At 34.6% G+C, this 58,884-nt stretch overlaps 6 protein-coding genes across 7 annotated transcripts; 1 reads left to right on the forward strand and 5 right to left on the reverse strand.

Annotated features, from left to right (window-relative positions):
* Positions 1–457: 457 nt before the first annotated feature.
* Positions 458–4,306, reverse strand: LOC110707385 (putative receptor-like protein kinase At1g80870). The gene has a single exon (XM_021885417.1). It carries the CDS (start codon positions 2,657–2,659, stop codon positions 593–595), a length of 2,067 nt encoding a protein of 688 aa, XP_021741109.1. The 5' UTR covers positions 2,660–4,306; the 3' UTR covers positions 458–592.
* A 5,158-nt stretch (positions 4,307–9,464) lies between these two features.
* On the reverse strand, positions 9,465–14,028 carry LOC110707387. Of its 2 annotated transcripts, XM_021885419.1 has the most exons (5): positions 12,914–14,028; positions 10,876–12,729; positions 10,431–10,782; positions 10,220–10,345; positions 9,465–10,119 (listed from the first exon to the last, which is right to left on the reverse strand). In XM_021885419.1, exon 2 carries the CDS (start codon positions 12,726–12,728, stop codon positions 11,769–11,771), a length of 960 nt encoding a protein of 319 aa, XP_021741111.1. In that variant the 5' UTR covers position 12,729; positions 12,914–14,028; the 3' UTR covers positions 9,465–10,119; positions 10,220–10,345; positions 10,431–10,782; positions 10,876–11,768. The 2 variants fall into 2 exon arrangements, with proteins under 2 accessions (XP_021741111.1, XP_021741110.1); XM_021885418.1 differs by having other exon boundaries at positions 9,465–10,345.
* LOC110707405 lies at positions 10,443–11,736 on the reverse strand. The gene is made up of 4 exons (XM_021885437.1): positions 11,726–11,736; positions 11,237–11,642; positions 10,958–11,130; positions 10,443–10,782 (listed from the first exon to the last, which is right to left on the reverse strand). The coding sequence occupies exons 1-4, from the start codon at positions 11,734–11,736 to the stop codon at positions 10,443–10,445; spliced, it is 930 nt and encodes a 309-aa protein (XP_021741129.1).
* A 5,908-nt stretch (positions 14,029–19,936) lies between the features above and the next one.
* On the reverse strand, positions 19,937–28,651 carry LOC110707388. Its single transcript, XM_021885420.1, has 6 exons — positions 27,516–28,651; positions 26,695–27,363; positions 25,190–26,492; positions 23,872–25,092; positions 22,436–23,740; positions 19,937–22,327 (listed from the first exon to the last, which is right to left on the reverse strand). Exons 1-6 carry the CDS (start codon positions 28,374–28,376, stop codon positions 20,217–20,219), a joined length of 7,470 nt encoding a protein of 2,489 aa, XP_021741112.1. The 5' UTR covers positions 28,377–28,651; the 3' UTR covers positions 19,937–20,216.
* A 5,275-nt stretch (positions 28,652–33,926) lies between these two features.
* Positions 33,927–39,248, forward strand: LOC110707389 (triacylglycerol lipase SDP1-like). Its single transcript, XM_021885421.1, has 3 exons — positions 33,927–36,009; positions 36,845–36,988; positions 37,653–39,248. The coding sequence occupies exons 1-3, from the start codon at positions 34,591–34,593 to the stop codon at positions 38,640–38,642; spliced, it is 2,553 nt and encodes an 850-aa protein (XP_021741113.1). The 5' UTR covers positions 33,927–34,590; the 3' UTR covers positions 38,643–39,248.
* Positions 39,249–56,305: 17,057 nt separating this feature from the next.
* LOC110707406 lies at positions 56,306–56,773 on the reverse strand. The gene has a single exon (XM_021885439.1). It carries the CDS (start codon positions 56,771–56,773, stop codon positions 56,306–56,308), a length of 468 nt encoding a protein of 155 aa, XP_021741131.1.
* Positions 56,774–58,884: the final 2,111 nt, after the last annotated feature.

The raw sequence follows: 58,884 nt of genomic DNA on the forward strand, positions 1-58,884 counted from the left end.
ATACCAACCAGGGATTTCCCAAAACCAATGTAACATATACCAATTAGGGATGTATGGATGTCCCGAAAGTAAGGTAAGTTTTTCTGTTGCCAAAAGTTGGGATCTATAACCATCCCTGGAATACAGGGGTACTAAATAAGTACTGGTATGAGCAAAAAAGATTTCAGAGAACATAATTTAAGTTGCAACAAAGGTATCTATCGCACAGTAGCAATCTGTTATGCTTGTAAAGGAATTCAGGTCACCATCTCAAGTATTTTTCTGTGAATACAATTGAAGGTTTCCAGTTTGGAGCTATGGCAACTGCATATAAAACATGGAAGCCTTTCCAATTCCGAGTTCAAGATTCTTGGCACAATGGCACCAAATCAAGGAAAATCGAAAACCATGTTTCTAGCTTTGCATGTACAACTTCTCTAAGCTAACAGAAAGGGAAAATGTAAATAAAATGTACAGCTAATCAAACTTAGAATATTTAGTATTCAATAAAAAGGAATTATTTCCAACAGCAAGCCATTTCCTCCTACTGATGATTCTTACACCTTTCTATTTTACATGCACCATAGATACATGATGAATTAAGATAAAGAGGTTACTCTGATTGTCTTCTCCTCGACCTGCTGTAAAATTTAGAAGGTGGGGAGGGAGAAAACTCAAATGGTAATGGCGGGAGATCCATTTCCCCTCCCAAAATCTTAACAATATCTCCAATTTCTGGACGCAATTCTGGCAATCTTTGCAAACAAGCCAAGGCCAAATTAATACACAATGTCACTTGCTCCTTATTGTATGCATCTTTCAGTCTCTCGTCTACAAGCTCTAAAACATTTCCAACTTGAGCTAAATGCCTACACCAACTTATCAAGTTTGCTTTCTCAAACTCCATAGGTGAATTCAAAACATGCAATGGCCTTCTACCAGAAATTATCACTAGCACAAGAACACCTAAGCTGTATATATCACCCTTCTCCATCAAGTAACCACATCCTCCATATTCAGGGGCTATATAGCATAAAGTGCCTCTCATACTAGTTGTACTGCTCAACTCCCTGCTGAATAATTCTCCACTCAACTCACTTCCCATCGAACGTGAATGTTTTTTCTTCCATACCTTCTTGAAACTAAACTCGTGTTTTAGGCTGTTATTTTCCTGGTTATGCTCCTTTGAACTTCTTCTGTTGAAGATGCAAAATTGTCGACCTAAGCCAAAATGTGGCACTCTGATTCTTTTCCTCATCTTACTTTCAAGGCTCTTTCGCTTACTTCCTTTTTTGCTCAATTCATCAAGTTTCTCTTGTTTCCACCAATCTTGCATTTTTCTAGGTTTGTTCTTCTGAATGCTTTTGTCCTTTGGCTCAAACCCCTTCACATCAGGGCATCCAAGCTCTTCCTTCTCTTCTTCTAATTTATCCAGCTGAGGTGAATAGCCTAAGTTGAATTCCATTGGCGAGCTCATACTCTCCCAATCCCGATTCGTTGAACCACAAATTTGGGTGCCAATCCATTCATTAACGTAATCTTTGCTGCACACTTCACTACTATCATCCTGTTTCCACCACCAATCTTTCCCCCATTGTTTTCCCTCTCCGGCATCATCCACACCAAGCTCTTTACTATGCTCGACACTAGAAAACTCTGGATCATATGAACCAACAATATCTTCCACCAAAACTTCTTTCCCTTTCGGATTGGCTTTGCTACTACAGTTATAGCTCAATGAATTAGCACTATTCAAGCCGTTCGTGTTATGGGATCCCTTGACATGCTTAGATGAGCTAGATGCTTGCAGAGCCAAAGCAAAATCAACCTCACCTCTACTACAATGACCTTCAATAGGAGGAGTTCCAATTGTTGGGGTGGTTTCTCCATTCAAATTCCCCGAAAGATCTTGGCTCTTCCACAATTCTTGACTCTTACCCAACTCCTGACTAAACAAGTCAATCCCAACTTCATCCTCCACCTTCACCCTCGACAACCCAAAATCCGATATCTTTGCCTTAAAATCCCAATCAAGCAACACATTACTAGGCTTAATATCACCATGAATCACAGGAGGGTCACACTCATTATGCAAAAACTCGAGTGCTCTAACCACATCCTGAATAATCTGAAACCTCCTCTCCCAATTCATGCACCCTAAACTCACATTCACATCACTAAATAACAAGTCTTGAACACTACGATTAGGCATATACTCATACACCAAAACCCTCTTATTATTCTCAATACAATACCCCAACAATGATACAATATGAGGTGATCTAATGGAACCAAGTATAGTAAGCTCACTTTGAAACTCTCTCTCAGCTTGTAAAGAAGATGCAGCATCAAGTTTCTTGATTGCCACAGACTTCCCATCCTTTAAAATCCCTCGAAAAACCGTACCGAAACCTCCCTTGCCAATGGAGTTATCTGGGTTGAACTTATTTGTAGCTGATTTCAGCTCTTTGTAACTAAATTTTTGGAGCTTCAAAGTAGGAGCTGAGTCAAATGGGTTGGTTCTTGAACGACGAAAAAAGGTATCCCATAAATGGTATAGGATGTATATTACAGTCATCAAGAAAATTGCTGCTGCTGAGATTGTTATTGCAAGAAGAACAACTTTAGATCTTGTATTTGCAGTGGGTTTTTGATCTGGTGAAATGGGTCTTGAAGGCATTATTTGCTTAGCTATGTCAAGCTAAAAAAATTGAGTCCAATACACACAACAACAACAATGCAATGCCAAAAGGATTATTAATCCCGGAAAGAAGGGGTCGGCTGCATGAACCAAGAATTTATCTCCCGTGGTCGTCCACAAAGATCACTCAATATGTGATTGTAAAAAGAGGGGGAAACGCTAATTTTGATTTGGTCAGGAAAAATAAAGAATTTTTTGAGTAGCAAAGCTTTGACCCAAAAGGTAATTATGCATCAATGGAGCTTAAATTAACAAGAATATACAAGATATAAACTCAAACAATGGCTATACAACAGCATTAATGGAGGTGGGAAAGTTTTAAATAAGCTAAAAGCTGGCAAATATTACTTGCCTATAAAAAATATGATCAATCTCTCATTGACATTTCAACAAACACTTGGTGTGCAAATAGTGTTGAATGATGAAAATGACCCAATTGAAGCATGCAATAGCTAGTTATATTGATTTTAGGATGATACAAAAATCAAAGTTACAAACTTTTTCTATATTTGTGTTTGGATTGCTGGGTATTTTGCAGATTTCATGTTGAAAAAGAGTAAAATAAGAGTTCATTTTTTTGGGTGGTGGGGGTCCAAGAAAGTGATAATTTTGTCTAGATTGTGAAATTGCTTTTTAATAAACTCTCCTTTAAAGGGGGTGGGATATTCACATTCCTTAAAAAAAGTAAAAGATATTTGAATAATAAAGGGGGAAAAACATAAGATAAAGTTTCGGTAATTCCTGTGAATACTCATTGAACTCTGTATCCAAGGAAATTTTGGGTATGCTTTACAGTTGGATGATTAAGAATTTTTAGATTTCTTCAAGTTATTTGATGATTGAATTTTTGTTTTTGTATGCTTTTTTGATAGGAAATATTCATGCTTCATGGTAATTGGTTTTGTTATTCATTGGATATGTGTTGGGAAAACTTTTCGATATTAATGTGATCTATGGATTTAATTGAACTTTAACCATATTTTACACTAATGACATTTAATGAATTTTTCAAACTAATACTTCATATTAAATTGGGGTTTTATGATGATGTCCCTATTCGGCAATTAGTAGTTAGTTGCATGTAAAACTCCATAGCTGTTTTACTAGTCGAACTTTGTTTGTGTACAAGCGTTTCGTGAACCGAGCTAGCCAATAGCTATTGCATAGTGTAATTGAATAATAAAGATATAGAAATAATATATTCATATGTTTTTGAGCAAATTTTCCAAACGAGACTAATAAATAAGTAGAAGTAGAAGATTGTCTCCGGAAAAGAAAAAGAAAAAAAAAAAACCAAAAGTAGTAGAAGAATTGTTTCCCTTAGATTATCATAATTCTCTCTACTTAGGAACAGAATTCCTTTAAAGTTGACCAACACCTAAACTTGACCAAATACTTCATATATTATAATTAAAGAAAAAAGGTGATAAACTTTAATTTGAGATCCCTTCCTTATGAGGGGAATTCCTAATGTATTTAAAGAGATAATGAAAGAAAAAAAATAAAAGAGTTGTTAAAAGGAATAATGCTATTATCATCACAAGCTAAAAGACTAACATTAACAATCTAGTCTGTTACTCAATTTGCCTCCCGATGAATATAAACATATAACAAATGCTCTAATTATCGAACTCGTTAAGAATATGATATGCTCAATCTGCCACGAGAGTATACAATGGATTAATTTAACAATAGTTACACTTAATTAATCTTGTCAAAGATGTAATCAAGCGATGATTGACTTTTGATGTGGTGATGCCATCGTTATTTATTACTTCGTATTTGTTCGAGGTAATGTGCAATGCTAATGTTACTCTATTAGTCCATTGATATGTCATCATAGGCCCTGTTCTTTTGAGCTTCTGGGCAGGGCAGAGCAGAGAAGAGCAGATTTTATTATTATTATTATTATTATTATTATTATTATTATTATTATTGTTGTTGTTGTTGTGGTTATTATTGTTATTATTATTATTATCATCGCATTATTATCATTAATTATTTATTATTATTATTATCGTATAATAATAATAATTATTATTATTATCATTATCATTATTAATATTATTATTAGTACCATTACTATTATTATTATCTCATTATTATCATTAATTATCATATTATTATTATTAATAATATTAATATAATTATTACTATTACTATTACTATTATTTTTAATATTATTATTATTATTATTTATAATATTATTATTATTTTTTTTTAATAATATTATTATTATCATTATTATTATCATTATTATTATTAATATTATTATTAATATTATTACTATTATTATTATCGCATTATTATCATTAATTATTATTATCATTATTATTATTATTATTATTATTATTATTATTATTATTATTATTATTATTATCATCTCATTTTTATTATTATTATTATTATTATTATTATTATTATAATATTATTATTATTATAATTATTATTATTATTATTATTTGATTTTTTTTTAGATTTTTTTACTCTTTTTATAACATTAAAAATGAGTTAAATAATATAAAATATTAATTATTATCATTAAATATTAGTTATTATTATCAATTAATATTATACATTAGTTATTATTATTATTAATTATTATTATTATTAAATATTAATTAGTATTATCTATAAATAATAGTTATTATTATTAAATATTAATAATTATTTTTATTTTTATTAAATATTAATTATTATTATTATTATTATTATTATTATTCTTATTATTATTATTAAGCAGAGCAGGGCACAAATTTCAGCATAGAGCACAACAACTCAAAAAAACAGGGTCATACTATATTTAAAAGATTAAACTCAACAAGAAATTAAAAATAAATACAACATATTATTGAAGAAGTCACCATATTATTTTTTAAAGATTAAAACTAAACCCAAAGTAAACATAATTCAATATTGAGGAGGTCTTCTTGTGGTAAATACAATGATTAAAAGTACAAAACTATGAACTTCTTTCTTGTATAAGATTTGAGGAGGGATTGCATTTTTATGAATTTCTTACTCCTAAAGAAATAAAAGAAGTTTCTTATGCGTACTAATTCTTCAAGTGAAATTTTTTAGCGATTATTTATTCAAACTTATTATTAATTACTTGTATTATTCCTGTAGATATGTGATAAAACAAACCATTATTTACATAATTACCATGTGAACAATCATATTATTGCTCACCAAAATTACAAAGTTAATGAAGTAGTACGTGAAATTGCTAAATTTTAAGTCCAAGTTTTCCTACTCTCAAAACTATACATAATTAAATTTATCCGAGAATATAGTGTTTCAAAAAAATAAAATAAAAAAAAAAAATAAAAAAACAATCCGAAAAATAAAAATAAAAAAGAATTGTTATCAATATTCGGATTGATCTATAGTATGTTTAAAAAATAATCATCACCATGCCAACAACCTACCAATAAAGTATTTAAATCATTGGAGAGACAACATTACAAAAATAAGTAGCTAAATGATTTGTAATTAATCAAGCTAATCTCACCCATTCCCCTCTAATGATGCAAAATTTGGACTTAATTAACAAGTATAATTATATTTATAAAAACTAATGATGATTGCAAATTGAAAACTATTTGAGGGATTTTAATTGAGTAATGATGAAATGGATGCATAGATAAGAGAGAAAGAGACGGAAGGGGAGACCAAGTGGGATGTAAAGATGCTTTTGACTAATTGAAGATAAAGACTTTTAGCAATCTATAGTTTACTTTATATTAAACCCGGCATACAGCGTGATTATGGTGATGGTACATTAACATTTTTCTTTTACAATTATTGAGATTTCGCAATTAATATTACTTCCTCCGGTTTTTTTTTTTTTTAATTATTATATTTAGAATTTATGCTTTTAAAAATATTTAAATGCAAAAGTTTTAACATTAATGTTCAGTAATTATTTTTAAGAAAAAAATGATATATTAAAAAGTATTATTAAAATGATTCTAATGGTCCTATATGACTATCTTTTCTATCAAATATAAATCAAAATGATAAAAGAGGAGTATATAATATAAGTATGTAATAGTTCAAATTTTGCAATCAAGATCAAACAAAAGAAGTTTAGTTATGATATAAGTATCGCCATTTCTCTATTTTTTGTATGGGAGAAGATGAACGTAAAATAAGTCATTTCCTCCAAAACAACAACAACAAAAAAAAAAAAAAAAAAAAAAAAAAGGTGAATAGAGTCAACTCGATTTGAATTAAAAACGGTTTACTATGCTACCATCGTCCAAGCACAACAAACTCCCCGAGGTCGTCTTCTTTCTTTTTTTTTTTTTTTTTTTTTTTACATGAATAGATTTTAATCAAACTGGGGCAAGTAAGTTAATTTTTAAAATTGCAAAATTCTAATGCAATGTTTATTGCTCACATATTCTATTGCATTTTTTTTAACATGCATTACAAAAATTAAGTATTGATCGTGCTTTGGAATGTCTTGTTGATTACAGATTCAACGAATAAAATAATCAATTGGAGGTAGGAACATTGTTGCATTAATAAATTTATTGAGGGTAAATCTATCCAAAAATTTAAAAGTAGAGGCAACTATAACTGACAAATTTAGGGTAAACGAGTCAATATTACGACCATTATTTTCCTATATTCCTAACAGTAACATATAAGGGCTCGTTTGGTTGGATCATTTGGAATGAGTTATAATGGAGTTAGAATCTATTTCATTTATTTTTTTGTTTGGTTGAGTTTTTTAGTAATGGAATTTCATACCCAAGGAATTCTAATTCTACCCCATACCTATGAAATTGCATACCCACCTCACCCCTTAAGATTCATAATTTTTTCTATTAATGAAGAATTTAATCCATTCCAACATTAAAATCAAATAACTTAAGACTAGTATGAGTTTTAGAATGCATACTTCTCTAATATGAGATTTTATACCAATCCATTTCAATATAATAAACCAAAGACCCTCTAAAAGAAACACTCAAACACATAAGACATACATGGAAAAAAAAAATACTACGTATCAATAAACATATACTAAAGGTGAATCTTAAATGACACGTGTCATTTTGTGATAAAAAAATCTCCCGCCTATTTTTTTCTCTCCAAATTTCTCTTTTTATTATAATAATTGTTATAAAATCTAAACATACAAGTATTTTAAATTATCATTTTCATGATTCCAACAATTTTTTATTTGATAAATGAATCAAAATATGTATACAATATTTCATACTACTAATAACAATAATTTTACCTTTTTATATCAAAACAAATCTAAAATTTGGAGAAAAATTCAATAAATAAATAATTTATAAATTTCTAATGAATGAAAAGAAAGTGTATAAACTAATTCCAATTTAAAAAAATAAAATTTTTATATATAAAAATTTCTTATAAAACTGATGTCAGTATTATACATTCAAAAATGCAAGACATACGCCTATGTGTTAGTTGATTTCATTAATATATTTTAATTATAATAGTCTTTATATTAAGGGGGAAAAAAAAAAAAAACTTATTGTTGTGCATCGGGAGCTATACTAGTAATAAAACCAAAAACAAAAGAATGGACTTTTTGTCAATTTCATTTGAGTTTACTTTGGGCCGTATCAGACATGAATATGATTGCTATCAAATTGGAATAATATCGAGTCAGGCTATATGGCTGGCTTTGAAGTTGGGCTACCATTTGGATCACAAAAAGGCAATCCGTATTATTTGGGTCAGGCGGGCAGCTTGATAATGTTAAGTGAACAAAAATATTTAAAGGAAATTTTATATGGTGGCCTCAAGGAAGTAGTAAATGTATATGGAGGACAAACTTTTTTTTTCTAGTTTCTTTAGTGGCATCCTACAATTGACATATTCATTTAAGTGGCCTAATCATCAATATATGGACTAACCACCTCTTAAATGGTCCATTATATAACCTAACTTACTTAAAAGACTAACTTACCCTTGAAATAATTAATACCCTCCCATTTTCTTAAAGTTTGACTACTACTACTGTTGCTCGACATTCTAAATAGATGAAAACCTTTCATCTTCCATGAAACTCCCTTAAATCATACATCCTCTAAGATTCAACTAAAAAATCCCCAAAAAATTTTTTATTCATTTTTGCGATTTTTTTGCGAGATTAGTGATCAACTGTGGACTTTTTAATTGTGGCAATATCTCTTTGGTGGTGAAGTTTTTGGGCTCAAAAGTTAGGGGTTTTCGATCAATTTTTTTGACGAAATTCACGCAATCTATGAGGCTAATTGTCTAAAATTGACCTGTATATGATAACTAAGGTATTTCAATTAATTCTATTCAAATTTTGGTTGAAGAATGATGTTAAGTGAACTCTGTTGCTGAAACTAATGGTCCGTATCATTATGCTTCGTACAATTAGGCTTGAAATGTTGAGCTTGTTGCTGCAATGTAATCAATCTTAATGCAGCAACATTAAAATGTCAATAAAGCAAGGGGAAGAATTTATAACATTCACAGGGTGGTAGAAGGACTTTATGCTTGCTTCAACAGGGCTATGAAGATTTCTGTTATTTTCTTATCAATTTGTGTTTTTATTATCTGAAGATGATGTAATTAAGTTAGATAATGTGATGTGTTGGGAGTTTTAAGAAATAAAGCTATGTATTTCAATTAAGTATCAATAAAAGTTAGTTTTAAATGAATTTGATGATATTTTCTTATCACTGGTTTACCTTGAAGTAAAAAGGTATGAATGCACACTGCTAGTTAAGAATTTCAAAGAAAAAAAATACACCATTTAGAATTGAGCAAGTTCTCAAAAAGGCAAACTTCATAACAATTGAGCAAAGTTACCGTCACCTCAAAAAACTACATTTAAACATAGCAAAGCTACTGCCAAATCAAAATACTAAACAAAGCTACTGTTAGTTTGTCTCAACAAAAAATTACACCAAAGTTCGGAAATTTGTTCAACATATTCAATGAAAACTCAGACTTTTTTCTTCCCTTTCCCACCCCTGTTTGAAGCAGTAACAAGTTGGCTACTTGGATCTTCGGATGCAGTTTGTGATGACTCTCCTGTACAAGCAGCATGTGGTGCAGATTTAGCAGCCCTATTTTCTTTTGCCTTTGCAATCTTAGTGCCATCTGCAGCACTTCTTTCTTTGGCTGTTAATCCACCTTTACACGTTTGTGAATTATGACCATAACTCTTACATTTCTGGCACTGCACAATTATTGACCGTTTCCATTTATTTGGTTCATCAGATGGCCTACCAATACCTCTTTTCACTTGTGGTGGTAGTATAGTTGGTCTATCTATCTCTAGCCAATGCTCGTAATTAGGGATGGAGTTGATTGAATTCCCGTATGCTTGTTTGTAAATTTGCACCGAGTACCATGTATAGCAAAATTTGTATGGGTCCAATCCAGAAGACATTATTGCTCCTAGTGCATGTCTGCAAGGGAGTCCTGATATTTGTCATGCCCCACATATGCATGTTTTGTTGTTCAATGATATAGGTAGCATTGATTTTCCTTCTCTCACTTCATACTCACCTTCTTTATTTTGATAAGATTTGCAAGTTCTCCTCTTCACTGCATTAGGGCATGGCTCATACTCATTCCAATCCTTGCATTTCTGTCTTTTTGTTACTAGTCTAACCATGCACATTCTTCTTATTCCTTTTACAATTGAAAATGATATGAGTTAGGTAAAATATTGTAAAAATAGATACATGAAACAAGTTTGAATTACTGAATATCATACCTTCCAAAAGTGTCAATACAGGCATGCATTATCCACTCCCAAAGTGGCATTTAAACTCTCTACAAAATTTGTCTTGTTCTCATCACTGCAAATTTTGGGATCAAATTTTTGCCTTGTCCATCTTGACTGATCCCCCAAATTAGACAACCAAACACAAGCATCTGGATTAACTTTCTGAATTCTTTCCATTGCCTTTTTAAATGTGAAAGGAGAAGTGGCACTGCAAGCTAGCCAAAACAATGAATACATTAGTGGTCCGGGAAATGAACTCTTCCAATTTTTCACCAAATGCTTACAACAATATCTCCTATCGACTTCTGGCCATTGATCAGTTAATGCAACATCTATTCCCCTACATATCAATGAAAAGTTATGAGATTAGTTGTTTTAAGGAATTTAACACTAAACTCATACGGTAAAGCAAAAAAAAAACATTGTTACTTACTTTTTGTCTGTCTGAAATAATACACCAGTAATTACCTCTCCCACATTTTACCAGAATTTCTTTCAAGTGCCAGAAAAAAAACCTCCAACTATCACCATCTTCCCTAGATACTATAGCCCATGCAAATGGAAACAATTCATTATTTCCATCTAAGGCTACTGCAGACAAAAGCACCCCACCAAAATTTCCTTTCAAGTGAGCTCCGTCAACCCCAATTAGGCTCCTACACCTTGTAGCAAGACCATCAATAGCACCCTTAAAGGAAATGAAAATGCTAGAGAACATAGGCGTAACAGTTGGCTGGCTGATTAACTGGTGTCCATGCACAAAAGGCTGCTGATCCTGGATTGGTAGTTTTCACCATCTCACAATACTTGGGCAAATATCCATATGAACTGTCATGACCTCCATTAATTTCCCTCAAAGCTACCCTTCTCGTCTTGTATAGAGTACTGGTTGCCATCTTAACTCCGTATCTACTCCAAAGAAGTTCATTTAATGTCTTTCCAGATATATCATTATTTGCTCTGATATCTTCCATGAGTTTTTCTGCTGCCCATTTTACATCCACCAAAGGATTCCTCTCATCAAGACCTCTACAAGTGTGTTCAAAGTTCTTAATGCTCTTAATAGCCCAAGTAACTCCATGTACTAGCCTGCTTGAATGAATTCGCCATTCATAATGTAAATCAAGACAAGAAGCAGTGAACCTCTTTGTACTACTCCTATCAACTACTACTGCAAAACCACATTGTATGCAGTAATCCCTAAATACTGACAAAAAATGTTACTTATCACTGAATATCATCCAAGGATTAAGAACAATGTTCCCAAATTCAGCATTAGTTACAAATTCACCATTTTTATACATCCTACTAAAGTAGTTATCATCATCATCTTATCATCATCATCAAATCCCTCAGCCACATGTCAGACATATATGGATCATAGGTGTCATGTATGTTCCCCATTTCTTCATCATCCTCATATTCATCATCATCATCTTCTCTGTCAACATTATCTTCAGTCATACCATCACCATTCTCATTCCTATCATGTACAACTGTACTAGTTTCACCCCGCTCATAAACATTGATAGGCTGCCTATTTTCATCATCATGCTGATCTACACTAGCGTGCCTACACCTAACTGCTGCATTAAACTCCTCCTCTATGACAACCATAGCATCAATCTCTCTTTGGGTGTTAAGTAAGCCCCTCTTCCTTGCCGTGGTCTTAGGTATTTTGTGAAGGATTAAAGCTGAGTTATTTGAAACACTTAAGGAATGTAAAGGAGTAGGTGATGGCTGTTTAATTACAAGTGGTGCATTAGAGAAAGATTGTTGTTGGACAGTGTTGTGTTTAGTACTAGCAAGTTCAAGCTTCCTCTTGATAGTTAACTTTCTAGGTTTTTTAGCTTTACCCTTACCCTTTTTTTCTCTTTTTTCTAAATCATTCTCTATCTCGATGTCATTCCAGAAATGTTCTATGCTAGGAGTATACTCACAATCATTATTCACCATCGGACTCTTATTAGCAATTGATTTAGCAAGCCTTCTAGCAGCAATAACACAATCACTAGCCTTATCAAATGTACCAATCCAAACTGTTATAACTTTTCTACTACTTAACCTATCTAACATAGACATTAAATCACTATCAGAAGTAATAACAACATCTTTCATGTTATAGGAGTAGTGAAAACTAGGGAATTCAGGGTAATGATAGTTATTTTTCCGAAATCCTTCCTCACATTCAATGATCAAATCAATCCACATAACCTTGTTAACATCTTCAATAGACACATTCACTTCATTACTCATATAATTGAATTTAACCATCACTCGCTCCATTCTGCAACAACAAAAATTTAAAGCATACACTTCAACATCACCGCATAAAGTAACACATGTTAAGCAACATAAGTATGAAATTCACTTGATACCTAATAACACTACAAAAACAGAGCATGCAATTGACCTAATACCTCATTAAATATAAAAACAACCAAAATTTGACTAGAAATTAATCGAAATACCTTAGTTATGATCTGCAGATAAATTTTAGACAATTAGCCTCTTAGATTGTGCGAATTTCATCAAAAATGCGATCATAAAACCCTAATAGTCCAGCCCAAAAACCACACCACCAAAGAGATATTGCCACAATTTAATCGTCCACAATTGATAAACAATCTCACAAAAAAATCGCACAAATGAATCAGGTTTTTTTTTTTTTTTTCGATTTTTTAGTTGAATATGAGAGGGTGTATACTTTGTGGGAGTTTCATGGAAGATGAAAAGGTTTCATCTGATCATAATGTCGAGCAACACTAGTAGACTAGTAGTAGTCAAAATTTAAGAAAATGGGAGGGATTTAATTAAGAAGTGGTTAGTCCATATATTGATGATTAGGCCACTTAAATGAATTTGTCAATTGTAGGATGCCACTAAAGAAACTATAAAAAAAAGTTTGTCCTCCATTTAGATTTACTATTTCCTTGAGGCCACCACATAGAATTTCCCAATATTTAACTATTTTTTTTTATTTTGTTTTTGAGAAAGCCGACGCAACGACTAATTATTATTAATACTCAAACAAAAATCGGACGCAACCAAATCGTCCACCATGCTTGGACGACCCCCTATCCACACTCTAGTAGTATACTCGAGCAAATGATCGGATCGGATCTGATGAGGTCGGGTCGGGTCAAATTAAGTTGAGTCATGCCAAATTATTATGTCCACGCGAGTCCAAATTTGAATCGGATATTTTTCGGGTTGGTTTCGGATCGGGTGTGATTTTGGCACCTACCTCTACCTATGACTAAAGAGATGAGAGAATGAAATGTTAAGTATACTTGTAAGTTATAAGTTTGGTAAAAAGATGATAGATACTTCATAAAATTTTAGCTTTTTAGGAGTAAATAGATTTTTTTTTATTTATTTTTATTTTTTTATTTTTTTTTTACGTTAAACTACGAGAAGGGGCCTCCCACCTATCACGGGATGGGGGCTATGAGGAATCGAACCCCCATCACATGGGAGGGAGACGGAGGGATTACCATCTCCTCATTCCTCTTTAGGAGTAAATAGATAGTTTGATCACAAAATTAACTTTTTTAACTATTTTTGGTGTTTAAAAAATAGATGTTTTTACATAGCTTATTGGAGTTCAATAAGTTGTTTTGAAGAAACTACTCAACTGGCCTTTGTGTAAGAGGCTAAGAGCTACATGGGTAATTATTACAATAAGATATCTTGGTGTTTGGTAGAATTAATGTTAAAAGAGTTAGTTGAAACATGTAAACATGTAATGTAAATAATAAATACACTACATATGTGGGTCATGCATAAACCTGGGCACGGGCCGGGTTGGCCCGCGTGCCGCCCGGCACGGCCCGTCGTTCGACGCAGCCCGGCACGGCCCGAACTCCAGCACGGCACGGCACGGAAGTTGAACTTCGTGCCACGGGTCGTGCCACGGACAGGGTTATGAATTCCCAGGCACGGCCCGACACGAGCACGGCCAGGGCCCGCCGTGCTGGCACGCAGGCACGGCACGCAGGCACGGCCCGCAGGCACGGCCCGGCACGGCCCGCGGGCCAACGGTCATATAACCGTTTAAAAGCAACGGCTAGTTGCATAATTAGCCAAAAAAACGACTACTTAACGGCTATATTTTTGCCAATTTGCTCCCCAAAAATTCTATAAATACTCACCTCCATTTCATTCCCAAATCACAAAATCACAATCTCTTCTTCTTATCTCTTATATTCTCTAAATCTCTAATAATCCTTATTTTCTTAAATTCTCTAATTATTCTCTTAAATTCTCTAATTATTTTCCTAATATCGGAAAAAATTAAAAAGTTCGTAATCGTAATAGTGGAGCGTTGAAGCACGGTTGTAAGATCTAAACTAATCTTAAATTTTTTATTTTTTTATTGTTATTATTAGAATAATCTTGTTTAATTATTATTGTTGTTAATTGTTATTGTTGTTGTTATAATTGTTGTTATTAATTATTATTATTGTTACAATTGTTGTTATTATTTATTTTTGTTGTTATTGTTATTGTTATAGTTGTTGTTATTAATTATTATTATTGATATTTTTATTGTTAAAATTGTTGTTATTAATTATTATTATTATAGTTAACCACTTTTTATTAAAAAATTAATTGTTAATTATGGCATCGAACAACCCATCATCTAGGTCTAGGGGGAAAGGCCGACTTATCCGTAGTAGTAGTTCTAGGGAACCACCAAATACAACGAGCCCCCAAATTACGAGTCAAACCAATGACCCCATTTACTTCCCCCCGGGCTATGAGCCATATAATACGTCGGGATTTCAAGCACCACCACTAAACCAATTTCCACTACCACCATACCAATTTCCACCTAATTATATCGGTGATCAACAAAACTATTGTTCTAGCCAAGGTAGCCAAGAAAGTACCTGAATTCCCTCCGGTTCTACCCCTTCTACTGCCACTCCCACTACTAACCATCACACACATCATGAATGGTTAACCGAAACTGAGATGCTACTTTTGAAAAACCGAAGGAGTGAGGTATGGCGTTATTTTGTCCTAAGTAAAGATGGTGAACAATGGGCAAAATGTAAAACATGTAATAGTGTATTCACGGCAGTTACCAAAAACGGGACGGGACACTTATCTAGACACGTGAAAGCTTGTGCAAAACCAGCTAGTGATCCAACCCAGCCCAAAATTTCCCAATTCCATCCATACGGCTTTACATACAACTATGAGAGGGATAGGGATGAACTAGGAAAAATGATAGTACACGCCGAACAACCTTTTCTTTTCTCGGAAAGTGACGCATTCAACACCTACATTAACAAAGCACTACAACCCCAACATAAAAGAATCTCTAGGAAAACCGTTCGTTCCGCCGCAATGAAAAATTTCCTAGAGTACAAAGTCCGGTTACAAGCCGAATTGAGTAACCTTAACTGTAGAGTATCTTTAACAGCCGATTCTTGGGATAGTGGTTATAAATATCACTATTTATGTGTGACTTGCCATTGGGTAGATGATCAATGGATGTTACAAAAAAGAATAATACATTTCAAAATGCTGGAATACCCACACACCGGCATTAACATTGCTCACCATTTAATGCAAGCAATAGACGAATACAACCTTCGAGATAAAATGATGTCTATGACTTTTGATAATGCAACCTCTATGACATACACAGCTAATCTTATCAAACAAAACTTAACCGATGTACTATTAGACGGTGAAGCTCTTCATACTAGATGTGTTTGCCATGTACTTAACTTATGTGTACAGGATGGAGTTCGGGCAATTGGCCCATACTACAGCAAAATCAGAGATGCTATTATGTCTATTAATAGCTCTAACATGAGATACCAAGAATGGAAGAGTTTTCTAAAACAACAAAAGATAAGGGTAATAAAAATTAGAACCGATTGCCCAACTAGGTGGAATTCCACCTATGACATGTTAACAAAGGCAATTGAGTACAAGGGCCCGTTAACATTATTTTACAACCAAAAATTTCCACAAAATGCTTTGTATGATGATGATTGGAATAACTGTGAAAGATATATGCAATTTTTACAGTTATTATATAACATGACGTATTGTTTTTCTACTGTTTACAATCCTTGTGCTCAAAACTTTCTTTCTAATGCATGCTTACTCGCCCAACTTTTCGCTGATCATCGCCATCAAAGTGATTATGATCAGTATCTTCCAGCAATGGAAAAAAAGTGGCGTAAATATTATAGTGAGATTCCTTTGATTTATATTTTTGCTTCCATATTAGATCCTAGGCAAAAGTATGAAAACACATTTATGTTAGTTGACATTTACTTTCAATGCATGTCTCTTGACGATGATGTAGAAAACTATAAGACTAATGTGAAGGATCAGTTTTTTGCTTTATATAGAGTCTATGAAGCCAAATATGGCACCGTTCCTCGCTCAGGGCCTTCCCAACCATCCAAAAACGTAAGTAAGAAGGCCAAACATTTATTTTCACAAGCTACTAACTTGATTTCAAGATTTTCAGGTGATTCATCAATCAGGAGAACGCAAAGCGACGTCTCGGAGTTGCAGATGTACCTGAGTTACGACTTCACCAAAGGCATGGACGACGATGAGATAAACAGCCTCGACCTCCTTGCATGGTGGAAACAACAAAGCTCGAAGCATCTAACTTTGGCGGCAATGGCACGAGACATTCTTGCTATCCAAGTTTCCTCCGTCGCCTCCGAACGAGCTTTCAGCGCATCCGGAAGGGTTTTAGACGATAGAAGAACAAGTCTAAAACCCGAAACACTAGAAATGTGCGTGTGTTTCAAAGATTGGTTGGATGCGGAAAATCGCTCACAAGACCGTTCTTACGACCACAACGACAACGAAGAAGGAACCTCCGCTTCCGGTTCGGGTTCGGCTAGTTCCCAATCTATGCAACTAGCCGATGACCTTGAAGGCGAAGGCGAAGACGAAGACGAAGACGAAGACGAGCAAGAAGAAGGAGAAGAAGAATAGACAATTATTGTATATTGTACGATTTTAATCATTATCAAATATCAATTTTATCATTTTCCAATTTTTGTTTAATACCATCATTGTATGATTTTTATCATTGTTATCATTGTACAATTTTCTCAACTCAAGTAATAATAATATAAAGTACGCATTATTCACATCCAAAGTCCAATTTGCCTTTTTTCCCCGTTTTGTTACAATTTGTAAATTCATATTAAAAAAAATAAAATTATACCAATTACTAATAAATCATAAACATTAAATTTTAAAGTAATAGTATAAAGTAAATATATAAATATAAATATTGAATATACAAATTATAAAACATAAATATTCAACTTATAATTATAAAATTCATAACTTAATAACTTATAACTTATAAGTTATAACCTTATAATTATAATTTTATAACTTATATACATTATAAACTTATTAATTTATAATATTGTCACTTAAAAAATAAAATAAAAAAAAAAAATAAAAAAATTTGAAAACTGCACCAGCCCGCAGGCCGGCACGTGGCCGGCACGGCACGGCACGAGCCCGCCAGGCACGAGGGCCGTGCCGTGCCGTGGGCTGGCCTGTGAAAATGGCCGGCACGGCACGAAAACCTGGGCCCGCCGGCACGACCGGCACGGCACGAACCAGCCCGTGGCCCGCCAGGCACGGCCCGCGGCGGCACGGCCCGGCACGGTGCCCAGGTTTAGTCATGCATGAACATCATTTTCAAAATTTGGCACGAACCCAACATGAGCATAATAGGCTGACCCATTTATTTTTAACCAATTTAACAATAATATGAATATAATTAAGGGGGCTCGCAGGCATGTGGGTCACCTTTTGCATGGGTTTCAGTTTTAAAAGATTGACATGAGCTCGGCATGACACAACTATTTCTTAATCGCCTAAGCATGATCCACTTGAATTCTAGACACGTAGCATATTATGCTTAATATTATCTCTAAACCCTAACCGCCAAACCCGTCAATACATTTCTCCATCCCACAAACCCATAGTCTAATCCCAAACTCACATTCTCACGTATCAAACGCCCCGCCCCGTTATGGTCTTTGCACCAAGAACTAATTAGTGCAACTACAACTAACCAAGTAACCCAACTATGAGTTCTCTCATTCAACCAAGTTTCCCGCCTAATTTCTGCGCTCTGTCGCTCTCCTCCCTATTTCTATTCCAGGTATCTCTCTCAGTCTCTCTCCTCTAGTATCACTTATTTAGAATCAGAATTTTCGCATTTAATTAGTAACTATTTAATTTCAATCAAATTCCAGAAATTACTAATTGCCAAATTCTCTTCGTCAACTTCTGTAAATCTCCAATCCAGGAAGGTTAGAACATACAACTATTTTTTTTATTAGTTCTGTTATTTTAATTTGGGGGTATAGGTTTTGTATAATTTATCTAATTTAATTGTAATTTGTGTTAATCATTTTGTTTTTGTGTAACCCCCTTAATCATGACATTCTGGGGTATTATATGATGTAATTTATGTTAAGCTGAAAACTTTGTTCATATATTTTTGGTCAGAAAATTTTCCTATAATCATGATAATGGTTGTAATTGAAAATGCCATGATTTTGCTGCTTTAGGTGCAAGAATTCGAGTTAGGTGATAATAGGCCAGGAAATTGAAAAAATAAATAAATAAAATCAATAAATAAAATATGTGGTTTACATTAGCTGCTGGTGTACTGTATAGGCGATGGAGGCGTGTTATAACCTGGGTAACACGCCTCCAATTCGACGACACCTATATTTCATAATTTCATTGTATGTACTTAATTGATTATTTCCCCTATTTCAAGATGTTGGTTGATATTTGATAAGCTAAAGGAACAATGTCACTTTAATAACATTGCCACATTTAGGCTTTACTAGTATGCTTTGGCAAGGGTGATTTAAGGTGGCCTTAATGTAATGAAGGTTGTGTGCGCAAATTGGAGCATGTGGTATCTTAGTGCCTGGATGTGTATTCCCTTAACATATGGGGTCAAGGAACTGGAGATGGTTAAATGCTTTATGAGACTCTCATTAGTTTTGATGGACTTGGTTGTAGTTTGTCTTGTTTTAGTCGTGTGGGTAGAATAGATATTGCTCGAAAACACATTAAAGAAGCTACCAAGAACCTCAAGGTCTTGTTTAGTAGAAGTCCATACTAAGTGATTTTGGGACTGATAATATGGGCACTCTTTAGTGGGTTGAGTGAGTAGTCTGGAAGTGCTCATAAGTTTCTCCTTGTGTTGTGAACATTTGAGAGGTATAGAAATTGTTTATCGAGCAATGATAGTTAAGCTTTTCTACTATTCTGTCTCCCATCTCTTTCTCTATTTCTATTGTTTTTATTTTAAAGTTATTCATCCTGGGCAAGTGATCCGTATGGGCAAGCGTTTAGATCTATTGTGATGTAGACATGTGACACATAAAAAGATGAGACCCTATCCATAGTGCAGGTTGGGGAGGATAATTACATAAAGTATCATGGTGGTCTGTTGATTTTGCTACTCATGCATGAAGTATATGACATTTTCCTCTCAAAATACACATCAATAACTGAATAATTACATAATGCAATAACACCAACCAACAGTCATGGACAAAACCCAATTTATTTAACTATACAAGTCTACTGATTCCTATGAATGAAACTTATGTACTATAGAACTTACTTATATTAATCTAGAGACCTAATTCATATAAATCTTCTCAAAAAATGTGAGCATCATATCCATTTTGGATGTTCATTTCAGAGCACTGGATCGAAACATTTATTTTTTTATAAGGCTGATGCTTTACCTCTCCAGCTGTTTGTTGGTTCAGGCTGTGAACCAACTGTCTCAAAAGCTTGAACAAGCAGTGCTACTCGTTGCTTCTTTGCAGGAGCAAGGTTTCCTATAACTTTCTGCAGTGCGTTATCAAGCATTCCTTCCTCCCAACTTGCCTTGTCCCTGGTTGAAATTTGTCGCAATAAAGGATTACCTTCTCCTTGTGATTGAGGTGGCTGAGAAAGGTCTTGAGCATGCAGTGCTTTAAGCTTCCGCATTTTGTTCATTGCCTTGACGAATCTTCTACACATAACAACTTTGGAAAGTGTGCTATAGCTGGTTGTTACATTTTCTTCTGATGATGTTTTCTTTTCTTCTAGAGTTGCATCAGTAAGAAGTGATGTTGCAACACCTGCAATTTCTGTGGCAGCAAGCGAGGGATCAATGACTTCTCCATTGTTTTCAGTGTAGACTCTTTTCTCTGAAGTTGTGCCACTGGTTATTGATTCCGTATCACAAATCTGGTCCTGGAGAAGAAGGATTTCTTCTACTGCTTCCTCTACCAACTTAATTGCTTCATTTTCTTCAAACTCAAAGCTGGTTGGAGTTTGAACACCCATATCTCTGCAACTTTTGACTCTAGATGAAAGCTGAGAAGAATCATCTGTTTTGCTATCTGAAACCTCAGTGCTACTGCTGCCCACCTGTACATTTGCATCAATTTCAATTGTTTTTGGGGCTTCATTTTTCTCCAACATATCAACTGAGACATGCTGCAGTATTAGGCCCCATAGCCCTGTAGGCTTTTCTAAGGATCTACTATTTTGTGCGCTGTAATTCCACTCATCTTCCAAGTCTTCAGGTTGTGGAGGCTTCTTTGCAAATTTAGATGTTAATTCTGTATTCTCAACCTCTTGTTCTTCAAGCAAAGTTTTCTCCTCAACCTGAGCACCTGCTTCATCCTTAGAATTTTTCCTTTCCTCCGGTGAAACACCTGGTGCATTTGTAGCATCAATTTCTGTTAGGTCCTTATTAGTTTCTGAGAGATTACTGATCGCATTGGATGTTGCTGCATTAATGTCAGAAGGATCACGACTACTACAACTTTGTCCATTCAACGCGTATTCTCTAGTCAAGCCAGGACTTCTGTCTTTGCAGGATTCTTGTAGAACCCTTTCTGTGACTACTTCTGGGCTGGAATTTGGTGATCTATCTAGCTTGAGGTGAACGCCACCAGGAAGTTCTGAGTTCTGTGAAGAATCTGATGGTACTGCTTTCTCCATTTCCTTTGTATTCCCTTCTGAGGAACTACTATCAGGAAATTCTGTTTTAGTGTAACTGAGTCTTTTTGCGCTCTCTTCTGGATCTGGGTTGACTTTTTCAAAGGCTTTAACCAACAAGGATACTCTTTTTTGTTGTACTGGAGCAAGCCCAGCGATGACTTTCTGCAATACGTTATCAAGCATCCACTCATCCATCCCTTTTCTCTCACCCACTGCACAATTCTTCAGATGACTGTTTCTAGGTTCTGAACCAGAATTTAAGGCTCGACCAGTTTGTGGGTAGAAATTCCGGGTCTTTTCCATTGCCTTGATGAATTTGTTGCAGATGATAATTTTTCTCAGCTTGCTGTAGCCCCTGGATAGACTTTTCTTTGGATTTTCTTCTACTTCTATGCTTTGACCTTCTGAAGTAGTTGTTCTATTGCTTGGATTTAGTTCATCTTCGACGTCTTGTGGCACATTAAGGATATCATTGATGGCCTCTTTTACTAGCTTAATGGCATCACTCTCAGTAATCTCACTTGTTACGCTGCTTGCATCACTATCATCAGCATCAGCATCCACGTCAGATGATGTGCCACTCCTGTTCACCTGGTCCTCTCCGGTCAGTCTCTCAGATAGCTTGTTGCCAGCTTCTGAGACACCGGCAGATTTGACATGTTGATATATCAGATGCCACATACTGGAGTTCTTCTGCTTGTCATATAAAAAGCCTTCGTTTTTGTTAGCCTTGCATTCCAGCTCAAGATCATTGGCATGTTGAAATTCTTCATTTATGGGATTTGCACCCATCTCTTTTTTCTCTGTTTTTTTGCGCAATGGGTCACTGATTGGAGATCCTGCAAAACACACAATATGAACAAATGAGACATTGTGCTGCTGTCTAGCTTGATATTATCATATACAAGGATATAGATGCGATTAATAGGATATCAGAATAGCTTTACCTTTTGAGCTGGCTTGATGGTGACTTTGCAAATTGGAGTCATCTGAATGACTAATTTTGTGGGATAAGTCCATCCTCTGGTTTGAGAACTTCGTGCTATGATCTTGCACACTTTTTTCAATTGTAGCATCTTTACAAATCTTATCTAATTCATCATATCGCATTGGAGGAATGGTGTCATTATTAGGCATGGAACTGTTATGCTTTGACTTAGGAATTCGTTTTTGGTCTGTCGTGCTTCCTGATCCAGTAGCATTGTCCCACTCAGATTTCGTTCGATATCTAATGCTTTTTTGCTCTGGGTGGACTGTTTCAAATGCTTCTACAAGTGATGCCACTTTTCTCTGCTGATCAGGAGCAAGGCTACAAAGAACCTTTTTAAGTGCATAATCAAGCATCCATTCTTCATCATTTTTTCTTCCCTTGATGCTTAAATGCCTTAGATAAACTTTTTCTTCTTCTAAGGCCACCTCTGGAGGCAGATGTCGTGGTTTACGTGGGTTGATCTTTCTAAGTCTTTCCATTGCCTTGATGAATTTGGCAGTAACAATAGCTTTTTTCAGCTTGCTTAAGCTTTTTGACATTTTCCTCTGGTTTTTGATTGCTTCAAATGGTTCTGCTTGCTTTTGGAGTGGGGCACTTGTGCTCTCTACTTCATGCAACTTTTTTTCTGGCTCTGAATTTCTGTGTTTTTCTACTCTGTTCTCTTCAGAATTATCTTTTGTCGGATCTAGAGCAGTTGTGTCACAAAGCTCTCTAGCATTATCAGCAGCTCTGCCAGGTTCTTGACAGTACTGTTGCTTAGATTTCTGCTCATGGCATTGTAGGATTGCATTGATCGCTTCCTTTACCAGATTAATGGCTTCCGACTGATCAAAGGCTGCACTATGATTATCTTCATCTACCTTGGATTTTTTCAATTGATTACTCTGGATTGGATCTGGATCATTAATTGCTTGCCATGTGTTTGCATCATTACCTTGTTCCTCTTCATCAACCTCATTGACTTCCTGCTGTCCAGTCGTTGTTGCTTCATTTGAGAGGACATGTTGATGTATCAAGTTCCACATACTTGTGTATTTTTGTTTGTCCAAGAGAATACTGGCCATATCTCCATCAGGTCTGACCTCAGAATTAGCAGTTGGAAACGGGGAAGAGTGTTCAAAAGCTCCCCCAGTTTCTTCATCCTGGATATTTGGTTCTTCAGGTGTGACAACCATAGAACATAATCTTGAGCTTTCTTCAGACAATTTCATAGTTGATTTTGATATTGCAGCCTCACTTGTCTCTTGCAGAAATATGTCATCTGGGTTTTCATGGCACATTTTGAGCAATGGATATGGTCAGAATAGCTATAATTTTATGTTGCAGCATGTTCATTACCTTTTATAATTGGTTCTTTGAGCTCCCTACAAACAAAAATTGATTTACACTTACCTGCTAAGCTTGTCTGTTGAGCATGGTGCTCCTGAGGAATTCTTTCTAGCAAAGCTTCCCTGGAAGCCGAAGGTAGTAGGATGCTATTATCTTGCATGAGAGGAATCGGTTCAATTGATTTCAATCTTTTCTGTTGAGACTCAAGATAGCGTTCTTTCACTTCATTTGTGGAGCTGGCTAATACATGGTCACCAACAGCTTCACCTGTTGTAGGATAGCATCTAATGCTCTTCTCTCTCTGTTCAGGGTGCACTGTTTCAAATGCTTTTACAATGAGTGCCACTCTTCTTTGCTGATCAGGATCCATCTTGGAGATTACCTGTCTAAGTGCATAATCAAGCATCCATTCTTCACCCTTTTTCCTTCCATCCATGCTTCGATGCCTCAGATAAATTCTTTCTTCCTCCAATCTTGTAGCTGAACACTGATTTTGTGATCTACGCGGACTGCTCTTTGTCAGCCTCTCCATTGCTTTTATGAACCTGGTAGTTGCTATTGCTTTTTTCAGCTTGCTTAAGCTATTGGAAATTTTTCTCTGAGGTGCCTTCAATTCATCAGATTCCACTTGCTGTAGTGGTGGGAGTCTTGTATTTTCTACGTGATGCATCCTATCTTCTGGGTCTATGTCAGCATGCTTTTCTGCATCCTTTACCCTTTCTATGGAATCTTCTTCTGTGCAAGGTGTAGAGGTTGAAATGTATAGATCTCTAGCATCATCAGAAGCCGTGCGATGGTCTGGATTAGGCTGTAATTGAGGTGGCTGCTCATAGCGTTTTAGAATTGCCTTAAGGGCTTCTTTTACCAGCTTTATGGCAGCTGATTGTTCAACATCAGGGATTTCAGAAGCTGCACTTTTGTTATCTTCATCTTCCTTTTGATCCATGCTGAAGCTACTTGGGATTGAGTCTATGTCGGTTATTTGTCGACAGTCGATTGTATCATTTTGGTTTTCTTCATCATATTCATTGAGTCTTTGCTTCTCATCAACTGATGCTTCATTTGATACAGCATGTTGGTAGATCAGGTTCCACATACCAGTATACTGTTGTTTGTTGAAGAAAATACTGGTCATATCACCAGCCAGGCTGACTTCAGAATCTCTGGTAGGATATTGGGATGAATCCCTGAGTGTATTGATAGGATCTTCAATACCCACACCTCCATCAACAAATGTGGATTCTGAATCGTTGGTCACACCTGCTTCTTGCAGAATTTTTTCAACTGTAGGACAAGTTAAATGTTTCTAGATTATAATTGTTGTAATGGTGTAGCATGTTTATGTCTTCTATATGCAAAATAACAAAATCAATTTAGATACCTGTTATGTTTGCCTGATATTTATTCTCTTCCCTTGAACATTTTTCCTCAGGAACATCTTTCTGAGATACCAGCACTCCATCATCTTTCTTTTGCAAAACCTGTTCATCAGATACTGAAGTATCTTGCTTGGATTCTACAAATCTAATTTTCTCTTCATCTATCATAGGATTGGCCACTTTGCTGCCAGGAGCAGGCACACTTGTCATGGTATAAGGCCTGTTGGTGTTCTCTTTCTGCTCCGGGGTAACTGTTTCAAATGCTTCAACAAGTCGGGCCACTCTTCTTTGCTGATCAGGATCCAGCCTTGATATTACTTGTCTAAGCGCATTATCAAGCATCCATTCTTCTGTATTCTTTGTTTCATTCATGCTTAGATGCCTTAGATATATTCTCTCGTTCTCTGAGGCTGGTTCTGCAGATAAGTATTGTGGTTTGCGTGGGTTTATCTTTTTCAGTCTTTCCATTGCCTTGATGAATTTTGCAGTCATAAACAATTTTTTGAGCCTGCTGAAACTCTTGGAGATTTGTCGTCCGGACATCTCCTTTTCATCTGGTTCTTTTTGCAGTAATCTGTTACCCATTTGCTTCATTTTGTTTTGCTTTTCTGCTGATCCTAAACTCATCTCTCTTCCATCTACTTCACCATCTTCTCTGTAATCTTCTTCAATAGAGGATGTAGGAGTTGATATTTCCTCTGTAACAGAACTGTAAGCCATTTCTTGGACTGGATTTGACTGCTGATGATATGACTCCGCATCATGTTGTAATATTGCATTAAGTGCTTCTTGTACCAAGTTTATGGCTGCAGTCTGGTGTAATTCAAGCTTCTGTGTCACTGCAACTTGGTCATAGGCATCTTCCTTGAGATTGTTGCTGTATCTACTCTGCTCTAGATCCAAGCTACTCATTTCATGGCTAGTGTTTCCATCTCCACTTTCTTTTTCATCTGCTTGAATGACTTCCTGGACATTGTCCATTGATGCTTCACTTGAAAGAAGTTGTTGATGGATCAGCTGCCACATGCTTGTATATTTCTGTTTATCAGAAAGGATGTTGATCAGATCACCACATGGACTGACTGCAGAATCCCTACTTGCCAAATGGTAAGGATCCTTGGAGGAATTCTGAAGCTCTTCTTTTGCTATACTTGGTTCGAGTTCCTTAAGGACAGACACTGATTTTGAACCATTGTCAGGTAACTCCAAAGGCTGCTGCAGCATTATGTCATTTGAGTCAACATTGCATGCTTTGAAGATCTCAAATTTTTCTTGCTGAACATCATTCATTGCTCTTGGTATTTCCTACCAAAAGACAAATTTATTAAAATACTGAATGCAGTAGCATGTTCTCTTATTTAATCTGTCTTTAGATGGGGAAACCAGATCTTATATGTTTTCTCTTGGAGCAATATAACTCATTTAAGACTTAACTGCTTTTGATTTAGGATATAATTTTTTTTTTTTTTTTTTTTTCCCACATATTATGTAGATTGTAGTTGCTTACCTCAGGCTCTGATGTCTCACTGGGTGTTTCTGCTTGTTTCCTGTCATAGTCCCAAACACTGATTTGGTCATAAGTAGAACCATTTAATGTTTCAGCATCTTTGCTCAGGGTACCTTCAGCAGCCCACTTTTTCCTGGGTTTGGCGTAGATTTTAATGAGAAAATCTATTCCATCCTCTTCTGCTTCCAAAGCATTTTTTGTTGTGACATTCATAACTTCTTGAAGCGCATAACTTTCAGCGGATACTATCTGCCTTGACTGATCAGATTCAGTGGAACTTGTGTAATGTTCTACTTCTCCCCTGGACTTGCTGTCCGACTTCTCACCTTTCTGGTTACTGAACAGTTTCCTTTTTGCAGAAATGAATTCTTTAAGAGGTTGAGAGGGGGTCTGGTGGCGGTGACCATGAATAGAGCAATAACTGTATGGGCAAAGATGGAAAGAAGTTCCCTCTGATTCTCGACCCATTGAATGAAGTTCAATTTCATCTGGGACTTCGGTTCTCTTTAGAGTGGACGAACAGGTGGCACGATCAACACCTTTTCCTGACAGTGGAGTTACCTGAGGTCTTTTCCTTACTTTACTCCTTTTAGGTCTTAGGCTTGGAATCTTTGCTAAGATCCTTAGAGGCCTTAAACTAGATGTTCTTGTCAAACCCTTGTCAGAATTCTGGCAAAAAAGAACAATTTATCAGTCTTAGCATCAAAAGCTTCATTGTTTATGTATTTTTATTGTTTTATCGCATGCTTTTCAATGTTTCTTCAAAGTAACTAACATACTAAATACAATATCAGACATGAAATGATGAAATTAAAACTTACCTTTCTTTTTTCTTGAGAGCTGGTGCCCTTCATGTAATGTGGTTCTGCACTGAATACTTCTGTTTCATATGACATTAGCTCTGTTGCTCCACCACTGAGTCTGGATTGTGGCCTCTGCCTTGTCCTCGATGATTTTATGCTCCTGAGTCTTATCATCCTTCTCGATCTCGACCGTTCTAAGATTCCCTTTTGCTTTGTTCCCGTCTTGCCAATGCTATCCTGACCACGAGAAGCACTGACATTTAGGCATTCTGGGTCAATTTCCATTCCTCCACCAATGATGTCTGTGTTATTCTGATCTCCCAGGATGCTAAAGTCCAGAATTTCATCTGAATTGATGCCAACATCTGAAAACTGTGAATATCTGGCCCGGATTTTCATTGATTTTTTACTAGACATCTTCTTGGATTGCTTTAAACTAGGTACCCTCTTCAAGCTTTTCTCTGCTTTTATTTTATTTACACCTGCAGGATCAGAGAATTCTTGCACTGAGACCTTGCTCAATTTTGAGGCGGACTTTGCTGATGAACTTCGATTATCGCTGCTGCCAGCAGAACTAGACTGCAGATTACCTGAAATTGCTTGCACTGACCCTATTCTGGCACTGGAGCTAGTTGTAGCCTTCATATAATTTGGAGACGATGTACCAGAAATGGCAGCAGAAGATGATCCTGATGTGACAGTAGCATCATCTGACGAAGCTACAACACCACGATTAAACCGATATTTCTCCCTTCTCATTGATAACCTCAACCTATCCAGGTTTGCAACCTTAACTGACCTCACCTTTTTCAGTTTCTTTCTTGGTTCTATCCCTCCTTCCCTATAACTCTCTTGTGCTGAGAATGTTCTGATAGCCATATCTTGTTAATGGGAATATCGTGATTAGCGGAATCTGATGAAATTTTCAACTTTCTTTATTTCCCCCCTATTTTGGTATATCTTGGATTATTTCTATAAATCAGTGATATCTTGTATGGGTGTGAATGTAATATCTGAAATTTTAGCTGATTTATTTGTTTCGGGTGGGAAAAAGTGAATTTATGGACTGGTGTAATTTGGAATGAAATAAAATCAGAGGTATTCAATGTGATTAGGTTGAAAATAATTGGATTTATTTTCGAAGACCAATCATTCTTTCATTTGATGTGTTGTTAATTAATTGAGTAGGTGCCACTGACCATGATATAGTTGTAAGATGTGTAATATTATGTTGCATTGACTTAAACCCAAAAGGGCGGTCATTCAGTAATTGACTTGGCCTGCATTGCCGGCTTTTGTATAAATTCTATCTGTAAACTTCACCTCTTGGTGCTCATTCTTTTGAAAACGAGGTTTCCTTTCTTTAGTGTGTGATTCTCTCTTTTCATTTACTTAAGAAAATGTTTTGTGGGGGTAGGTGTTTTTTTTTTCTTTCTGTAGTGGAGTACGGAGTATTTTGCTTTCTCAAATTGTCGGCCCAGTTACTTAACGGTTAGACAATTAACAAGCTGAAAAATGTTAATGTCATTACTAGAGTCACGATCTTCTCATTAAGGGTATTTAGGATATTTCGCCATTTGTTAATCTGTTTTCTTTCTCAAACCTACGTGGTTGATGGTTGCATGGCCAAGTGGGAGTGAGGTAAGACCTGTCTCCTCACTTTAATGGCAGTTTCTAATTATTAAAGGAAAAATTGTCAAAAATAATACAAACTTTTACCCATCTGCTAAAAACAAGTCGAACTTTCAATTTTTTCTAAATAATACAAACTTTAGGGGGTATCCGTTTTAAACAAGTTAGGACCAGTTAGTGACTTGAATAATAGGTGCATGAAACACTTGTTATTGTTTCATTGGTTTGATAATTTACTTTGATTTTTTTTATTTAATGTTTTTATTTTTTAAAAGATTTAAACTTTATTATTATTATTATTATTATTATTATTATTATTTAAAAAAAAACTACCCACCAGCCGCCCCTTCCCATCCCCTTCCCCAGCGGCTCCCGGCCCTCCGGCGATCCTCTACAGGCGCCTCAACTCCCTCCCCTGCGCCGGCAACCCCATTTCCGGCATCCCCATCTTTCCCCCTCCCTTTCCCGACTCCTACCCACCACAAAAACGGACCCACGAAATCCCCCTCCCGTAGTCCCGCCCTACGAAAACCCCAAATTTCCACAAAGTAGTCGAATTAAATCCAGCAGACCAGCACTACTACCAACCATATCACCAAAAACCCGAAGCGAATCAATATTACGACAATTCTTAACCAACCCAAAAATCATAGTATTCCACAAAACCGTATCTCTGTTAGACATTTTAACAAACAACTTATATGCATAACCAATCTTGGAAAAATTAAGATACAATCCAACAACAGCAGACCCAACAAACAAATCAGCGCCAAACCCATCAATGATTGAGTGAGCATGAAGCAACATTCCAACCCTTTGATCCCCAAGTGACCCAGCCGAAACTGCAAAAGCGTGGGTAAAATTATTAGGCCTAAGATTCAAGTTTCGACGCAACTGGGTATAAACAGAAACAGAAGAAGATGGCAAATGATAGACGGAAAACCCATGAATGAGGACATTGTGGAGGAAAAGATCTTGGGTTGGAGTTGAAGAAACAAGAAGATTAGCATGGTGAATGGATCCAATGTCGCTGAGTTTTTGAGTGAGCTTAGTGATTGTAATAACGTCGGAATTGAAAGCGTTGAGAATGATTTGAGCATGGATTTGTTTGAGTTTTGTGAGTGTTGTTGATTTTGAGATGAGATTGAGGGAGGGGGAGGGTTGGGGATGCTGGAATTAAGGTCGCTGGCGCAGGGGAGGGGTTGAGGCGCCGGCAAAGGATCGCCGGAGGGCCAGACGCCACCGAGGAAGGGGATGGATAGGGAGTGGTGCCTGGCGGTGGGGAGGAGGAGTGATTTTTATTTTTTAATTGTTAAGTTTAAGTGTTAATTATGAGTTAATTAAATTATTTAATGAATTTATCAAAAAAAAAAAAAAAGTCTACCCGTTGTCTAGGTTATAGGTGAAATGTCTTGTTTAAAGAGGATACCCTCCAAAGTTTGTATTATTTAGAAAAAATGGAAAGCTTAACTTGTTTTTAACGGACGGGTGAACGTTTGTATTATTTTTGACAATTTTTCCATTATTAAATTCCTGTTCTTTCTTTGTAAAAGGAGTAATAATGAATACTTTTTCATAAGCACTTTATTCTTATGTCTTTAGCTTGATACTGATCGATGATTAGTTACATGAGTTGAGATTATTATATAAACTCAGTAGTGTTTCTTATTTAATTTTACATTTACCCAAGTGTATGTCATTCATGAGTAGTAATTTAGCTGTGACACATTCATACTAATTATTTGTGGAAAAATTCTAGGCTTCTCTTAAAATAATCTCTTCAGACCTTTAATATGTATTTTTTTTTTTTTTTAATTATTTCCGTGGTGACCGAGGAACGATTATGGTAATGAAGAAGACTGAAGATCTGATGTGCATCTAGATTTGAGGAGACTATTATATACTTGGTACATGGACAGTTGACAGTTGCCACTGTTGAATTATCACCTTTGATTTTCTTAAGGTACTATAATCTAACCATTGTATACTGAATATGATCTGTCTATTTCCAGCTGATTATATTATATGGTTAGTTTATATTCGTGTACAATATGTGTGCTTTATTGCATACTCCAGATGCAGAAAGAATTTTAAGTTATGAATCTGACAATTGACCATTGAATTGATATAGAATGTGATCTGTCTGTTTCCTAATGACGACAGTAAAACGCGTTTAGAGTTGAGCCAAAGCCAAGGGAGTGGGCACTTTTGATTGGATCACCGATTTGTCGAGTTGGGATGCATGTGCAATGTGGAACCCAAGCTCCATCAGCTCACCCTCACCCCACCTTAAAAGTTAAAAAGGGAGCTTGTTGAGATCTCAATCATCTAGTATTGACTCAGTGTGGTTGGTACTTAGGTCGTTGCTGCCATCATGTGTTGGCGGGTGGTGCAATGTAGAGGTGGCAAAAGCTAACCCGACCTGAATCCAACTCGAAAATAACGGGTTAGGTTGAGTTTTTCGCCCCGAAAACTTAAATGGGTTGATATGAACCCGATCTGAAATTAAATGGATTCAGTTAAGGTTGAAAATTTTAACCCGAATTGTATAAGATTTCGGTGTTTTACTTGAGAATATTAGTTTGAAAAATGAAAATATCAGTTTGTTTAAAAAGAAAAATTAAGGTTGTTTAGGCCAATGTTAGGTCAAAAACACCATATTTAACCCAAACAAAAACTTAGGTCAAACCATATTACTTTTGAGTTGACCCAAACTCGATTAATTTCAGGTCAAAACCTGATTTAAACCCAAAAATAAAAAATCAGGTCAAATCAGGTTACTTTTGGGTTGACCCGAACCCGAAAATATCAAGTTCGGGTTGGAGTTTTCAACCCGAAAATTTAAATGGATCAGGTTCGGGTTGGGGGATAGCTAACCCAAAATTAGTTGATCCGAACAGGAAACCAACCTGACCTGATCTATTTGCCAGCCCTATTGCAATAATCGGCTCCATACATATCCATTGCGCTCGACTATGTGTGCTCGATGTGCTCTAGAGTGTCGAGACAATTGAGTCAAGGCCAATTGTTTTTCTAGTGATATCGCTAATATTATCAAGTAGTTTTATTCTAAGACTTTATTCCAGTAAATGTGAAAATTAGTGTTTGGTAAAATAGTGTTTTAAAGTTATTGTTTCTAAATGCATTTGTATTATCATTTGACAATGATAGATATACAGATCCAAAACTGTTACCCATTTAATTTAACATGTTGAAAACCCTTAACACTAATCTGGTTTTTTCGTGTCCAATTTGTGCCTTGTTCTTGTGTTATATGGAAAAAATGTTAGCCTCGTTTAAAATATTAATCATCATTTCCATAAATGTTAATTTCATGTTAGAAAACTCAACACTAACTAAAACATGTTAAATTAAATGTACTGTGTCATATGGACCTGCTTAATTAAACATGTTGTAAATTAACTCGATTATTTTATGTTATGCTCATGTCGTGTCTGCTTTTAGCCTTATACTGGCTCAACTTAGAGTTTAGAAATGGTTGATCCGTTAAATAGGAGAAACCGAGAAAGTATAGCTTTGTCCAGGACATTCATAGGTTTAGGTAATCATCAAAGCCCAAGGGTTTAGATAATCATCAAAGCCCGAGACGAACTAGAACCGTATCTGAACTCAATTATTCAACTTGTAAGAGAAATTTGGGCTTCTTTGAGAAATAATAATCTCAATTGAAATTGAAATCAAAAGGTGCATGCGAAGATCTTCTCGTAGCCAAGTTTGAAGAGTACAAATTGCTAATCATGCATAATCATTTTATCTTACATTTAGTTTTGATATACTGAAATCTGAAACTAAATCTATATGTACGTGATGCACGCTTTACATTTAAAATTCATATACACAAACTATTTTAAATAGAATAATAAGGTTATTTTAGGTGGACAACACTACTTCAAACCTTTATATAATAGAGATTTCGATTATAACTAGAATAGTTGACTCATATTCAATTGACACTTTGACAAACATTTAACTTTATCCTTATAATTTGACACATTAATGTTTAATTATGAGCCATTTTCAACCCATTGGCCATATTGCCATGCTTCAATTTATTCTCATGAATTGAAATTTATTTTACAAAACTAATTGAATTATATTGATTTTTATTTTTCATACACCCTCTTGAAGAAGTTTATGTTAAATAAACTTTACTTGTATTAAGTATTGGTATAGTTTAAGGCTCAAAGGGTAGAAGGAGAAGAAACGTGATACCTGATTAAAAGTTATAACAAGACATGTAGTAAAATTATTGTTTATTCTCTAATGTTCAAAGTTTTTTTATTGGATGTTTACAATTTATTAGATTTATGTTCAAAGCCTTTAATCTATACGTTTCAAATACATTTATAATGTTAGCTATGACCATCTGAAATCATAACGTGTATCTATCATACTCAAAAAATCCCGATTGCGTAAAGTAATTAACTCCATTCCTTTTTTTTTTTTTTTTACTTAAGTGTCATAGGGATTCATATCATGATTCATGAGAAAAACTTCCAATTATCCACCTTAATCAAACTTTCTTCCACGTTAACTAGGTTTCCTTACCTTGTGGGGCATCTCATAATTTGACAACCCCTGCAAAAAATCAAAGAAGTACGAACCTTCCAAATTTATTAACGTTTAATTATTCACATAATCAATCTTGTTATCCACGTGGATTTTATGTCAAAATAAACAAAATTCTTGGAAAATTTAAAATCTTGGATTTCGCTTTATTTTATTTTATTTTATTTTATTTTACTCTTTTTCTTGTAAATATTTTTTAAAAAAATCCCCAGAAAATCACAAGAAAACAAAAATACTGCTAAAAAATCCAATAAAATAACAATAAAAGGTCTTTCTTCCTTATCCTTGTAATATACTCAATCAAATCCACTCTTCTGATCCTGACTGTGATCTACATCAGCTTCTGTTGAATAAAGTTGTAATGTTATCTACTCGTACTTCACAATTTTCGATACATCTTTAAATTATTTTATTTTCTTCCCCATATTATTAATAGCTTGCCCTTTTAATTATTTTTTTCATAATTTCTGCAATTATCCCTCAAATTTGATTCGGGGTATCTTACAGAAGGTAGATTCACATTGGAATTTGATAAATTTGGAGGTTTGCCGCCATAATTTTGTTTATATTTGGTAATATTTTCTAGGTTTATTGTTTGTAATTTATTCACAATTTCTTGATTAGGCTAAAATATCAGAAACCCTCATATTAGAAGATTTTTTATGCTGATTTTAGATTAATTGGAAACCCTTTATCCTGATTTGTTACGGAGTATACCTTTGTTGAAATTAGGAAAGTTTGATTATTTTTGCTGGGAATTGGAAGATTTTGGAATTTGATATTGCTCAGATCACAAGTTTTGGAGGTTGTTGTATTGTATATATATCAGTTTCTAATTTGTTGGGGTTTTGAGCTTAGATTTGATTGAGTTATGGATGTTATAAGTAATGAAGCAAATATTGATTTATTCTCAATTGGACCTAGTTCAATTGTTGGTAGGACAATCGCCTTTAGAATACTATTCTGCAAGTCTATGTCTCATTTTGGGTACCAATTGGCTCGGGCTTTAATGGGGTTCGTGCGTGTGTTTAGAGGTTATTTAGGCCCGGTGTTTTCGTGGTTTCATCCCCGGAATCCTCAGGGGATTTTGGCAATGGTGACCATTATAGCTTTTGTGTTGAACCGATATACGAATGTTAAAAGAACGGCGGAGATAGCTTATAGGAGGAAGTTTTGGAGGAATATGATGAGAACCGCGCTTACTTATGAGGAGTGGTCTCATGCTGCAAAGATGTTGGAGAAAGAATCCCCGAAATTGAATGAGGCTGAGTGTTATGATGAGGAACTTGTGAAGAACAAGCTCCAAGAGTTGAGGCTTCGTCGACAGGAAGGGTCATTGAGAGATATCATCTTTTGTATGAGGGCTGATCTTATGAGGAATCTTGGTAATATGTGTAATCCTGAGCTTCGTAAGGGGAGGCTTCAAGTCCCCAAACTTATAAAGGAATATATTGATGAAGTCACTTTACAATTGAAAAGGGTTTGTGAATCAGATTCAGAAGAGCTGATTTTGGAAGAAAAGCTTGCATTCATGCATGAGACAAGGCATGCTTTTGGTAGGACTGCTTTGCTTTTAAGTGGTGGTGCTTCTCTTGGTTCCTTCCATGTCGGTGTTGTGAAAACGTTGGTGGATCATAAGCTTTTGCCTCGGATAATTGCTGGCTCTAGTGTAGGATCTATAATGTGCTCTGTAGTTGCTACTAGATCTTGGCCTGAGCTTCAGAGTTTCTTTGAGGATTCATGGCATTCTCTGAAGTTTTTTGACCAAATTGGGGGCATTTTTACAATTGTGAAGAGGGTCATGACCCAAGGAGCCGTTCATGAGATCAGGCAGCTTCAAATGTTGTTGAGGAATCTCACAAGTAATATGACTTTCCAGGAGGCCTACGACATGACCGGAAGAATTCTTGGTATAACAGTATGCTCGCCTAGGAAACATGAGCCTCCCCGTTGTCTGAACTACTTGACTTCGCCTCATGTTGTTATATGGAGTGCTGTGACAGCTTCTTGTGCATTTCCAGGTCTTTTCGAGGCCCAAGAACTGATGGCTAAAGATAGGTTCGGTGAACTTGTACCTTATCACCCACCGTTTCATCTTGGGCCCGAGGAAGGTACAACCCCGTCACGCCGGTGGAGGGATGGTAGCTTGGAGAGCGATTTACCCATGATGAATTTGAAAGAGCTTTTCAATGTTAATCACTTTATTGTTAGTCAAGCCAACCCTCATATATCACCATTGTTGAGAATGAAAGAATTTGTGAGAGCATGTGGAGGCAACTTTGCTGCCAAGGTATTGTATTCAACTTGCAAAAACTTATATGATTGCTTAATGACTTTAAATCTTCTGCGCTATATTCTGTTTTCATTGCACTTCCTGCATTAATGTTTTATTATTTGTAATTCTTAAAATCATTAGAACTGTTAAAAATAACTTTCCAGGCAAAATCCTTAGCTGCAAGACCTGTTATCGCACTGATTCATATATCACTGTGTATTGTATAACATGTGTAATTTAGCTGCGGTAATTGCACTTTTTATTTGTTAAAATTTGCTGCCCACAAACACATCGAATATGCCTCCTGTTAGCATTGAAATCCATATGACTGATGAACTTACCCAACCTGCACCTAATTTTTTTGAGCTTATAGCTTCACTTAATCCCTTTCCATGTAAGTAAATTTAACTTGGAAAACTATCAGATTTATTTAGGTCATGACAATATTGTAGAATTTGACTAATAGAAGTTACGAAGTACTTGCAGGATTTTGAATTACATCCTTCTGATACAGGGTTATGTAGAAGTTGTTTAATAACATTCTATAATATTGAAATTGATTATCTGGATTCAGCTAGGAATTAAGCATTAGATCTTGGCCATCTTTGAAATTTCTTCAGCTACTACCCAGTAATCGGCTTGAATTGTTGACAATACTCTATAATCTGTCATTCCAGTTCCCTATTATAACTGCAAAACTAGTTGGTGTTACTTGTAACATTTCTCCTTATTATTCAATATCAAGTCCTGTCTGTAAACTTTCAATCAACTACCAGACTCAATGATTGACAAGTCTAGTAGGATCACTTTTTTCCTTGAAGCTAATATAATATATTGTCATAACTTGAAGCTTGCTCATTTGGCTGAGATGGAAGTGAAACACAGATGCAACCAGATATTGGAACTAGGTTTTCCCATGGGAGGGATTGCCAAATTGTTTGCTCAGGCTTGGGAGGGTGATGTCACAGTGGTGATGCCTGCCACACTTGCTCAGGTATGTTCTGACATAAATCTTGAGTTTGTTTGCTGTATTCAATATCTCAGTGAAGTTTATAGTATAAATTTCTTTATACTGCTATAATTGTACTACGTAGTTGTTATCTTACCTCGTTTCTTACATCTGAAAGTCTATTATTTTTGGCTCAAATAATTTGCTTTCAATGGCCTTTTGTTAGAAGTTACAGCAATTTAGTTGCTTATTTTACCTGATTATATCTTTGGCCTTTGTTATGCACCTGAGAATTTTGGTGGAGAAAAATCTGGAAAATTTACAGTTGCTTTAAATTTTGTCTGGCATATTTTATCTTAAGAAGCAGCATATTAAACCCATTAAAATCATGGATTAGCTCATTGTTGATGTCAGGATTTTTTTTATCACTTGTTTTTAAAGGAATGTATTCATCTTTGTCCCATTGCTTCATCCTGTCTTTTTCTCTTTTTTTCTTGTCTTTGTAATAATTCAAAAGAATATTTTTGGCAGTAATCTTATTTTACAAATGAAAATGGTATCTTAACCATGGTAATGGATTTTGTTAACTGAAGGAACTGGTTTGCTCCTGTTTTGGCCCCTTTTGAGACAGAAATAAACATTATTGTGTACTTGGTTCCAAGTCTTTTAACTCATTAAATTTTTTTTTTTTCTCCCTCTTTTTTTACAGTACTCAAAAATTATCCAGAATCCGTCATATGGGGAACTGCAGAAGGCAGCAAACCAGGGTAGAAGATGTACTTGGGAGAAGCTTTCTGCCATAAAAGCCAATTGTGCCATTGAACTTGCTCTAGATGAGTGTGTTGCATTTCTTAACCACATGCGTAAATTGAGGCGGAGTGCTCAGCGTGCCGCTGCAGCTGCTTCTCAGACCCAGGTTCCAAATCTTTCTAACGTTAGATTTAATGCTTCAAAAAGAATACCATCATGGAACTGTATTGCTCGAGAGAACTCAACAGGATCTCTTGATGAAGAAGCTCTTGCTGAAGTTGCGTCCTTTCAGCAAGCAGGTGGACCTTCAAGCCGTCATCATAGAACATTCAGGAACATAAATGACAGCAGTGACAGCGAGTCTGAAAATATTGATCTGAATACATGGACAAGATCTGGTGGACCCCTCATGAGGACTGCGTCTGCTAACATGTTTATCGATTTTGTTCAGAGTTTGGACATGGATGCTGAAACAAAGCAAAGTCTGACAGGACATCTGAACTCTGCTGTAATGCAATCAGTGAGCAGGGAATCAAGGGGAGCAGCACTCGACAGGAATTCTGAGAACGCAGATCATGATCAGCGGGATTCTGGAAACCGGGCAGGGCTGAGCAGATCTAGTAGTATTACTGTCACTGAAGGTGATCTTTTGCAGCCGGAGAGAATCCATAATGGGATAGTGTTTAATGTTGTTAAAAAGGAAGGCCTTACGGTTTCAGGTCGGAGTAATGATTCTGAGAGCTATACAAGCTTGCCTAGCTCAGCTGCTGAGTGTGTGCAGATTGAATGTCCTGAAAGGGACACTGATGCCAGCTCAGAGTCTGAACATGGTGATGATGAAAAGAACACTGGTAAACTTGATTCTAATTCTATGCCAGAAGGCCATTCCAATGCAGAAAATGGAAATACTGCTACTACTTCGGAGCAATCATCGAGAATTGAAGATTAAGGCTCAGTTTGCTCTTATGGAATCTTCGAGAATTGAATTTTAAGGTTCAGCTTGTTCTTATGCTATGCTTGCCCTTTCTCGCCCAGAAACGCAAGATTCAACAAGAAATAACTTCAATCAAGCTGCTTTTAGGAGTTGAAACTGCCAGCTACATAGGGTGTGATCGATATTGATTTGTTTGCCAGACTGCTAATATGAGTGCTCATGAAGAGGTCAGCTTCAATGCCATACATACCATTATCATCTTCACCTTTCTTACTGAGGTGTAGATAACTCAATATGATATTTATTGTTGTATACTTGCATGTTATTATGTTAAAAATTTTATGAGGCCATATCCCATGCTTTTTCGCCATCTTGTGAAGTTTAGCCAGGCAAAATTTGTAGGATTGACCACGGAAAAACTTCCATTGCATTGAGGCTGGTTATGACATCGATTAACATAGATGTAGCTACAGTTGGCAATCTTCTTTTTTTTCTAACAGGGTTGCTGAATCTAGTGTAGGAGATAAGCATGTATCACAAATTACATTAAAATCTTTGTATAAATCAAGTAAATCATTTTTTTTTTTGGAGTATATTCAACTGTGGAAGCAAGTTTTTTTATAACCTGTTTAGTACAGAAATCTGGTAGTCAATTTTGAGAAGCAAATCAGTTTTGATCAGTAAAATTTAAACCTAGTGACTCCGTGTTGTTCTCTTATAACTGCTAATTGAAATATGAATAGAGGTTTTATTGATAAAATTGCTATTGCTATTGCTAGTAGCGGTTTGATTAATTGATATACGGAGTAATAATTTTTGTGATTTTACATGTGAAATATAGTCTATCCCACCATCAAAATCTTTAAAACCTGCTGTTACTATACTGTTTTTGTTTTCGTCGTGAACCTAATATCAGAAGTTCAGAACATCATGTAAGCAAAAACTTAGGCAATCTAAACTCTATCTTGGGTAATGACACAGTTAGTGAGGTAATAACAAATTGCTGGTTGAAAAGTATTTCCAAACCCCCCCTCTTCGGCTTCGGCTTCAGCTTCAGCTTCAGCTTAAGCTTCCACAATTATAAGTAAAACTGAGCAATGTGCATGTAAATTACAAGTCTATAATGACCTGATGCATTCATCATAGGAAGCCTAAGCATAAGCTTAATGCACTATGCACCAAAAGTGTTTTCTGTCAGAACTCCAAATGTCAATTCAGAAACATACGTAGAACAAAATATACACTAATGATATCAAGATCGAACCTGATTGAGCATTCGTTGTTGATTTGCATCATTAACAAATTTTGGTAATCAACGTCCCACATGTTATAGGGTTCAGTTTCGTTGCTGAATATTAAGCTGAAAACAAACTATCACTTCAAATTTGTCCCACATGGACAAGAGAAGAACCAAGCTAAGAAACTAATATAAATAAGGGTGCTTCTTTTATGATTCTCTTCACGCAGCCACGCAGTGAGCAGAAAGCGAACTATTCTTTCGCCTTTTACTAAAGAATACCGTGTGCTCGCCGCATTTAGTGGCATATGTTTATTTATGAAGGGAGTTATTCTATAGATCTCCCAGCAAACCTATAGTACAAATCTTTGAAAGAATACTATACAGAATTTAAGTACTGAGATTATGCAACAAGCTAGTATTATTATGTTACCATTGCATTTTCTGCAACTTTTGAATACCCAAAAACAAAGTGTTATTTGCCTATTTGGTAAACTTTTATATATTTTTGCAATATCAAATTTTAAAAATTAAACTATTTAGATACTAGTTAAAGTGAGCCATTTATTTAGATACAAAAGGTGTAGATGGGTAGTAACTCACTTAAGTTGATCGTTTTGTTGCTTGAGTCACAATATTTTAAAATGGATTCTTATAAAATCTTACTAGTACTAAAGTGTAATTAGTTGGTACTCGTTTTAAACCAAAATACTAATGTTTGGTATTAATATAAGTTAGGCTTTGTTTGATACCAACACAGTTTTACTAAAGTCTACTGTAATACAGAGTAATTACAGAGTAATTTGCAGTACTAGAAATCGGAAAAAGGAGGAAGAACTGAAGAATCACTCGATGCATCTATCTCTATATGTACCCGTGTGTATATAAAAGAGTTTTAAATAACTTTGGTAAATTTGGACCACAAAAATTGAATAGTCTGATGGTACAAATAATTTACTGCACTAAATTTAAGCGTGCGAGAGAGAAACAATGGGAAAATGTTAGCGGCCTTCATGTTTCATGTGGTGTGTCTGCCTTTTCTGGGCTTGAGTTAAGGACTGACATTATGAGCCTCTGCCAAGCCACTTTACCTTATTTAATTATTGCCATTTTCGCCAAAAGCATTTTACCTTTAAGGAGAAAACAATAGTGCGAGTACTCGTAGCAAATATAGATTAAGAGAATGTTTCTTGGTGAAAGAGTATAGAGAGAGTAAAGAGGTTAATTCTTTTTACAGATTTTATCAATAATTAGTATACATAATCCATCATTGCATAACATGTACTCAAATGTTAAAAGGTTGATTAGGATTTATCATGTTTTATATACAATGGGTGTATTTCGATATAATAGGTGCAATCGCTTGTTGATTGTTATGTTAATTAAGATGACATGAGTGACTTTAATTTGATTTCTGGTGCGAAAATTATTTAATATTTTATTCGTTTCATAAATATTGCAATATGTAAAGCTTTATGCTTTTAAACTGCAACTTTATCAATTAATATATTCACTTAATTAAATGTAAAAATTATAAAATTAAAAAAAAAAAAGTTAAAATATATATCAAGACAAATTTAACAATATCTCACATGGTTAGATTATACTTTTGCGTATAAATCATAATAAATGTTCATTTGTCGATATACAGTATAATGATAGAGATTTGATACATATCAAAATGGAAAATATGTCACACATATGTTTTTCGATATTGATTTGATCTCATATTTCTAACATAATAAATAGATAGTATAAAAGTTCAAATATTGTGATACTTTATATTTATTAAACGGCTATTACGGCTCGCATAGGAAAAAAAATACTTAAATGAAGGTGGGTGAGTTCTATTTAATTCTATAAAAACAAATAGTGGATGACAAATGAGTAAATGAGTCAAAAGTTTGTGCCAGCAATTTCTACCTTCAATTGGAAAATGACTGGTGTTCAAATTGCAATATTATTAAGATATACAGTACAAATTTAAAAACAGCTAAACTAAAAATGAAAAAAATGAATGGTGGTCCAAGTCCTAATTAATACAAGTGTTAATAATACTGTAATTATAATACTAGTAAAATACAAGTATTAATAATAACAATTTGTCGTGATTATTGAAAATTCTTGAGATGTGGGGATATCGTCCTTTAACAGTTATTGACAATGTGGAAGTGTGGCGCTACTAGTTTTCACTATTTTGAGATCATCAATTCCAACATCACAACCTCAACCCCACTTCTTTTGGTCTTTTAGTATTGTTGATTTCTTTCCTCTTAACTTGCCCCCCTTTTTTCCGTGTGCTACCTTCTGTTTTTTCCGCGTGCTATTGCACTATTAGCCTCAAAAGACACTCTACATGCATGCCAATAATAGGAATGTCAATGGGGCGAGCTCAATCTTAGCTTGTTTGAGATATACAAAGTACATGATAATCGTGCTTTCAATTAATTGTTTGACCTTGGTTCATTTAGTTTTTTTTTTGTTCGAGTTTAGGCCCTGTTTGACAGTAGTGTTTGAAGTAGCAGTTCGCATTTTGACCAAGGTCCTGTTTGGCAGTAGCGTTTCACGTAGCGGTTAGGTTTGGGCCAAGTAAAAAGACTAGTAGGTTAAAAAAGCGTGTTTGATAAGGTAGCGTTTCATGTAGCAGTTAATGGTAGAGGTAGCATTTAAGTAGCTTTTGTCACATATTAAAAATATTAGCGTTTGAAAGGTAGCGGATAGCTTTCGACAAATTTTGTGTACTTTTTAAATATTATGCATGTGTTTTTACTGTATTTTAACATTTCAATCGCTACTTTTGCCAAACACTGATACTCCCTCTATTTCGTATTAATTGCAACAGTAGGCTTGACTCATAGTTTAAGAAAATTATAGACTACGCTTATAGGCTTATAATATAAAATATTATTGGTAAGAAATAGAAATAATAATAATTAAAAAAAAAAAGTAGTGTGGGTGGGGTTGGTAGGAAAGAGAAATAATAAAATATTTGTAAAAGTGAAGTTAGTGGGAGAAAAAAATTATAAAATAATGGTGGGTCCTTTTCAAATATAGTAATGTTGCAACTACTATGAAATGGCCAAAAATGAAAAGTGTTGCAACTAATGCGAAACAGAGGGAGTACTATTAACCGCTTCATTGACTGCTAACCTCTACCCACTACTAATTGACAGCTACTCGCTACTCGCTACTTTAATAGCTACCCGCTACTTGACCGCTTAAAAGCTACTCGCTACCGCTAATTTTAATTTGCCAAATATGACCCAAGTTAAAACACTACTTTAAAAAAATGAGAGCGTTTGACAAGGTAATGATTCGAGTAGTGATTAGTGGTAGAGGTAGCGTTTTAATAGCTTTTGTCAAATGTTAAAAATAGTAGCGTTTTAAAGGTAGCGGGTAGCGGTTGTAAATTTTTGGTTACTTTATTAAACAACATATGTGCATTTTAATTAACAGCCACTACTTTAATCAAACAATCATACGGTACTATCTAACATTACTTTGACAGCTAACCTCTACTCATTATTAATTGACAGCTACCCCTTACCTTGACAACTACCCGTTACTCGACTGCTAAAAGCTACCTGCTATTGCTAGTTTTGCTAAACAAAGTCTAGTTCACGGGTAGCTCATTTGAAGTGACATTGTTTATGTTTTGTAAAAAGACACGACTAATTCATGATCAACTCTATTCTACACCACAAATTCTCTTACGAACATTCATTTTGATATTAGCAAACACTAATTCTTCACTCATTTATTGTTTTCACGGGTCTGTATTTAATTCAAATTAAATTAATAATCATATCTTTAGTTGTTTAAATCAATTACAAATGGAGGATAAAAAATGCTAAAATGGGTATGAGCAAGAGACACGGGAAAACAAGATAATAACATATATACAGCGAAAGCAGGATTAGGAGTTGCAAGACTAATTATATGCGTAGAACATATGTTCCAAAATTAAATGCTTTTATTAAGAAAATAAGATATACTCCGTAATACCAGAACTGGAACCAGTTTTGCCCCCCTTATTAGTTGAGCTTAAGGCTCCACAGAATTACAACCAGTGTCTCATCTTATGATTTCTGGCCATCGTCATAACAAATGCTTCTTATTTAAAATAATTACAACACTAACTAATAAAGTTTATCTTACAAAAAAAATGGTTGTTCGTTGGCAAATGTGATAAATGTTGCTTTTATCAAAAATGGTTTACGTTAAAACAATATGTTATCAAATAAAATGTTATTGAATTGATTTATTACATGTATTAATAAAATAAAGTTGGGTTTTTCTACATACTAACCTCGTTTTTTTTCACTTTTCTACGCTGTGACCTGACTTATTTGACTTTCTACGCTGTAACTCTAAATTACAAAAAGTCATCACATTGTGACCTCGCCGTTAAACTGCCGTTAGTTGCTTCCGTTAAAACCCAAAAATTAAACTTTTTTCTTTTTTTTTTATTAATTAATTACCTAAAAAAAACCACCCACCCTTTTCCCCACCATCACCACCCTTTCCCCACCAACCTAGCCACCCCACTGCCCTCCACGCCCAGCCCGACCCCCCTCCTCCCCGGCAACGGTCGCACCCAGAATTCCGATCCCACTCCGGCGCCGGCGACGCTTCGAATTCCCTCCCCTTATCGCGTCTCGCTTTACTCTTCCACCGATACCCCCTAAAATCATCCTCTAGGATGTTCAATCAGTCTTCTTCAATTTCAATTAGATCTTATGAGTTTGATTTTGTTTAAATTTTACAATTTTCTGGGATTTAAACAAATTCGTGAATTTTCTGGGTTTTAAATGAATTTACTGGATTTTATACAAAATTGTAATTTCGTTTCGATCCCCAGTAAACTCACAAATCTTCTGGGTTTTAAACAACACCACCTCTATCAAACACCTTCGTTTGGATTTTCGAAAGTGGGGGGATGTTTTAGGGGTTTCGTGGGAGAGGGAGGGGGATTGGTGGTTCATGGGGAGGGAGAGACGCGACACGGGGAGGGGGGTCGACGCCAGCGCCAGAGGTGGGTGGTCTGGGAACGATGGCGAGGGGTGGCTGGTTTGGGTCACCGGTCGGGGGATCAGGTCGCCAACATGGGGTGGTTGGGCTAGGTCACCGACGGGGACTGGATGGTGGTAGGGGCTGGGTTGGTGGTAGGTTGGGTTTTTTAATTTTTGATAATTAATCAATTAATTATTTTAAAATTTAATTATGGTGGGTGGTTTTTTTTTTTTTGGTAATTAATTAATTAAAAAAAAAGTTTAATTTTTGGGTTTTAACGGAAGCAATTAACGGCAGTTTAACGGCGAGGTCACAATGTAGTGACTTTTCGTAATTTAGGGTTACAGCGTAAAGTCATATAAGTCAGGTCACAGCGTAGAAAAGTGAAAAAATCGAGGTTACTATGTAGAAAAACCCAATAAAGTTTATACTGTTTTTTGGTTTTCATATAGTCCCTCCGTGTTTTAATAAGTGTTACACTTTATTCAGCACATAATTTTAGGCAATTTAATTGACTTAAATAAAATAAGAGGTAAGGAGGGTAGTTGGAGTATTAAAAAATTGTAAAAGAAAAATAGTGGGGTCAACAATTTATTGAAAAGTAGTAGTGGGTTTGGGTGGGAACCATGAAATGAGAAAGATGTAATATAAAAATATAACTTTTTGCCAAAAAAATGAAGTGTAACACTTATTAAAACACGGAGGGAGTAATCAAAATTATAAATGTTTAATATTGTGCGTTAGTGAGAGCTAGTGAGAGATCGGATAGCTCAAATGGTTAGAACTTCCCTCCCGATTTTAGAAAATATTGGGATCGATTCTAATTACCCGCCCTTGTGGCTCTCTAAATACAAAAAAAAAAAAAAAAAAAAAAAATAAATGCGTCAACAAATGTGGTAAATGTTGCTTAGATGAAATTCACTAGCAAATTGATAAACATAACATTACAAATTTAGTACTCTGTCCGTGTGTTAGTGTGTTACATTTTTTAAGGTAAGGAAAATAACAATGTAAAACCTCAACCCTCATGATTTATTTTAGTCTAGTATACTCCGTAATATCAAATCTGCACATAGCTTAATTAAGGATTATAATACAACAATATCGTGTATAATATCAAAATCAGTAATTTTGTTTGGGTTTTTTCTTTTTTTTTTCTTTTTTTTTTTTTCATTTTAAATGAAAAAACTAATTCAAGCAGGCTTTAAGAATATGGTGACCTACATCTTAAACATATCACCGTGATTCCATGATCACTGTGATATCACGATCCTCAATCATTAAAAATCATCTCAATTATATATTGTTGTCAAAGGATCAAGATATTAGTAACATGCATTGGAAACTGGTAGGTAACAACTACTTATGGAGTTAGAAAATAAATATGCATTTCATTATAAAAATTATAATATAAGAATAAGATAGATGTAATATTAACTTCTGGCAAAATTGCATGTTTGGAGGTTCGACCGTTCGAGAGATGCATGTTTGGAGGTTCGACCGTTCTTGTAAATGATTAAGAGAATTAGATTTGGTTATAAAACCAAATCTCTTTTATTTGTTATATTTCTCCTGAATTATACCATAATTTTCGGAAATACTTTCAAGTATGTAGTAATGTAGTACTAGTATAGCATATATATCACCGTTCTTGTAAATGATGAACAATTTTTTTCATGGTACAAATATAACTAATTTAATTAATTAATTAATTGTTTTTACTTTCTATTAAGATAAGAGTTGAACGTAATAAAAAGATATGTCTTCTAATTATAATTTTGGACAAATTTTCATTTTTATTTCAATTAAAGGTCTGTTTTATTCATCTTATTTTCACTTATTTCAGTTGTAATAAATTTAATGAAATTTTGGATAAGTTCATTTCAAGAAAAAGAAGTTTTGATAAAGGTTACCCATGTTCAAATTACAACTAAAATACATGAAAATCAAGTGAGTGAAACACACCCAATGTGTATTTTTTGCAAAATTGTGATAGAAGTTAGTGAAAAGGTTAGTTGTTAGTTAGCATGGTAACTTGTATAGTTGTGATATAAACAGGGTATTTTAAAAAAAATATAGAAAAAAAAAACTTAAAACAGTTGATAAGAACTCTTTTTTTTTTTTTTTTTTTAATTGAGGAAAATGAAGAAAGAACTACATACATTATAAATTTATAAACTCAAAATATCAATTTTTTAATGTATATTTCATAATTGTTAGGATATATTGCTAATTGTGCATAATAATAATATATAAAAAGAAATTTAAAATAAATAAAATACGATTTTATTATTGTTGATATGATTTTACAATGCTTTTATAGCAATATTAATTACATAAACACTGTTAATAGTTTACTTAAATTTAAATGATTATTAAAATGAAATCAATAGTAATAACTTAAAATAGCTTTTTTTTAATTTATTTTTTTTTTTTTTTTTGAGAGAATGAAGGAAGATCTTTCATTTTTAACAATAATTAAAGATATCGATGCTCAAATATGTACTTCCTTATTCAAAAAAAAAAAAAAAAAATATGTACTATCTCTGTTTCAAATTATTTAAAAAGGTTAGTCATTTTCTACTCACACTTTATGTCAAATTATTACAAATAATTTTAAACGCAAGTAGTATATTATAAATGGTGAAAAAAAAAATTGATCCCCAAAAAAAAAAAAAAAAAAAAAAAAGGATGAAGTATTATTATGGAGGACGGCACAACTACACAAGATATGAAGATAAAGTATGATTAATATTTGTCAAATGATTTGGTTAGCAAGTAACAATTGAGAAGTGCGTATCTTGAGAGCAATTATAGGACTCTGTCCCTTAGTACGGTTCATTAGAAGTAATTCCGAGTACATGAGAACATAACATGACCATATTCATCTATGATAATTCATACCAACTTTCCCCCTTGTGCGAAAACTGATTAACCAAGAAAGCCAATACTTATTTATTTGCAATTATAAGCTTCAATTATATGATTTGACATAGTTTAGTATTTTATCATGCCAATTAATATTATGTGATGCAATCCAATCTAATCTGAATAATGGAAGCTAAACTTTCTTTTAAGCAACTACCAATGTAAACACATTCTATAATGATCTCAAAATAGCAATTGTCATGTACATTGATTGATTTTCCGTATACGTACATCTCTACATACATAGTACTCCGTATTATTTAAAAACACAAACTCAAAGATACATATGTCATGCATTTCTAGTATTATCTCTTATATAAGATTTAAAATATATAATAATAATTACTGATCCGTATGAATAATTATTGTTCATTTTGTTTTCTTGCCTTTCTCCTTTTGTTTTTTTCTCTTGTATTTAAGCCATATTTTTAATTTTCTTGTACGATAAGTGTAAATGCACGGTTCACAAGACATCATTAAGAAGAATTTTGAGTAAAAAGGATATATGATGGATGTGATGCAATCTCTAATTAACCACATAGATTGTGATACAAAGAACTTGACAATGTATAGAACAACAATGTGAAAAATAAGTTCATATAGCCAATTTATTGGACATACTAAGGCCACAAAGGAGTTCACAATTCAAAATTAAAAAATGATGCATTGACTTTAATTCTATTTCTACCCAATTGATCATCTGTTTCTAGTATGCTTTTGCCGTACCTATAAGGCTATTACTCATTTGTAATACCTACCATTGATTAATTAATTCTTGATTGTCTTTTGTTTGGCTTATAAAATTCATTATTGTGTTCTATTCTACTAATCACTCAAGAAAAAAGATAACTAATCATTCATGTACATACACGTATACAATATATATGCATGTGGAGAAAGTTTTTCTTTTTCCATCAAAGCATCTAATAATGTTCATATATAACCTAAAGAGACTATTAAACCCGAACTAATCTCAATTCCACAAGTTGATAAGGCAGATTAGTTCCCAAGTCTAAGAGTGCTAATCGAGTTAAGCAGCTCGCGAGCAACTCGAACTCAACTAGGTCAAAGCTCGGTCAAAACTCGACTCGAGTTGGCTCGTGCTCGTTCGAATTAGCTCGAAACTCGATAAGTGTACAAGAAATTCAATATTTTTCTGTTTTTCTATCTTCAAAAATAAAAAATCACCTTGACACTTAATAAATTTAATTAATACACTTTAGTAGGAAAAAATTATATAAAGGAAAGAAAATTTAATCAAGAAACGTTTAAAATTCAAGAGACCTAAATCTTTAAACGAGCAGCTCGTGATCAACTCGGCTCGACTCGTAACTTATCAAGCACGAGTCGAGCTGAGCAACCCTTTGCTCGTGATCAACTCGCTCGATTAGCACTCCTATTTCTAACACATGTAAAGTCCACCCACCAAATCAAGTACCAATATTGTTGAGTTCTACTTGTGTTCGAGACTTACAAATATTGACTCGAGGTACGGTTAGTTAATTAATTGATCAATGTACAATGTGCTTGTGTACAAATTACAAAGATAAAACTCGTTGGCCACTCCTTTCTTACTAGTAGTAGATTAATATAATAGGGTTAATATAGTACCAATATGTAGTAGCATGGGTAGAAATTTCATTATCATTGCATCCTCTTGTCGATAGTCATATATATATATATGATACAAATTGAAGTTGCAAGGAAACTTCTCAGCAAAATGACACAAATAATAAGACTAATCTTGTCTTGTTTACTTCTTTTTAAATTTCAGATGAGATCGTAATACTGCAACCTCTGTTCTTTCTTTATTTCATTTATGTATTTATGAATCTCTAAATGAGTTAATCCTAAATCAAAGTGTTAATTTAACCCTCTCACATAATGATCATCCTCGACAACAATTTAGATGGTATATATGTCATGTAATTTTATATATTTAATTTGCATATGCTTAAAAAACAATACTTGGTCTGAAGTCAATAATCATTTGAGAGTAGGGAAAAAGGGGAAGGAGAGCTATTATTGTACCAAGGTCAGTTAACACGACATGGGGCAACTCGAATTTATGAAATTGAGACAATGGAAGAAGTTGTGGATCAACAAATTGTCACAAACTTAACTTGTAAACATGTAACTCGGTATCCTAATTTATGGTTATTTTCTTAGTTGACACGTTAAGAACCCTAAATTAATATGGTGACTCTTCGTTTATGCGTCACATACTTACGTGGCAGTCTCTTCTTTTATTTTTCATTCCAAATCTTTAATTTATAATAATAATAATTATTATATAAAAAAAAAGGTCATGCATATTTTAGCATATAACTTTTCATTCTATCATTAATTATATGTCTAACCACCGAGTTATGTCATACTTTATATTCTCGTTTGAAGACAAAATATTATTACGAAGTATATAGTAAATGACAATGTGAATAACAAATTTAATTACTAGAAGATTGAATTATAATTTTAATATATACCAATGGTTAATACCATGTAACGACCTGGGACATTGCTCGGACCTTGAATACTAGTTGTTCATAAAATATCAAATATTAGGAATCAAGTTCTTATTATCATGAGAGTACTTTGGTATTAAAATTTATGTGTTATATAAGATTTTCTGTATTAATGAGTATAAATGCCTTTTTTTTTTTCTTAAAGTCAATTTTATTTTATTTTTTTTTAATTCAAAACACCCTTCTAATTTCTATATATTACTATTACTATTAATATTACTATTATTGTTGTTATAACAATATTTAAGCATCCACAACAACAATTTGTCTGTCCAAAAAAACAAAAACAAAAAGCACTAATAAAAGTAATAGTAATTTATAAAAAGGTGTTTAAATAAAAAATATTCAGTCCTCTATTTTAGATAAATTCTTAATTGACCTTTGTGGCACTCATTATACACCGAAAAAATAAAGAAGGAACAAATATGTTAAATATGGGTGTGGCTTATAACCATCACCATAAAAGAGAGTCAACTTCACAAGTTCAAGGAGATACAAAATACCATCTCAAAATTATACGTATGACAATAAAAGAAGTTGACCATGATCATTAGCTAACTAAAATATTTAACTTTTTTTTTTTTTAATCAGTATCACACTTATATATATGTGTTGTTCCAAAAGATTATACTTCAACAGAATATACTGTTAAGATTGGAGCATAATTATACGAGCCTATATAGTGGAAATCAAGGAATCCCATACTCTGTTTGACCAACACACAAAAAAAAAAAAAAAAAGACAGAGGAAAACAATTCATGATTGGATTATTGGAATAATTGCTCCACTTGAAAAAGAAAAAGGACAAGAAGGATACTAACAAGTAGCACTTCCAAAAAATAAGTCATTTTTGCCTAATTTAATCTCACTCTTTAACTCATTGATAAGAATCTAAGATCAATGAACAATTATGATGATGACGACTAACCAGAAAAATATTTTGCATCAAAAATTTCAATGTTATGTAAGTGTAAAAATGTTAACCTTACAATTGATGGGACATTAATCACATTATTCATATTATCCTATATATTTTTTTCATAAGAAAATGGTTTATGTACCGATTCACGTAGTATTTCTAAGATTTTTGTAAGAGTTAAATTTAGAAATACTAATGTTATCAAATATTAATAAAACAAATAGATGTTTGATTTTTTTTTTCCATACATTATTATATTATTACAATTTTACAAAATGTATTGAACAATAAGGTTAAATGTATCATACTTGTTCTTGAAAAAAAAAAAAAAGGAAGCCCCACTTTATCTCTTTGATAAACAAAATTCGTTTATTAAATGGCAAATTTGTAAATAAATCAACAATTTTGCCTAATCATCATGACATATTTGTAAATAAATCAACCATTATGGGGTCCATTTTCTAGTCATCATGGCATATTTGTAAATAAATCAATTATTGTGGGGTCCATTTTATTAAAAAGCTATTTATTTATTAGGAAATTTTGTAAATTACCACCCAAAAAGAGGTCCAATTTTGAAATTACCACCCATTAAAAACTTTATTTTAAATAACCACCCATTAAATTAATTAATCTTTCAGATTACCACCCATTTTGATTTTCCGGTTGAAAATCCGTTTGAGGGGCCCACCCTATTAACTTCCCTCCTTTTTTTTTCTTCTTTTCTTCGACCTAACTTCCATTAACCACATAACACAGCTTCTCTCTCCAATTTCCTCACTGAAATCATCTAAATCCATCAATTTTTTCCTGTTTCTTCCTTTATTTCTCTGTCAAATCCTCAACCACTCCTATACAATTGAGTTAGAACCCTATTTCTGAGCTTTTTTCCTGGAAATTGAATGCGTTTGGTGGACTTGCATGTACTGGTAAAGTCGCTATCTTGAAGTGATCTGGGGACCAAAAGCGTGATTTTGAAGCTCGTGGGTACTGCTGATGTCAATGGCGACTACTGAGGTAAGCAATTTTGACCCTATTCAATTGAATTTTGTATATGTATGTTGTTGATGGTATAATTGCAATTATGCGAAAAATTAGGGTTAAATGTGTAATGGGTTATCTTCACAATTGTTTATTATTGCAATTTGAACTGTAATTGTTGTTTGATTGGGTGTTTATTGTTTAATTATGCCACATGTGTTGAATTGAATAAACTATGGTGTTGTGTGGGTGAACTGTAGACTGCCAAGTATGGTTTATTCATTAGTGGCTTATTAATATGAACAGGTACCAGGTAAACAGGAATGTTTGGATGTTAAGGTTAGATTAGGTGGTGGGTTTGTGAAAAAAAAATTAAAGGGAAGGAATATGGTTGTGTATGAAGGAGGATGGGAGTTTTGGAGGTATGGCTGTAAAGTGAGTGACATGTCAGTGAACTTTCTCAGAGAGTGTTGCATTTGGGGTTTTGTTAAGCTAGATTTGCATGTGCCTAGTGAGTGGAATATTTGGTATAAAAAAAAGGGAAAGCTTTGGTCAAATGGCAAAAGGGAAATTGTGAATGAAGAGGAAGTCAAGGGCTTTTTAGAGACCAAAAGTAAGGATGGGTTTGTTGTACTTTACTGTACAAGCCAAGACCAGTTTAGGGTTGTAACTGAAGAACCTAATATTGTTCTGCCTACCCAAAATAGTCAAAACAATGAATCCAAGCCCACTGAATTTAGAAGAAGCCCTAGGTTTAAACAAGAAACAAATAAGGGGGTGACTGAGGGAGAGGAAGCTGCTGATAAGGTTGGAGATAGGGTTCCCACAGAAAGTGTTAAAGGGAAGGGGAAGCAAGGTGAGCAGGAAGGGACTTCCAGGGGGAAGAAGACAAAGAGAAAGCTTGAGCTTGAATCAGAAAGTGGATCTGATTTTTCTGATTCTGAGGGGACTGATATAGATTGGGGAGCAGGGGAAGAGGAGTGTGATGATGAGGGAGTAGAAGAGGCAAGGCAGTTGGAGGTTAGTGGGAGGCAAATTTTGGAAGAAGTGAATGCTAGTTTGAAGGATGTGCAAGACAAATAAGAACAACAAGTGTTCTTGGAAAGTCAGCTGCTACAGAATGAGGTAGCTTTGCAAACAGAGTTCACCTCTGACTCTGAGGTATTGGATAGTCCAAGAGGGTCTGATGATGAGCATGATAACAGCCCTTGGTTCCATGCTACAACAGACTTCAGCAAACCAATTCAATTGGTGAAGTACCAGAAGTTTATGAACAACAATGTGGTGAGGAAAGCTCTCAGGGTTCATGCCATTGAGAATAGGTATGAATATTGGTATTTACATAATGACAGTAGCAAGATCACTATACAATGTAGGAAGAGGTGTCAATGTAAATGGAATCCCAAAAAATGTAGACTTCCTAGTTGTACTTGTGTAGGGGGTAGGAGATGTCACTTTAAGGTGGTTGTTAGGAGGTCTGTGAACCAAGATTTTTGGCAGATTAAGAGCTTAAATTTGAAGCATAATTGTCTAAGAGTTAGGAGCAATCACAACTTAACTGCTGAGTACTTAGCTGAGAAGTACATTGAGGAGTTCAGATCAGATCCTTTGTGGAAAATTAAAGCTTTCAGAAGGAAGGTTTTGGGGGACCTTGGGATTGAAATAACATACTGTAAAGCTTGGATGGCAAGGGCTAGGGCTAAACTGAAGATCTATGGCTCAGCATCAGAACAATATGCTCGAGTTTGGGACTATGGGAAGGCTGTTCTTAAGTATAGCCCTGGATCTGGTTGTGTAGTAATGGTTGAGGGAGTGGAGAAGCCTGAACCTCCTTTGTTTTTGAGGATGTATATGTGTCTTGCACCTTTAGCCAAAGAATTTTTATCAGGCTGCAGACCATTAATTGGGCTTGATGACACTCATCTTAAGGGTCCATACCCAGGGCAGATCCTAGTAGCAGTTGGTAAGGATGGTAATAACAACATTTATCCTATTGCCTGGGCTACAGTTGAGATTGAGAACAAGGAAACCTGGATCTTTTTTCTTGAGTGTTTGATGGGCACACTTAAAGATGAAGAAGGAGGGCTTGGCTACACTTTTATGTCTGATAGACAAAAGGTAACCCTACACTTTTATGTCTGATAGACACTTTTATGTCTGCACTTTAACTTACTTATTTTGTTGATTTGTGAACAGGGCCTGCTAGAAGCTTTGAATCAAGTTGTACCAAATGCTGACACTAGGTATTGTGTGAGGCATATATGGGCTAACTTCAAGCTTCAATTCAGTGGCTCTACATTTAAGGAGCTATTTTGGTCAGCAGCCAGAGCAACTACCTTGGTAAGCATAACTTCAACCTGTTCTTTTTGTTTTAGTCTAACTTAAAGCTTCTGACATTTTATCTAGTGCTGTTAGTAAATCCTGCTGTCAATAATGTAGGTTTGTTTGATATGTCTTGATTTTTTTTTTCACTGCACATTTTAGTTTGATTTTGAAGTTGCCATGGAATCCATTAAGTTCTTGTCTGAGGAGGCATATGAATACCTTGCTGACATCCCTCCTAAGCACTGGTCTAGGCATGCATTTAGCTCCTTTCCAAAGTCAAACATGCTTTTGAACAATGTTTGTGAGACCTTCAATGTTGTGATAAAAGAAGCTAGGGATAAGCCTATTTTGACACAAATGGAGTGGCTTAGGAGGTATATGATGAAAAGGAATCATGACAAGTGGGAGTGTTTTCAGAAAATGGAGGGCAAGGTAACTCCATATGTGAAGAAAACATTTAAAAGAATTGAACCAGTTGCAAGGCATTGCATTGTGCAAGTATCTAGGGATGATGCATATGAGGTTGAACTGAACTCTGATCTAGTTACAGTTGACCTAAGTAAAGGGACAAGTACATGCTATCATTGGGAGCTGACATGTATCCCTTGTGTCCATGCATATGCATGCATCATGGACAAGAGAGCAGACCCTGAAGATTATGTGGACAGTGCATATGCTGTTGACACCTATATGTTGGCTTATAGGTTTGAAGTACAACCAATGCCTGGCCCACACCATTGGGACAAGGTCAACCTCAGAGCACCAGCCATCAAGATCCAGCCTGGAAGACCTAAATCTAAGAAAAGAAAGCTGGAGCAGGGAGAGGAGGGTGCCCAAAGACAATCTGTGCAAAAGCCTGTGAAAAGGAGGAGTACCTGCAACAACTGTGGGCAGCAAGGTCACTATGCAAAAACTTGCAAGAACCCTACAGTTACTCCACTAGCAGTTTCTTCACCAAAAAAAGGAGGAGGTAGACCCCAATCTGATAGTGACTGGGTGAAAGAACAAAGAAAGAAGAAAAACCTCAGAGCATTGCAGAAGGTAACACTCAAAGCAAAGTGGATTTTTATTTTTTTTAGTACTTAGATGATATGTGTTTCTAACTACTTTTCTGTTGTATTCCAAATTTAGGAAAGTGCACTAGGTGCTACTGTTGGACCTAACAGCATTGGGAACAGGACATTCCCTCAAGAGCAATACAGGAAGGAGCAACAGCAGAAAGCACAGCAGAAGCAACAACAACAGCAGGAGCAACAAAGTCAGCAGACTCAGCAGAGTCACCAGCAAGAACCTTTAAGTCAACCAAGCCAAGCCTCAACAACTACTTATGCTAACACTGTTCCAACTTGAATGAAATACAAGATTCAAGGTGGTACCAATTAGAAGGTGTTAGTGTTAGTTTCTCATATTTTGGATAGTATGTAATTAGAAGGTGGTAGTGTTAGGTTGTATTTTGTGACTTGTGTAATCTTGGATGTTGTTTCAATGAAATTGACAGTTTGGTTTGGACAAACTTTGCCCAAATACTTAATTCATTTAGCTGCAACTGCGTTGATTAAATTGTGGTGTGCCCATATTCTATTTCCTTTTATTTTTCTTTTACAGAACAATCAACAAATAAGGAAGCTAATAAAAAGCATCAGCAAACATAACACATAAGCCAAATAAACCAGAAATACTTGTTCATTCCATTACTAAAATAACAAGTTCAACATTATAATCAACAACTACTACAACAACTACACCTCCCTTAAACCAGTTTATTAACTACAACACGACCTAAAACTAAAATTAAGGACCAAAAAACAACTACAACAATCATTAGCTTGCTATCAGGATTGCCACTACCATTGAGCATCTTCTTCCTATCTCCACTTAAAGCCTTGCATTTCACTATCAATGTATCCACCTCATTAAGAAGACACCTTCTCTGCCCACTTAAGTCATCAACATCCCTTTTCAGATAGTTCACTTCAGCTTTCATCAATTTTTTGTCAAGCAAAAGATTGTTGATCACATCTCTTTGCCACTCAGTTCCATCTTCAGTGTCAATCCATTCAAAACACTTGCACCCTCTAGTTTCAGTGTTAGGGTCATAGAATTTGCAAGCCTTGAATTTCCTTCCTGGGTTCTCTCTGGTCCAAGATGTCAACCTAGCAAAGGGCAGTCCACAATTGCATTTCTTCTGGTTAGTGGGAGATGTGTTATTCCAAGACATTTTCTAACCTGCATTTACAAAGCAACAACTCAGTTTGTGCAACATTTCCAGCAAACACAAGCAATTATATTATTCTAAGACAAGCACACCTAGTCACTGTGGTGGTTGACCCCCATAATGAGGATAACCAGGGGGTGGCCAAGTCCCATTTTGTTTCATCCTGTACTCAATGATACAGTCAGCTAAGAACCCTGGGTCATCTGTGCTCCCAACATGTATGATGTACATATCCTTATTCCCCAACCTCCTAATCATCTTGAACACATCACCATCATCTTCTAAAGTCCTATACTTCCCTTTATAGATATACTGAAATATAGGATAAAGAAGATCAATTGATCCTTCACTTGGATCTTCCATGTCACGCAGTTGATCTTCGAAAGCTATGGCTGTGTCCTGTAAGTTACTGTTGCCTACTTCATACTCAAGGTCCACAACAAAACTAAAATACTTAAATCTGAAAATGTACTTATCCCCTCTTTCCATTTCTGCAAGACATCATTCAACAAAAAACAACACAAAACCAAGCTTACAACTTCATGCATGAATGAATCATTCACATCTTTCTTTAAAAAAAAACAACACATTTGACACCATTATTCAACCTAATAAACAATCATTCACCAAATTTGGACAACACCAACACCAATTACCAGAAAAATAACATAAACACCCAATTAATTACTTCCACGAAACCTAATTGCAAAATCCCCCAAATAAATTTACCCAGGAACCCTAATTTTTAAAGTTCAGGAGTCTTACCTCAAATGCGAATTCAATTGGGTCTGAACTTCAATGGATTAATTCGTCGCACAATACCAGTTCAAATTTGGGGAATTTGGAAGAAATTAGGGGAAGAATTTGTTAATTGGAGATATATTTTTTTTTCCAAGTAATTGTAGTTGGGAAATATATAAACACGAAAAATCGAGGAGAAACCCAGTCAATTAAGTCAAACTAGCCGTTAATAGCAGTTATATGGGCCCCTCAAACGGATTTTCAACCGGAAAATCAAAATGGGTGGTAATCTGAAAGATTAATTAATTTAATGGGTGGTTATTTAAAATAAAGTTTTTAATGGGTGGTAATTTCAAAACTGGACCTCTTTTTGGGTGGTAATTTACAAATTTTCCTTTATTTATTTACAGTTTTGTCATTTGATATTTGGTTTATCAAGGAGATAAACTTGTATTTTCTCATAAAAAAATTCTTGTTATTCTCGTTTATTTCTATGCTATACATAATTACATATATCAATTAATGTAGCAGCGTTGTCCTCAATTATGAAGTGATTATATAAATTTGAAAATATTATTTAGAGTGTATATCTGTGGGATATATTTCATAAGCACGAAATTATTTCATTCATCTTACGTACATTGAGTTTACCCTTTAATTTACGAATGACATCACTAATATTTTAATATTTCTCTATTTACTAGCAACAATTTAGGGTATTACACTTTCATTAATTGAAAAACTATGGAAAATTTGCTAAATTCAATAAGCTAGAGTACTCGTTTGCAAGTTACAACCTTTTAAGCTTAATTTTACAAAATACAACCAAAACACACCTACCAATTAAATACAACAAGAATTGGATTCGGATCATTTTGATGGGAATGTGACCTTTTGTTACTTGCAACATAGTGACTTATGCATTATTCACTTATTCTACTTTGACTAGATAGCTTTGTTAATTTACAGTTAAAGTAAAATATCGTCAAGTGGAATCTTATTAGAATTGTCTCAATCTATATATTTATAACATCATTTTTTAATAATCTATTGATGATTAAACATATTAGAAATTTAAATAATTTATTAATAAGCATGATGAAATGAGAAAAGGTTACAAATATTTTAAAAAATGGAGGTAGGATTGTAGAAAACCCTCCTCATGAGGGAAATACCTAATACAGATAAAACATATATGAATTTTCTTAAAAAATATGTTAGAGTTAACCAAATAAGTTAACACTTTGTTGGATATGAATGCAATCTCTCAAAGGAAAATAAAATGGATAGGGATGCAATAAATTATTGCATTATTCAAGAAAAATTATACATTGTAATCAATCTGTTTCAAAATTAGTGTCTCAATTTGACTT

The sequence above is a fragment of the Chenopodium quinoa genome, unplaced genomic scaffold, assembly GCF_001683475.1.
Source record: "Chenopodium quinoa cultivar QQ74 unplaced genomic scaffold, ASM168347v1, whole genome shotgun sequence".
Classification (NCBI taxonomy): Eukaryota; Viridiplantae; Streptophyta; class Magnoliopsida; order Caryophyllales; family Amaranthaceae; genus Chenopodium; species Chenopodium quinoa.

Excerpts from the sequence above, each read along its gene's own strand:
- LOC110707385 (XM_021885417.1), bottom strand. The coding sequence starts at position 2,659 with ATGCCTTCAAGACCCATTTCACCAGATCAAAAACCCACTGCAAATACA.
- LOC110707405 (XM_021885437.1), bottom strand. Across the intron at positions 11,131-11,236 it reads TGCCCAAGTATTGTGAGATG|GGTGCTATTGATGGTCTTGC; the intron begins GTGAAAACTACC and ends ATTTCCTTTAAG. Across the intron at positions 10,783-10,957 it reads GAAGATGGTGATAGTTGGAG|GGGAATAGATGTTGCATTAA; the intron begins GTTTTTTTTCTG and ends ATTGATATGTAG.
- LOC110707387 (XM_021885419.1), bottom strand. The coding sequence starts at position 12,728 with ATGGAGCGAGTGATGGTTAAATTCAATTATATGAGTAATGAAGTGAAT.
- LOC110707388 (XM_021885420.1), bottom strand. The coding sequence starts at position 28,376 with ATGGCTATCAGAACATTCTCAGCACAAGAGAGTTATAGGGAAGGAGGG. Across the intron at positions 27,364-27,515 it reads GCTCTCAAGAAAAAAGAAAG|AATTCTGACAAGGGTTTGAC; the intron begins GTAAGTTTTAAT and ends CTTTTTTGCCAG. Across the intron at positions 22,328-22,435 it reads CCATCAAGCCAGCTCAAAAG|GATCTCCAATCAGTGACCCA; the intron begins GTAAAGCTATTC and ends TGTGTTTTGCAG.
- LOC110707389 (XM_021885421.1), top strand. The coding sequence starts at position 34,591 with ATGGATGTTATAAGTAATGAAGCAAATATTGATTTATTCTCAATTGGA. Across the intron at positions 36,010-36,844 it reads GAGGCAACTTTGCTGCCAAG|CTTGCTCATTTGGCTGAGAT; the intron begins GTATTGTATTCA and ends CATAACTTGAAG. Across the intron at positions 36,989-37,652 it reads TGCCTGCCACACTTGCTCAG|TACTCAAAAATTATCCAGAA; the intron begins GTATGTTCTGAC and ends CTTTTTTTACAG.
- LOC110707406 (XM_021885439.1), bottom strand. The coding sequence starts at position 56,773 with ATGTCTTGGAATAACACATCTCCCACTAACCAGAAGAAATGCAATTGT.